Raw genomic sequence first — 72,089 nt, 5'->3', positions numbered from 1 at the left:
ATTGGTTTTAGCTGTACAGCTTACAATATAAGGTCCCACAACTTCAATGTAGCAGACATATGCAGTATATTCCTACGCGCAAGATTGCTGGACAGCTAAAACAACCAACAAGATTTCTCACAAGCTACGTCTATTTCTTTACATCGACTTCGTTCTTACAGAGGATAAAGAATAATACAATTCAGAGAATCGATAGTGTTGAGACTTGTGATTCAGATTTCCCGTAAAATTCTAGTCTCAATTAGCGGCACCAGGATTTGAAATCTATTCTCCATCCACTATAAGAACGAAGTTAATATATAACATAACCGAGTGACTCCCAGAAATAGTTCCTTTTCTATTGATCGTAGCTGTACACCTCATAGTATAAGGGCCCACAGCTTCAATATAGTAGTTGAGTTGAGTGGTATGGCTCCGTCACATGCACTATCTTCCTACTTCCTGACTTCTCGTATGGAAATTCCATACCTTCTTCCGGGCGTTCGATCTAAGAACACTCTTTGGGGGGGGGGGGGGCTTCACTAATTGATTGATTGATTGACTTGAATTATCTTACTTCACTTTCTTCAACTTTTGGCTAATCGCGAAGATGAGGATGAGTGATGATATGATGAGATTGATGAAGGGGCACTCACAAAGAACACGCCGAGGTTCGAACCCGGGACACCTGTCGTCGTAGCGCGCTGCGCTAACCACTCCGCAACTGGGGCCGGCTGCACTAGACGATTTCATAGGAATGCCCTAATGAGTCGGTCATCTCGGTATTAACATAACTTAGAAATTTTATTAAAAATTACCCAGAAATTTATCTTCCTAGAAATACCGTCAACACAGAAACATGATACCACTTGTCTCGTTCCCAGATACAAGGCCTGAGAACGTAGAGTATTACCTTGAATAGATTGAATTCTGCTGTCCCTGAGACGACCCCTGCTTGGTACGTCCCATCTTTGAGCAGTCCCTCCAGACTGGTGAAAGGCAAAGTCGCTTTGGTGACCGCCAAGTATGAAATGAGAATCGCCGAATAGGAGGAATAGATGAAAACGGCTGCCAATAATACGGTGAAACAGACGATGTGGGTTGAAATTGATCGCAGTTTATTGTCGTGAACTGGAAGAGAAATAACACAAATAACAATATCCACTGTTCGTCCAAAACTAACTCTCTAGCCTTCTTAAACCATAAAGTTTATGGCTGCAGCAACACAAACCTTCCATCTGTCCCTATCCTGGGCAAGACCAATCCAATCTTTTCCATCCTTACCGATTTTCTTTAAGACCATCTCAACGTTAACCCTCCATCTTCGTCTTGGCCTTCCTACAGGTCTCTTACCATCAGGTTTCCCAATAAGAATCCTGTAAACTCTTCTTTCGTCTTCTATTCGTGTGTCATAGCCTGCCCACTGATTTCATTAGGCCAAAAGGAATATATATTTTCTGTGTCTGGTATTTTCCCCAAGTTTTGTTACTATTCCTTGAAACGGGTGAACCTATTTGCTCGCATATATTAGGTTAGTCAAAAAGTAAATGCAATGCCTTTCTTTTCTTCCATAGGTTGGCTGTACAGCTTTCTGCGCTCGCAAGCCGATAGATAGTATCGTTGTCTTCGCCAGAGACAGGTTACAGGTCATCACTTCAGTTCGCTCTGCAGTGTTGCCAAGTATACATGGCTGCGCCACTGTCCGTGTGCACTTCAGAAGAACAGCGTTCTGTAATCCGTTTTTTGTGGTCTGAGGTGTACCAGGAGCTGAAATCCATAGAAGAATTTCAGCAGAATACGGTGGCAATGTTTTACGCTGCGAAGTGTTTACCAGTGGATTGAAAAGTTCAAAAGCGGTCGAACAAGTGTGAAGGACAAGGAAAGGGCAGGTCGTCCAGCCACATCCACTACTGATGACAACATTGAGCAAGTCCGTGAGCTGGTTCTGAATAACCGACGAGTGTCTGTTCATGAAGTGGCAAACCATGGTTCTGCATATGGAATTATCCATAACACGCTCAACTTTCATAAAGTCAGTGCGAGATGGGTCCCTAAAGAACTCACTGACGACAGCAATTAATGGACAGACATGCTAACGAAGGTGAAGCCTCTTTCAAACGAATCATCACTGGACATAAAACATGTATCCATCACTTCTAACCTGAGAGCAAACACCAGAGCATAGAATGGAAACACCCTGAATCTCCAGTGAAAAAAAAAAGTCAAGCGTCAACACTCTGTAGGAAAAGTGATGCTAACACTTTTTTGGGACTCAGAAGGGGTAATTATGGAACATTATGTGCAAAAGGAGACAACAGTAAACAGTGAACGATACAGTGATATGCTTTCGAACAAGTTGAAGCCTGTAATTCGAAAAAAACGACGAGGTCGATTGTCGGAAGGCATTATTTTGTTGCATGACAACGCGCGTCCCCATACCGCCGCCAACACCACTCAAACTCTTCAGAATCTTGGCTTCCAGGTGTTAGAGCATCCTGCATACAGTCCCGATCTCGCCCCGTCGGATTACCATCTGTTCTGTCCACTTAAAAATGCTTTAAGAGGCCGTCGATTCGACACAGATCAACAGGTGAAGGAAGCGGTGCATACGTGGCTTGCTGCTCAACCGAAAAACTTTTCTTCTCAGGGTATCGGGAAGCTTGTGGAACGTTGGACAAAGTGTATTGAAGTGCAGGGGGACTATGTTGGAAAATGATATCATTGTAAGTTTTCTATTGTTGCTGTGAAGAATAAAAAAAATGATTGCATTTACTTTTTGACTGACCTAATAATAAGTATTTTTCAAACATTTCATTGGTTATTTCTTCACACTGAACCCTACCAGCTTACTGACGATATTACAAATGCAGTGTGGCCACCACATAGCTAGAACTTCTGTCATAGTCGTCACAGACTGGGCGTATCCTCCCTTTAATTTCGACACTGCGATGGTTTTGGCTAACTGCTTGATATCCACACGAACCTGAAGATTTGAGAGTCCAGAACATCGGTGTGGAGACCGTTATTTTCATAGCACAGCCGAATTGTGCGCCATGTGATGCGGAGATAAGCCTGGGTCACGTACGTGAAGACATTTTCTCACAGCTGCTCGCGGGATCGGCAAGGCAATTTACTCGTTGCATATTTTTACGTAAATTACGCGTAATTTACCATACTTCGCTTAGAAAACCAGTTGTAAAAAAACAAATTTTCTTTCGTAATTCAGTATAATGTAGAAACTACTTTAATTATATTACATTTTAAACTTTAATTTCCCTACACATTTCAAACAAAAACATTATTTTATGAAGAGTGTTTATACATCCAGTTCACCCATAGTAACATATTTTTCAAAATTGAACTGCTCTTCCACATATTTTTATAAATTGATAAATCTATTGACATGTAGGTCTTGCACCAATACTTGTATTTATTACCTCCACTCTGAACACAGTGAACATGTCGACACGTATGGAGGTGATGTGATCAGCATCACGCCCCTGACCGCCTTTACCCCCCCCCCCCCAGGGTTTCCCCCAGGTACCCATGTCATTCGACGGTGGGTGGGCGCCGGGGCCGCTTCCAACGTTAGAAAAGTTCCCGGATTTGAACCGGCCGGGGATCGAACCCGGGACCTTTAGCATGGTACTCAGACGCGTTACCGTTTGATAAAAGGAATACCCCTAAGCGGTAGTATTCTCCCTTTTTCTCTTATTTCTCAATTTTCAGTTTTTCTCTTTTGGACAAACACAAATATCCATGCCTTAGCCGGGACTCTAACCCTGAACCCCTGGCGTCGTAGCGCGCTGTGCTAACCACTCCGCCACGGAGGTCGACACCGACTGAGCCACCGCGGCCAACTACATTTGCCATGTGCTTTTTGGAATAGAGCATGCCGCATTTCTTTGTGGAACGCCCTTCCGCGGTCATATGGTTTGCCGTTGTACCATTGTTTCCTTGTAAAGATAATTATAGCACTTTTTCCCAGTTCAATAAATCCGAATGTGCGCCGTTTTCGGCATTTCGTCACGTGAACATCTGTTTTATTTTCACTTGTAGAATCACCTTCTACGAGTTGGAAACGAACTTTTGAAATATCCTGTATAACTGTAGAAAACACATACGTTGATTGTTAATTGTTATAGGTTATACTGTGAATGAAACTGCTAATTAAAATTGGAAAAAGTGTGAAAATTTGTTGTTCATGGGACCATTAGCAATGAACGCATTCTAGCATAATAATGTAAAGAACAGAACATTTAACTACATAATTATTGTAAGGTATCAGGTATGTGTCTATATACATAACAATCGAAAATAAAGGGAGGTACGCCCACTTTGTGATCACTCTGTACATTACGGCTATTCGCACCCGTAAAAATACTCGGTGATATCCCTGAAATGCAAGTAAATAACTTGTAAAGGTACAAACCTTGCAGACAGAAAGCTCCGAAGACGTAGAGCATGCTGTTGGGCAGGGAGAAGATGAAAGGCCCCTGCTGGTCCTCCAATGCGAGGTGCCTGCTGCAGCGGTAGGTGGCCCAGACGAACAGGCACAAGAGGAGTTGTGCTCCGAGCAGAGACCACCAGAAGCTCATGGAGAAGGGCCGGAGATACAGACTCCAGTTGGAAGATGCATCCTTCGGGTTGGCGATGAACAAACGATACCTACGAGAAGGGAAAGTGATATATTTTTCCTTATCTGCCCTCTTGTTTCATTCATACAGTAGAAACAATTCACGTTGTAATTGAAAACAGATACTTGCCTTTCTTCTTTTCATTGTTTGGAAGAAACAGTTACTTTTTTGAGAAATTCTAGCTATAACGAACTATTTTTTAAAAGTAAGTAGCTGTGACTGTAGCATTTACTTTTTTGCAATAGAAGTAGAGTTACCAATTGCTACTTTACGACAATTAAATATGGTAACTAGAAAATATATAGTGGGAGACAAAGTTAAAGTCGTCAACCCTGTTTCCAATTATGTCTCTTCACTGGATGCTAAGGTGAAAAAATTTTCATGGAATCGCCTAAGACAACGAAGCTAGCCTTCGTTGCATGATAAATTGAGAACATCCATGTTTTTTTGAAATTAGGTTAGGTTCATCGTTTTGTTCCATCTTATTTTTCGTTGTAATAGTATTAAAATATGCCGACCCCGTGGCGGAGTGGTTAGCACATCGCGCTACGACGCCAGAGGTCCCGGGTTCAAATCCCACACTGGGCATGGGTGTTTGTGAGTGTCCATTCATCAATTTCATCACATTATCAGTCATCCCTATCTTTGAAAATTAGCCAAAAGTGCCACAAAAAGCAAAGTAAAATAAATTAATAAATAAAAGTATTAACATATGAAGACTTATATTATGTAACACAGACATACATGAAACACATATGAAAGTCTTCATATATATTATTTCATTACAATCCATAATCACTGATTGAATGTAATTTGTTTGCTTTTTTAAAAAAATCCAGCAACAAGTGTAGCTGTAAATGCAAGTTACACTACAGTTACTGTAACTCAGTTTCTTCTAAAAAAAAAAAAAGTACCGCTTCAAATATATTCAGGTTGGATGTAGAAACAGTGCTTTTCTCCGTTTCTGGACGGTTATGAAAATGGATATTGCATGCAGCGAGGTATGAAGTGTAAACTTACCCGGAGTCAAGCGTCGGGTGAGAGAAATCGACGACTCTGCCTCGCAGGGCCGTTATGGTGAAATCCGACACTGCGACGTCCACCTCTCCCCTGTGGATCATCCCAATCATACCATTCCACACGCTGTCATCCAAAGATCCCCACTTTCCGTCGACGGACATCCTGAAGGTTGTGCTGAAACATCGAGGAGTGGGTACGTACAAGGGTGCCCGCAGGACATTTTCTCAGGGAGGCAAAGTCATAGAAACATTTTATTATTATTATTTTTATCATTAATATTATTATTAGTTACTACTACTTTACAAGTCATAAAATTCAATTGAATTGAAAATACTTTGACCTTGTATATTACAAGTTCAGACTCGAGTCATCTATTTAGATAAAAACTGGATTCTCGTTGCTTCCTTTCCATAAACATCTATCACATTGTTGATGAACAGTTCTTTCTCTTTTTGTAATTTTTCACAATGCACATATATCAGTCAGGGACCACTTAATACTCTGTCCTTAATGGTACCTCTGCTCCATGTTTTTACGTGTCAAAGGGTACTGTAAAATAATAATAAATGATGATAATAATAATAATAATAATAATAATAATAATTGCTGTAGCTTACGGCGTTTCAGTCACAGAAAAAAATACATTTTGATGTAAAATATATCTATAATTTCACCATTCGAATTTCATTATCTATTTCCAGAAATCTCATGGGGGGGGGGGGTAAGTAACCCTCTGGTCCCTCCCTGCGGGCGCCCTTGAGTGGGTATAGCCTAAGCTAATAGCAGAACCCCCATCATAGTACAGTGCATTGGTGTTCAAAGAAACCATATCAACTACGAATTTTCACATTTCGAGCGCATTTTCGCTGGTACAGTCACCGGCAATAAAAATGGGACACCTAGATCCTGAAATACTCGCTTCCCTGTAAGGAGCTATGTGTGTTGCCTAATTATAAGGGGAAAAGTAGATTTTAATAGCAAATTTTTAATGGCAACTTTTAAGACTGTCGTACAGTTAGGCAACACACACAACGCTTTGCAAGGAAGCGAGTATTGCAGGATCTGGGTGTTCCATTTATATTGCCGATGACTGTACATTACAGTAATATCTAGCATCCCAAATAGAAACGTCGAATAATTCAAGCATAAAATTTTCTAAGGTGGGTCAACATTTAAAAAGTTGTGTTTTCGAAGCTTGCGTATGTTGAAAATAATACGTCGTATTAAGATTTACTGTAATATGTACGAGGGTAAAACAAAAACTAAAGGCAATTTTGTGTTTTCGCAGGAATAAACGAAGACTGGGTGTGTCTGACGTCAACACGTGTATACCTGGAGTGACGTGGAAGCAGGAGTATCCATCACTGCCCCATTCAGTCGAGTGTCGCAGAGCAAAAAGGTCACACGTATGGACGCACCACTCCACGAATACACCATCAAGGAACAGCGCGCCGTAATATCAGGCCTCATACAGCAGGGCTAACAGTAGACATTCTGCACAGGCTTGGCTTTGAGTTGCTTCCCCATCCTCCGTACAGCCCTGATCTGGCGCCATCGTATTACAACATCTTCGGCCCTTTGATGGAAGCGCTGCGTGGTCGTTGGTTCAGGTCAGAGGACGAGGTCCAGCAGGCGGTGCAGACGTGGCTGCGTGAGCAACCAGGAACCTTCTTCGCGGACGGGATACAGAAGCTGGTTGCACGATACCAAAAGTGCATTGCCGTGCAGGGGGCATATGTGGAAAAGTGATATGTGTAGTTCTTCTTGTGTGGAAATAAAGATGTTGTGTTAAAATTGCCTTTACTTTTTATTTACTCTCGTACTTATACTGTTGTCAGCAGTAATAATGTGCAAAAAAATACATTGCATGTAGTTACCTAAAATTTAGTGATTGTTCCAGGCTGCTCCAGATGTCGCCAGTGAGTCCATCCACAGTGAGAAGTTCACCCTCATCCCGTACAATGGTGACCGGAGGGTTCTGTGAAAGACATGACAAAGTAGCCAATCGTAAGTGTAATAAATAAATTTATTGTGACTCTGTAGCAATTTTACCTGGTGCATGTACACTCTGTCTCAGGAAAGTCTGGAGCAAGCGAGCGAAAACAATTCCTCTGCGCAAATAGTGACTCTGAGTGAGTTCGACCAGATGGATTGAAATTAAAATTGTGGGTGCATCAGCGCTTAGGCTATTTGCACCCGTCACATTATACGGGGCTAAACCCCTTACCATAGATAAAGAAAACATCATTTGTCTGTGAGGACTAAGTTTCCCTTACCTGGTTAAAAGCTGAGCCAGCTAATGTTGTTAGACATCCAATTTTGAACATAAAGTAAACAATTGTATGATTGTTCATAAATTTAATATTGTTTCTTCTCCATCTGATTTTCTGTTTCATTTACTTTCAAGTACAGCGCCTTGAATAACGTAGTGTGGAAAACGACCCAAGAAACTGGTTTCCCGAGACGATGACAAGTAGATGGCAGTGCGATCGACCCAGGTGCTAATTTTGTTATGAAAGTAATGCGGCTTAGTTAGTTTTTGGAATATATTGTGTAGATTTGTTTCTCTAGAAAGGCGGTAAGTGAATTGATGGAAACAGTTATATTTGTGGAGTGATTTGCAGTCACGAAATGGCATTAATTTACACAGAAAAGTAACAAATACGTTTTATGTACAACGCAACACGAGCATCAACATAGCAATGTGAGGCTGGACGTCTTAAGTTGGATTGTGTACACAAGCTTATTTTTGTATGCTAATAAAATTTATCTTTTTGTTTGGGAACACTAAGGGCCGGTTGTATAATCATCACTAACTGGAGATCAGATTTGATCTACGATCCGGCAGTGAACTAAGTTCAAGCTTCTATCATGTTGTATAAAGCTAACTGTCGATTTGTCGATCTTAGATCAAATCCTGATCTTGGGTCAAAGAAATACGTTTGGCAACGTGGCAAATCCAGAGATGTCGCTAGTGTGCCTGTGATGTTGCCAATTGTCCAACACTGAACAGCAAACATTTTAAAGTCGGTTTCGGAAAATGCATGTATTTAATATTTGAATAAAGAATAAATCTGAGGTGCTGGGTGTAGTATATATTCGAACATGTTGCAAATTTAGTAAATTCACGTAAATTAGATACTAAACGGCCATTTATTGCTTGTGCACGTTTCACATGGATGATTTGCCCTTGACTACGAAAGCAACTATTGGTTCTCGGTTGCAAAGGGGAGAAAATATGCTTGCGTAAATAGAATTTTTTTAAAAAATATGTATTTCTTTTTAATGCTAAAAAGAGATATAACAACTTTCTTATACTCGGATTTAGAGCTTTTGTTCATGGAAGGAGATGTTTATTATATTTTTTTTTTGATTACACGACAACATGTTACAGGTGGACCATTAGTTCCTGTAAGTAATATACGGAATTTTCCTTGCACTTGAATAGCCTACGTTGTGAAATGTAAAATGTTTTTGCGTTTTCCCGAATGGAAATAAATATTGAAACAACAGTGACGCTTGTCCTCTCGGATGTAAATTATGCACAAAACAAATAATATTCAAAATAAAATAGGTGTAATTTATATATCGGGAGAGAAAGCTTTACCAACTAAAATGCAACCTGCTGGGTTCATAAAGCAGTAGATATATACACTACAAACAAAGTTACATGATCTGTTCCATTCTGCGGACAACATTGAATTGCAATAACACTTGGCTGGATGCAGTAAAGCGAAATGGTAATATTTTTATACTCCCTCTTCATCCCAACGCAAGTTTTACAATGCCATCATATCAACAAGAAAATGTAAGCGGGTCTATTTTCGGTTTGTATCAACACTCGATTGTTCTCAAGTTACTTTACTCTGATCGTGCAATTAAACAATGTTACAATATGCTCTTGCAGTCATTAAGGCAAATTTCAAGAAAAAAAATACAAGTATTTCAAACAGAAAGAAAAATGGAAGAAAGATTTATCATTGTTCACCTTGTTGTGCATGCTTCTTCTTTTATTATTATGGAAACGGGATTTTATGAATTGATTCTCCCGTCTTGCCGCATACGTTCACTTGCAACACATTTTACAAGCAAATATTCGTCTGTACAGCCATGTTACAACAGCTGATCTACGGTCAATGTCTGCTGATCGGAGAAAAATCACGGATCAACTTTGACCGCAGATCGCAGGGACTGAATCTCAGTTCAACTTTTATACAACACAAAATCGGAGTTCAGCGTGACTGCAGATCAATTTTACTGGCTAATCGAGGATCAACTGTTTTATACAATCGGGCCTAAATATACAAATAGCCTTTTCTTTACTTGAACGATATCCACTAGAACAACCAGGCACAAAACATATCTTCGAGAATATATCTTTGAAAATATAACTCAACCAACACGTTGTTTACATTTCTCCAGTAAGCGGGAAACGAAAAGTGTCATATTTCATGCTTGCGAGTTTTTGGCGGTAAGTTGGACAACACGCGAGTGGATGTAAAACAATCTTTGAAAAATAAACGAGTATTGTCTGTGTGAATTTCCATAAAAATAATATTTGTGACAATGACAATATTAATGAACCTTTCAGGATAATGCATACACAATACTAATTCTCGCAGCAATTGTCATGTTACGTGTTACAATCAATACCTATGTTTTCTTCCGTATTGTTAATAAAAAACTCAAGGACAGGTCATGATCGACGGTTCATAATATTCTTTAATATTTTCGCGACTACTGTACCAAATATCATAACAATGTTACAAGGAAAAGAATCAGACGTTGCAGCAAAAACCCCATTAACTTCCATTATAAGCAGTCGAACACCAAGCACCGGGGTCAACACCAGCGCCTCTAGCGGATCATTTTCGAGTGGAACCAGCCAGAGAGCGCAGAACCATGCCGTTTTCCACACTACGTTATTCTAGGCCCTATACTTTCAAGTGATCTTTAGTATCAGAACGAAGTCGCCACTTTTACCTGTTCCGAAATTCTATCCAGTTTTTCAAACCAATTCCTGAAAAAAAATGTTCATAAATTTGAAAAGAGGTTTTTATAAAAGAAAGAACAAAATTATTTCCTGGATAGTGTTTCTTTATGTTCTGAGAGTTCCTTCAATAATTTAATTCAATTATCACTTATCCTCGTCGTAGCGAGTAGCCAAAATTCTCAGAAAAACGTAGCCAAATAACAAAAATGCGCAAAAGTAAGCGCACATAGTTAGTACTTTTGCCGTAGATGTCTCTACTAGCGCCTTTCCAGTAGTGTCCTCTCACGGAATCTGTACAAACTAGTTGCAAAAGTCCGTTTTCATTTAAAATCCAGCTTTTTAGAAATATATTCTTAATTGTTATTAAGTAATATCTCGATCATAATAATAGTATCCTCACCTTACTGACTCGAACAGCACATGACGTAAGCACCAGTAAGAAGCAGGCACTTATCTAGAAATATATTTCTGGGGGGGACCGAACCATGTGTCTTAGAAACAATAATGATAATAAACATGTTTGTAATTAACATGTTAAAATAGTTTGTGTATATTTACAATGATGTGAATTAATTAATATTGTTATTATTCCATGAATCGGTAAAAAACGGTATAAGAATATAGATATAACAGCATTATTTAGCTTATGTGTAGTTAAAAATTCATAAATTTTGTAGAAAACAACTGTACTGCCAAGGAAAATAATTCCAAGAAAGTTTCAAAATTTAATATTTATTGAATAACAAAAAGGGACGTTAGGCCTCAATGATGGAAAATAACGTTCCTGATTAATATTTTATACATACTATTAAAAGCAGTAATTGAATACATTTCCTTTGGTACCGCCAATTCAAAGCTGTACGAATATGATCCCAATCTAATCCTAGCCTTCGTGTAACTTCGGAGGAAATACAGTACATTATGATTATTTAATTTTGGTACTCAGTGGCGGTGAATCTGGGGGGGGCGTGAGGGGGCAGTTATCCCACCAATTTTGTCACTTTTTACCCCCACACTATGGTCTCTTAATGCTAAGCCTTGTACACTCGAAATCTAAGGAAATGCCCCCCCTTACGGTTATGCAACCCAGAATTTTATATCATCTAGTTTCGCCAGGAAGAGCAGCTCGCGAGAAGCGTAGTGTTTCCAACTCTTGAATCTAGCCACAGATTCACGCGACCGGGTGGAGATCTTGCTTTCCTCTTGATTTGACTTCAACGGACAACAAGTTTATATTGAGAATGTCTCTGGTAATAATAACAAGTGTTATTAACATTTATGCTTGAGTTTTTTATTATTCTTTTACCACTTCCGAACGAATATGTGAAGAAAGGAGGTATCACGGATATCGTTATCGCTCGGATACTTGACACCTCCCATGAGAGAGTCCTGCAGACGAAAAGATACCATTGTGACTAATTCTCTTATCTATTTCAGAAAAAAAAGTCCCTTCCGATAGTCTAAAGTCGCCTTGTAATCAAGAGGTCCTAGATACAATTCCCACTGGTGACCCACCACTCTAGATCATAAGTTCCGTTTCCATTAATGTATCTGTGCATAAATTGAAAACTAAAATTTTCTTAAAGGTTTACGTGTGCTCGGAACAACCTTTGAAAGGCAAAAGTAAAATGACGTGGAAGTTGTGATTGGTTTTTACATCACTGGCGCTAATCCGAACCCCCCGAACTCCATTGTTGAAGTTATTCTTTTCGAGATTTTTCTCGTTGGTCGTGCCACCATAGGTAAGTCCAAAGAGAGGATCCTGACCCCCATAACCAACCCCTCCCCGTTCAGTGTGCTTCTTCTTTTTCCACTGTATCCTATTTGCACCCATTACACATTTTTTCATTTTGCAATAACGCTTTCGGCTTTTTTCTTCAGAGTTATTATTTTTGTTTTTAAATGTTTGGCGACATCTGTTTTGGAAAAAGTTCCACGAAGTTTGTTTTAAGTGTAAATATATCTGGACATACAGTGTGGAGTGGGATTGGAACAACAAATATGAGGTTCCGTCGCGAAACGAACAAGCGCTCCTTTGATTATGTTTTCTTTCCACGTTTATTAAAATTTGCTTCCTTCAGCCTACTTCCGATTGTCGTATACTTCAATTCGTATCAGTTCTTTTCCTTTTTTTTCATTTGTATTGTTCGAGCCGTGATAACTTTCTCTCTTAATCTGGTTATTCGAACACTTTTATACTTTTTTTTCTCGATTTTCCCTTCGCACTCATTACAGTTTTCGGTATCGCGCTTTTCCATATTTTCACTAATTTAATTCTCTTGTCTATAATTCCTTTGACTATTTTTAATTTGCCCTTCGTCCGAATCAAGAAAATATGTTAGGAAATGTTTCCCGTGTAAATCTTATTGTATGGTGGTGTAAAATTCATGCCAGCTTTTTCTTGCGATAAGGGTTTTGAAAGTGCAAGGGTCTCATTTATTAACCATGGTGGGAAGGGGGGGCGGAGGGCTGCCAGAAACCTTCCAGACGGAATATGCTGGAAACAAAAAGTAGGTGCAGCATTTGACCGTACTCTTACATCAGTAGGTGGGGTGCTGAGAAGGCTATAGTGGAACCACGAGCAAAACAACCTGCGCAGACCCGCCATTCCTGTGCACCGTACCCCCGCGAGTAGGGGAGGGAGAGAGTGGACCATGCTTCCTTATGGCCCGAGGTGGAGGGAAGAAGGAAAAGCTGCGCGGGGACTTATCGTCCCAAGGTTTTTTTTCCTTGTGGTCGATCTATACCTGCGAGCAAGGGGGAGGAGGTGGCGAGCAACACTGCCACAGCGAGTCGCTGTAAATGATTTCGTCGTCTGTGCTGGGTGAAACCGGTTCTTGGTGCTCCTATACTTTTCCGATACATTTCTGCCAGCCTTTTTAGCGAAGGGAGGTCATATGTTCCAGATTCGAACTCTGGTCAGGCATGAATGTATCACTGAGTTTGTCCCGTCACAATTTTATAAATTGATAATTCATCCGTATTATCGCGATTAACTCAAGAGGCAGAAGAGTGATGTAAAATAACGGAAATAGAAATTGATGCATTTGTGCCTGGTGCTAGTGTAACGACAAAGTTAACTCTTTATAAATGATGAAATAGGTAGCCCCTTGCGCTCAAATACACTTATAAATTGGCAAAAAAAAAAAAATCCAACTTATCGCTGATCTCTTACTACATTTGGAATACAGCCAAGAGCGATGTAAAGCAATGCAATTACATTGTGAATGTTTCACATCCTATGTATGGTCTTTCTTTTTCTCGTAGCGGGGGCGGGGTTCATTCAATACAAATATCTAGGAAAGGATTTAGCAGCAATCCGTGATATACTTAAATATCATAACATGTTGCGTAGCCAGGGTTCTTGTGTCCTAGCCTCTGATAATTTTGAGTTTTTCTTTTTCGTTGTTTCTTCAATCTTCATCAATTTCCCTGAAGCATCATCCATCTTCTGTCGCCATTGGCTATATGTAAAAGTTGACATAAAATGAGTAAAATTTGAAAAGAAAACACAAGGATCTACTTTTCTCATAGCTCGCCAAACATGCACATTTCCGTATTTTATGCTTTCAGCGCTATCATTATTCTTGGCAGGCAATGGAATTGAAGCAACTCTCACAACTAACGTAAACTACATGTCACTCAGGCATGACAATTCTCGCGGACAAAGTGGATTTTTTTTGTATTGGCACATGGTAGCACAATAACTATCTTCTGGCCTCCTAGATTTAAATCCGTACTCTTTATTCCACTTGCGTGATTGACTCACAATTTTGCCATTGAAGGTTTGGGTTGTATTTGGGTTATATATTGTGTTTTTGGTGCGCTAGGAAAAAGCAATCCCAAAGGTTCGCACTGAACAGAAAATTGTGTGCTTTCCCTCTCTCTCTCTTCCAACTCCGTCCCTATCTCTCACCCCACGTCCCCACTATTTAGGTAAACTGTTGTTAGAAACATATTTTCCGAAGACTATCCACATTGAAAATAATATTCCCCAATTGTTTTGATAGGGCATTTCTATTGCTCCGAACGAATTATCTCCGTAAGAGGACTAGGGCCTCCCCGATGGCGCAGTCGTAGTGTCGTCACATTTCAATCAAGGTGTCCCGGGTTCGATACCCGGTGGAGGCACATAGTAGTTCGGAACCCACTATAAACTGTAGGTGCAGTCCCAATTAGCCTTTCTGTGCACAAGTGGACTTAAAAAACAACAATTCAATTCAATCATCTTATCAATATTTTTAAATCTGCATGCACCTGCTTAATTTAATAGATTGTACATTTATATTCATTGCGGAAAGAAATGTGAGAGAAAACAATGCATTTTTTTCAGGGAATGCAAGAGTCAATAATAATGTATATTTTGCGGTATATACTCTTTTATATTGCATTGATTCAATAGTATCCTTATTTCCTAAAGCAACGTGAGTTTCTTTGCACACACCACGCACGCCCTGCTTTGACTTAAACCTCAGATACAGTAACTTCACGGTTGCCTTTTGCCACCACGCTTTGGCTTTAATTCGAGCCCCGGTGGGTGCTTCGTTCGAGATCCTGCAGCAGTTTTACTCGTATGCCTTGAGCATGTCACTTGCAACGGAACCAATAAAATGAAACTTTCTGCACCGGAATGGGCTTGAAACTCTATATGCACCAGTGATAAGGTGTTTTCAAGAGGTATGTGCCACGTGCAGCATGTCCCTTCGGTCCGAATGTTCCTTTACGATATCATTTCATCATGCCTTACACCAGCGGCGTATACTCGGGGTCATCTAGGTAATCGCAGATGACCCGGCTGTATTTTTTTTTTTTTTTTTTTTTAAATGTATACATTTCTTCGCAATATTCTCCAAACCAATTTCGATGCATACATTTCTTTGCTTCCAGCGCGCGAATGCTTCCAACCGTTTGCCGCTGAATGTCCGGGAACCTTTCTCCAGTCGGTGGAATGACTTCAGGGGATCTCACCCTGACGTCATTCCTCCCGTTTCCCTTACAACCTTTGGCGAGGAGGAGGAGAGAGGAAAGAGGGGGAGGAAACACTGCTTCTCAGGCGCGGTGATTCCGTGCCCAGGGTAACCTCCTTCTTGTGAGAGTCCACCGGTCGCACTCTCAACCTTCAGAGCCTTTACCGTTCCCTCCGCTGAATAGGGAAAACATACCCGGTAGAGTGCGAAGAACGGGAAAATTGAATAACATGGGCAAAACCAATTCTACGCTAATTTTCACTTTACGTTTGCTTCTGTCTTGCTGATTTCTGTTACTTGAACATAAATTTATCAAAAGGAAAAAGCTTAAATATTGAACTAAATTAAAATTCAAAGCTTAAGCAATTAAAGCACCTATATGCCGACTCCCCCCATCTTGTATTTACAAAAATAGTAATTGTTTCTCCTCTCTAATCTTCAAAAGCAGCGAGAATACTTCCTTCACGGAACTGAATATTTTTTAAAGGGAAAAATATCAAAAATAAATTATATATATATATATATAAATAAATTATATATATATATATATATATATATATATATATATATATATATATTACTTAATTTATGTTGCTATATTCCGCCTCTTTAGATTAATAGTGATGAAGATGAACGACTTAAACATAAAACGAAAAAAACACATCAGGCACGTAGCCAGGTGGAGGACTCAGGGGGGATGAAACCCCCCTCCCTGAAATCTTACAAATATCTAATTTAAAATGTGGATAGTGGTAATTAATTTTACTTCATTAGCAGGATTAAACACCTTGCATAATACGTTGTAATAATCTGAGATTCATCTTCAGGACTTCTAACCCCACTGTTTCAAATTTATGTGGCGGCTGCTAATAAGGGATGATCCCCATTCCGAAATAAAATTCTGGCTCTGGCCTGCAATGATTCGAACTTTTAAAACCTGTCATTTCGAGCTCGGAAAGGGATTTTTTTTTATCATTCATAGGGAATTTCATTCTGAGCCAGGAACACAACAACAGAAGTTTGGCGCGTGAAACTAAATGCGTGTAGTCGTTGGCTTCGTGCCGTGCTTCGTGTTTATTATTTATTTAGGTGAAAGTGTTTGTCATGATAGTGCTGTGTTAAATTGTAATGGATGTGATACAAGATTTGCTGGTGTAACCTTTTGGAACAAGATCTTTTCAGGAGAAGTTGCAAATTGTTAATATAGGTAGGCCAGTGTCATCGCTTGAACTTATTTCTACACACAGACAAAAATCGGGAATATGTGAGGAATTTTCTCAAGTAAATTATGACAAAACAATGCTATGATTATAATCATATATAATATGGTTGACAGGAAGTATAAGTGTTAATAAGCTTTGCTTTTTGTTGGCCGTGCTTACTTTTCGGGGCTGAAAAGAATGTATGGACGCGTGGCGGATACTGTATTCTTTGCAACGCTTGTGCCAAACATGAAAAATCCAAAAGTCACATAACTTCCTTTGTTAAGCTGCAATCTTTCGCACAGACACGTATTGACGTGCAACTGGACAAACAGCGTGCTTTGGATGTGGTACGGCACAAGTAATCGTGTCCTGGAGTAAGCTGAATTTTGCACTTAAATTAATATTGCGGGTTTGTATTTCACTAGTGCACGTCTTTCATTTTATATTTCACAGGTTGTTTTTTTATAGCTTTATAATACTGTCTTGTTTTATTATTTGAAATTCTACACGTATATTAAACTGCAATAACGAGAATTAATTGGTTGTGGTCGTAGCAATAAGACAAACATTCCGACACAATATTCCTAAATCCAATATGGATCCTGACACAAATTGCACGGAAACGTTTGGAGTTTGAGGATCAAGGGTCGGAGATTACCCACTCGTTAGAACCAGCATGCGGTACTGCCTTACACTTCGGAATTTACAAGAGAGAAGATAGTCCGCATGTTCTTGTGGGGCGGATCTGCTTTCAAGAGTAGATTGGCCAGCGAAGTCTCCCAATCGAAAACATTTGAGCGTTGATGGTGAGAGAGTGGGAACCTAGACAGCTGAGAACAATGGAAGCCTAGACAGCTGAGAACAATGGAAGCTCTACTGGCTCACGTGTTTGATGTTTGGGAGAGTTTAAGGAGAAGACCAAACATCTGCTCGTGGAATCCTTGCCTCGTCGACTAGATGCAGTGCTTGAATCCAACGGCGGGTGGACACAGTATTGAAACTCCGCACGGTTTAACCGATGTTCTTCGCTACATCCCAGAACAAAACTAATAATTACACACATCTCCATATGCAACTTATATTTCCAATTCTTTCTTACTGATACCTTGGTGCTCATGGTTACTTTTTCGCACACCTGCACCATTATATTATATTCTATAATATTAATATTCATATTATTGACAGATTTGATTCACATGAAATTCAAATGCGCAGCACACATGCACCCATTTCTAACACTTAACTGTTAGTTACATTACACCTATCACGTTGTCACAGTTCTAAATCAGGGGTGCCCAGGAAATTTGACTGAGTAAACAGGGCACAAGTTGAATTACGTCATCAATTACCAATTGCTGTTATACAAATAGTCATTTGTAGATTGTCAGGGGAAATGTTACGGGTAATAAGTAATATTGGTGGGGAGGCGATATCCAACTCTTACGTATTAGGCCTTAGATTGATAGGGAAATTATGGTGGGCGATTAATAAAGTTAGTGGGATTTTCAGGTAGCGGGATTGATAATTATTTTGGGGGCAGGGAATCCTAACTCTTGTGTATTACAATTATGTCTTAGATTGTTTTTTTGGAGGGAGCAATATCAATAGGAAGTCTAAAATTGGCATGAAAATTTTGTTGGGAAGGTGGAGGGGAGGGGAATGAAGTTTTGATAAAATGTTATGTCTTAGATTGTGATGGGATTTCTGACGATTAAGAAATTGACAAAGATCCGGGCGGGACTCGAACCCGGAACATTCGGTGTGTGGATCGTTAGTCCACAGAGCCGGTTCTCTTTGGTGGCCAAGCGCGTTAAGTGGTCCACTTCCGATACCACGAAATTTCCGGGTTCGAGCCACGACTTCAGTATTGGTATCATGGTATAAATTTAATCCAATCGCCACTCATCCTCGAAAGTGACAGAAGAGCGACTTAACATAACAAAAGATACAAAAACAACTTTAACGTTCTAGTAATTTCTGATCAATAGATGCGTATTAGCTTTGATTGTTGACTCTTTAATGATAAGCTTATGATTATTATTGTTAATATAAATTGCCATCCATCAACAGAAGGACGGACCAATCGATCATTTAATTCATGTCGGGTTTTTTTTTGGTATTTGTTGTCCCTTCGGATCAGCTTCGAAACCTAAGGAAATTATTAGATGTATGTCTGAAGTTAGTGACAATGGTTCTTTAAATTCCTGTAGCTCTTTCAGCCGGCGCGGGAACCACCTTTATGGCAGCGATCCTCTGTTGCCGCGTTTACCTACGAATGAACTCGTGGTCAATCAACTAATTAGGCCTACCGCTTGGGCAAGAAATGATAACTTCACATAACCCTCTTCTCCGAAGCAGCCAGCGGGGAAACAGAATTTTGTCAAAATAACCCTTCTGCTCTGTGAATGAACACCGGTTCTAACAACGTTTCTACTTAATTGGACATTATCCATTGTTTTTCCTTTTGATTGACCATATATTCTATCTATATATTTCGAGACATTTCAAGAGATCACCTCTTCTCTCATCTTCAGGCGAACAATTTTTCTATGTCTGTAGTGTGATTGGAACTATGACAGTCCGTGATTTTGCTCCAAATCCAGTCCGCTAAGCAACCAGTCTTAGATGCCCATTCGAAATCGACAACTATAGAGCAAAATATGTTTGAAGTGAAGAGTCTTATTGAATGAAACATAGCTCGACTCACCCTCACATTTGATTTTTTTTTTAGATAACTTGCGTGCACTTCGTATAGAAGGCACCACGAGACTGAAAATTCACACTATTTGGCATGGCAAATAGACCTTATTCCAGCTTCGCTGAAAGTTCGATGTATATAATAATTGTCAGTCATTAAGTTCAACGCCCTCTGCGCGTGTGTTGTGATGGGTTACCGTGTTCCAATTTTGTTTTAATTCCATTTCATGCTCAGAAAGGCTACCCGAAGTGGGACCTACAGTTGAAAGTGGGATCCGAACCGCTAGGCAGTTGTGTCTCCACCAGGAATCGAACCTGGGACGCCGTGATTATTGGGGGTTAACGCGTTCATGGCTTTACAATTTCGTGAATTTAAGGAAGCCAAAGTGAGAAAAATGTGAAGAAATGTCTTCTACACGGAACTAACTATGTGTGTGTATGTACGTAAAACTTTCTAGCACATCCATTTTCCTACCTTCATTTTATCATCATTACGTTGAATTTTGCACCAGTGATTTTTCACTACGTTCTAGGTCACGTCACTTTGAGTCGTAAAGTATTGTCTGTAATTCAGTTTTAGTATAGTTTGTAGCCTCTCGCCCAAGCATTTTTAAGGTGGGAGAAGGGAGCTGGGGCTCAACTTCTGGAAAAAATATTGCGAGTTCAATTGAGAATACGAAAATGGAGCGGAATGATTATATTGCTACAATATCTTCAGGAAAGTAAAGCGTAAAATTGAATTCTGCCTCTGAGTGAGTCCATGATATTGTTTATGTTTGAAGGTAATATATTAAACATGACTATCAGCATAACCGAACGCATATAATGAAATGATTTATTAGTATTACCAGGCTAAAGGTGTGGAGTGCGACCTGTTGCCTCTTTCATTACGGAATTCCACATGTAAAAATTGATCAGCTCTTATTGCGAGTAACCATTATAGGCTTAGACCAAATTCTGGCGTTTATATTTCAATTCACTTCCTCAACAAATCCTTTCTCGATTGACTAGATTTTAAGCGGAGCGTCATTCAGTTGTCTGTGAGTGTTCTTCTTTGCAGAAGCAACAGCAGCTCGCTCGCACCCACAGTGCCCCGCCCACTCGACGAGACGCGTTGTCTGTGCAGTGCAGAACAGTGACAGTGTTGCCTCTCTATTCGATCTTTGTATTCTCTTTTGCCTGCCACTACACACACATTTCAGACAATTCTTCCCATGCAACAAATGGAAAAGCAATCAGGCAACTGTTAAATGGCTCTTTTCTAGATTTTGTATTAACACTTTCCACGGTCAAGATATGTTAACTTGGTTCTGTTTCGTATTCCTACAATTTGGCTTCGTGCAGTAGGGGTTTATATTGCAAGCTTAAAAAAAACAAAAACGTAGGAAGGTATTTTAACATTCTAATTTTCATCCGTTTCATGATTGTATGAAAGAATATGGTGGAAAAATACACTACTTAAGACAATATCACTAATAATATAATAATTGGCCGCCGCTGTGCCCGAGCGTGGTAAGCCGTCGGCTTTTGATCTCGCTGCCGAAATTCCCGGGTTCGAGTCCCGGCCTGGGTATGATTGTTTATGAGTGTTCCTTCATGAATTTTATCATACACTAATCCTCATCGTTGCGATTAACCAAAAGTAAAGTAAAAAAAAGAAAGATAATAATAGTAATAATAATAATATGAATCTAGCCCCCATGGTTTCTTTATGACTGTCCTCTTATCAATTTCATGGAGTCATCATTCATCCTCATTGTTGCGATTAGCCAATAAATGGTAGAGAAGCTGCGAAAAATAAGATGTAAAATAATAACAGAATTTTATCCGCAGAAGGAAAAATAAATGCTCCAGAAAACATTCAATAAAGGAAAAGAGTGTCCTGTAATGTGAGTCTGTAAACCAAATGTAACTCACGAATGAAGAAGTTTACGTGAAGGTTTCGTCTTCTACGAAGCATTACAGGCTTGGATGGCGCAGTGGTAGCGTCGTCGCCTTGTAATCAAGAGGTCCCGGTGGAGGCACAAAGGTGTTCGGATCCCACTTTAAACTGTAGGTCCAGTCCCGAATAGTCATACTGTGCATTGTGGACTTAAAACACCAAATCAACAACCAACCAACCAATACAGGGTTGGAAACACTACAGTTATAGGTTTGGAAGCACTGCTCTTCTCGGGAACTACTCTACCAGGCGAAACTAGATGATATAAAATTACGGGTTGCATAACCGTAAGGGGGGGGGGCGTTTCTTTCGAACTCCTGTGTACTAAGAAAAAGTACCCCCCCCCCCTTTTAGCACCCAATCGTCGCTGCTTGGTACTTCCTTCGCTGGTGGGAGAGGGTCCGAATCCCCTGGACCTCCCAAATCTGTCCTTGCTAAGAAGGGATTTTCCGAAATTAAAGTTTTTACGATGCGTTTACACCCCGAGTCCCTACAAAAATACTTATAATATGAACAAAAATTCCTCAAAAGATGGCGCTGTCTGCATTATACATTTCAATATGATTGTGTTTTGCGGAGATCTACATAAGTGGAGTAATGAAGATGCACATTATTCTTATGAATGTTAATTTCTTATTCCAATTGATATTGAAGAAAACTAATGCTTCGTAATTATTCATGTGAATGCTAATGCCCGATACGAACTGATATTGCACTAAACTAAAGTTTTATAATTATTTGATACCCATTCATTCTATCTTCATAGTGTTTGCATCTTTACGAATGGCTAGTAACTCACATTTTTGTGATGGGTAGGGCTAGAATTTTCATGACAGCATATTTTTTTGGGGAAGGATGATGCGTTCCCTAAATATATAGAAATTCATATTATAAGAAACTAATTGAATTAAGGTACGTTTTAAGAGCATATTTTGGCATATTTGGCCATTTCTACGTGATAGAGCATATTTTGATGCATTTTCGGTCATATTCAGCATCTTTTCGCTTTTTCAAGAAATATAGTCTTCGAAGTGGATTCGTTCTCGCATATTCACTCCAAGGTTTCTTTTTTGTTTTGGACTGCAGCAAAATCTATCTCATTTTTATCTGAAAATTTACAGAAAGTATTCATTGTGCATTGCAACTCAGGACCCATAAAGTGAACTAAAAATAGTACGTATGTGAAAATATTTCGGCATATATTAGATATTTATGTTTGAAACAGTCCAGTTATAAGGGCATATTTTTCAAATTATAGTGCATATTTTGTAAAATTGTAACTCATAAGAGCATATTTTATTTTGCATATTTTGGTGATTTTTTGGTCATAAAAATCGTAGCCCTATTGGATGAGTTTAGATTTTACACCAGCGTCTCGCTCTCCCATTCAACTACTTGTTTTGGTAGTATGACGTCATCGATGCTTCACTGACCAATGGCTATTTACTTACCCCACACGTAGCTGCGGAGATGACCAATCCCTGAAGATTTTGACGCCTTTCCCAGATGTTACCGTGCAAGAACTGGTTTCCTCTGATCTTGTCCCAACTGCCGACCTCCGTGACAGTGAGAGAATGTCTGGAACTGACGCGGTATACTTCGGAAAGGCGAATGCTGCCCCTTGCCGACAACTTAGCAGCTATCAGGAAACAGTTGAATGGCACGTATACTCCTAAGAATGCATCTTCTATCCCAAAATCGGAGTCCAGGAAGACAAGCCAGTCGTTTTTGCCGCCGAAGTTCCCTCTAGTTGAAACCTTGCAACAAGAGAGTAAATTTACTTTGATGTTCCGCTTAACATGTTATTCTAATGACAACGATACCAAATGGAGGCACAGTGGTTCGGATCCCACTTTAAACTGTAGGTCCAATCCCAATTAGCTAATCTGTGCATAAAGTGGACTTTCAATTCAATCAATCAGTCAACATGTAATGACAACGATAAAACTTAATTTGTTCAATAAAAATGTAAGGGGTATTGACACTGGCGCACTCAGGGAGGGTCAATGGGTCATTTGAAGACCCCCATTCCTCTCACCCTCTCCTCTTTATCTTTTCTCAGTCTTAGTATCAGGCGAATCAAGGACTGCCTCGGCAGCACAGTTGATGCACACAGGCCAATTCACAGAAAATATGCATGGACGTCCGCAGGATTTTTTCCAGGGAGGGGCAAGGAAGGTATTTTTTTCCAGGGGGGCCAACATGGCATATTTTCCCCAATAATAGTGTTCATCCCTCAAAAACATTGCTTAAATTTGAATTTATCATGTTCGTGCAATTATTAACCCACATTATTGTGGCTGAAATTAAATTATATGTGTGAAATATGTAATTTTTGGTTGACTTTCGTTTTCCAGGGGGAGCCACGGCCCCCCTTGTTCCCCCCTTCCGGACGCCCATGAAAATATTTACACTTTAGTAACACATTCAAGTGTATAACCACGTGGCGCAACTGCCCTACCTACCGACTGCCGGCGTCTTTCTCACACATGCCTCCGCAGAGGTGCGAGATAATCCAACCAGTTGGCCAGGTGGCGTGTGGTCAGGTCAGCACGACGAACCTCCAGTCGTTATTCAAGGTTACGCTACTCGTTCTTAGCTCCTCAATTTCCTCACGATGGTGGGTGCCCACCGGTGCCATACACTGGCCCGTATCACAAGCCCAAAGCCTTACGCCTTAGACCGCACACTCACAGTGCGGGACACACTCAAGTGTAAAAACGGCTAATAATGAATGCCCTTCTGGTGCATTAAAATACACTCAGAAATGCATTTTAAAGAGTACTTTTATCGGTTGTTATTCCTTGTGATGCACAAAAATGCATCAACTGAGAGAGCCTCCCAGATGGCGCACTGTTCGCGTGGTCGCTTTGTAATCAAGGAGTCCCGGGTTCGACACCTGGTGGAGGCAAGTAGTGGTTCGGATCCCACTTTAAACTGTAGGTCCTGTCCCGATTAGCCTTACTGTGCATAAAGTGGACTTCAAAAACCAAATCAAGCATCAATTGAGACGTTTCAAAGAAACCAAAAGTCCACATTTAACTGAACGAAAATAGAAAATCGTAATACGACACACTTTATGAAAGTCAATTATGTATCGAAGAAAGAAATTGCGAATGCTATTCCCCGATAAGCTAGACTTTGCTTAATCCGGACAGGGCAAAAAAAAAAAAAGGAAAAGAAAAGAAAAGCAGAATGCAAGGTTTTAAATGTGGCTAGAAGTCAACAAGAGAACTTCCCAAAGAAAAGGCAGTCAACCACTGATGAAATTATGTTTCCCGCAAACTTTATACTGTACTGTATAGTGTATTTAGGCCTATGCCCTTTAAATACACTATAATAAACGTGTTTTGTTGCTATAAACGGAGTTTTAATGCATTTTCTACTGTTCTTTTAGGTTATTTAATTTAATCCGGACTTTCTGGATTAACGAGGTTTTACTGTATCGTAGAATTAGAAGAATTAAAGTAGCAACCCTGTAAAATCATTAGGTGAGAGAGACAAGGTAGACTCACGCTTTTTAAGAACTTCACAATACCATTTGCGCTACCGAAAACAACATTCATCGTCTGGTGTCCATCTGTAGTTGGTGAGTCGAAAAGACTGCCTCTCCTTGACTGGTCAGACACCCCGACTCCAACGAAATGCCTGGAGAGCTCCTTCCCTAGACCAGCTAGCTTCATCCATCCCGTATAATTAACTGAAACAAAATTTGCACAGACTGATAAAGAGGATAAATGACAAGCGAGCATAGGAGAGCAAAAATAATTTCAAAAACATCGTTGTGTGAATGAGTAGAAGCCTTCCAAGTTGCGTTTTTGATAAAGGCTGTGTGTGACATCTGATGATGGTGAAATCTACACATTGCTTGCTACCCAAGCGTTTCGGGTGCTTTGAATACCTTCGTAGAATTGTTCTTAATGTTAACTGAGCATCAATGTCGTTTTTAAGTGGCGACCCTAAATGATACATCCATTCCAGGCAGGGACGTTAAAGGTCCAAGAATTTTTAATAAAGTCAATTCCGGTCCGGGAGAGAAAATCAGGAAGCGTAAATGGGTTCTGGACCGTAGTGAACCTTTTTTTCTGTAAAGTATTTCAATTCGGTCCAGGAACCTTTTTTCCGGTTCAACTTAAATACGGTCCAGGGACCTTTTTTCCGGATGAATCTAAATTCGGTGCAGGAACCTTTTTTCCGGCTGAATTTAAATACGGTCCAGGAACCTTTTTCCGGATCAGTTTCAATAGGGTCCACGTTCTGTACTGAAATGAAACAATACGCAACTTGTACCGAATTTAAATTGTGCAAGAAAAAAGGTTCCGGTCCTGTTACGGGACTCAATATAAACCATTAGAATTAATTAGTTCCTGGACCTTTAACAACCATGGTTCCAGGTTCTTTCCCGGAAAGGCGAACTAGGTCCAGATTTGTATATCAACAAAGTGTTGTTACGTCCTTGCACATTTTGTAACTTTACATTATGATTGTGAATGTACAAGTTAAAAGAAGAAAGATGTAGTGTCACCTTGATTTCTTGATAATGTTTATAAATTTACATGTTGTATAACGCAGTTTGTGACGTAATCGTGAACGCACCAATCAGGGTGTTTATGATCTAATGAATTAACCTTTATGTAATATACTAATGAAGTCAATTCGTTTAACGCAACATGCATAATGCTATGATGTAAATATAAACAAACCCGCCAATCAAAGTTTACCAACGTTACAGAACTAACCAGATTGTGTTTAGATAATGGCGGAACGTTTAAAATTGTAATTTTTCCAAAATGTAATTGTTAACTCAAATGAATATGTAAACTTTCTTTGTAAATTACTCAAAGCAAAACTATGTATATTTTAAATATCTTTCTGTTATAATTCACGGTGGAGGCACAAGTGGTTCGGATCCCACTTTAAACTGTAGGTCCAGTCCCGATTAGCCTTACTGTGCATAAAGTGGACTTAAAACACCAAATCAATCAATCTGTTATAATTCAGAATATTGTATCAGGAAATTACCTAAAGGCCGATGTTCGAGGCTGGAAACTTGAGTATAAATACGACACATTTTGGCTTGAAAGGAGGTCAGTGTCAGTCTAGGATGAAGTGAAACAGGTTTAAGCCGCTCTTCAGTAAACCCTAGGTTGGCCAAATGGGATGAAAGTTCCAATTTAGGAAGAAGTGAAATAGGTTTAAGCCGCTCTTCTGTAAAACCTAGATTTGGGCCACCTTAGTGTTGACCTTCAAGTGAGTATAATTTTATCTACGAGAAACAATACTTCAAGTTCCGGTTTTCAAGTTACCTACCTACTCGTTGTAAGTGTCTCAGTGGTATAATAAACAGTTATCTAAACTTTACAACTAACTTCAGATGGGTCTCATTGAAGACCATTAGAGTCTTGATGTTCTCGACTACTGGGATAAAGGGTTAGAAGAGTTACCAGGAACGTAACAGTGTACACGTTTCCTATTTTTATCTGAACAATGTGCTAACCTCGGTGGCTAAGTGGTTAGCACAGCGCGCTACGACTGCAGGTGTCCTGGGTTTGAATCTCGGCTGGGCATCAAATCATCACGCATCTTTATCGTCGCGATTAGCCAAAATTGACAAAAAAGCGACGATAAATAACAAGAATCAGAACAACAAAAACTGAATAAAGTGAAGACGTTCAGTTTGTATCTCAAGAAAGTGAACATATTTCGGCTCTTTTATCCGCAGAAAATAAGAGAACTTCGGGTCTACATCCGAAGAAAGTGAACATGTTTTGGGCTTGCATATGAAACAATATATGCGTTCCAAATTTGTTTCTGAAAACAGGTATTATGTAATGTCTATCTTTAAAAATAATAGTTTTCAATTATTTTTCGTACATATTTACTGGTGACTTGATTTTATCTGGGTGCTTACGTGATTGCATGTCGTTGCAGTAGAAAAGCTGCAAGATGTGAATCTGCCTGTTCCTTGTCAAATCCACCAGGAAAACCTTGAATATAGGCAACTCGACGAAAGACATAGTCTCTCCAGCTATAGCGGTCACTGCAGAGATCCAAGCCAAACAGGAAAGCAGCGACATCTTCATTCCTTGTCTCTGAAATTATATGAACAAAAGAGAAGCGAAATGCAGTGGATCAGCATTCAGGATGGTGAACTTGGTATTGAGACGTCGTCCCATACGAAATCATATTTCTATACACTGTTTGACCTATCTTGCTGCTCTTCGCGCCATTGATTCGAACGTCACATTAGCGCTGTTGAAAATGCACTTTACTGAGACGTTCAAGTTTTTTTTATTTATGTGAATGTAGACTAGATAAATGTTAGTAGAATATTACGTTCTTGCAAGATAGGAAAATTGAGTTTTCGTCCGCAATCTCGAAACGCGCTTTTGCTCAAATATAAAACTATACCAATCTTTCAAGGCATCTAAGAGCAATAAAACATTTAACTCAAAGCTTTAAATCTACGTCACTTATAGTAAGCAGTCACAATATTTGATTGATTAAGGGGTGCCTATCTATTTCCCTTTATGCTAAACACTTTACGCGACATAATTTGGGCAGACAAGTGTTTACGGACTAACAATTGTAGAAATGAACTTTGCATTGGCCCATTTTACACACATGCGCTATTTGGGTCTAGGTCTACATTTCCCTTCCCCCCAAAAATAAGTCTTCATCCGCCACTGGGATATTACAGAAGCTAATATTGCCCTACTCACCTTCTCAACTTTCTTCCTGTAGTGGCAAACACATTTCAACTTACGCTTGTCAGGTATCCATTAAGAGCTTCCACATGCTTTCAAGAAGACAAGGCGATACAGCTTGAAACGTAATGTACCGAGCAGTTGTATAATGGACGTTTTAACGTTCGACCATGATTTTTTCATCAAGATATGACCATTGCGTGCACTCGACACACAGTATTGACAGGCGAGGCCACAGTTTTGGAACTATGCGAGAAAAACTTTGCGTCGCCAGCAAGTTCGAGCGTCATCACAACACTTATCGAACAGCTCGGACATGCATACGCTTGCTTCTTTTTCGATTCGCACGTATCCTTCCTGAATAAAGTATTCATTGGATTACACATTCCGTCGGGCTCCTTTATTGCCACCTAGCATCGGTAAACACAGTAGGCCTAATCAAATTTATAGCCCCTTGTGTGTTGATGTGATTCCACAAAGAACATCTACTTTGTTTGCAAGTTTACAGTTTGTCAAATTTGAGTCTCATACTATGTTTTCTTTTCCAATGCTTTGTAGCACTGCAGGCATTAAGTAGATGGGCAACTTTTCTTTATGTGAGGTTTCCTCCATTAATTTTGCAAAAAAATATATTGACCACTTTCTTTCGTTGTCGTTAATATTTCGACATGGCTGTGTAATTCTCTGCAGAATATTGCACCTACTTTACATTCGCCGGAAAATTTATTTTGGGTTCAAACGAGGGTATAAATATTTTCAGGTGGACTCTACATCGACGACAGGCTTTGTATCACTTTTCATTTTTGTCTTTCTTTCTCTCTTCCACTTTTCTTTCTTTACTCTTCTACCTGCTCTCTCTCTCTCTTTGTCAAATTCTGTTAATCTTTTCCTCATTATCTTCCATCTCATCTTCTCTTTCTCTTTCATGTTCGTCTTGATCCTTTCTCTCTCTCTTATTCCGTCGTTCTCTTCTTTTGTCTCTTCCTCACTTTCTTCCTATTGATCTCCTGTATCTCTCCCTTCTTCTCCCTTTGATCTTCACTCTTCCATTCCATTATCTTTCTTTCTTATTTCATCTCTTCTTCATTCACTTCATTTTCATCTTCTCTCTCTGTCCAAAGTCTCATTTTTATCCACATTCACATCCTCTCTGTTTTGATCCCGGATTCGATACCCGGTGGAGGCACATGTTGGATCGGATCCCACTTTAAACAGTAGGTCCAGTCCCGATTAGCCTGTCTGTGCATAATGTGAACTTGAAACAAGAACTCAAACTCTTCCTTTCTCTTTTATCTCACTCTCCTGTTCCTCTCTCCCCTTTATCGACCAGAACGGATCAAAGGAGTATGGAAAGCATACCCGGCTCCCATCCGAACTCTGAAAGTAATACACATGCTTTAATTAACGTTATAATGAATGAAGAAGTCTGAACAACCCTCTCCTTGAAGTCTAATTTAAGGCATACTTGCACCCAGGTAAAAATTCAAGGATATTCCTTGTCTAGACTATGTAAGCTTACGGAGTAACGTTGGTCACGATTATCTCAGAAAAAAATCAAATTTTACCTGAGCACTGAGAAATGATATTTCTAGAGAACCACTGCTGCAGGAACAACCCGAAAATTAATTAATTTTGCTAATCAAATAAAAAAAAATCACTTTTCGTGACAGGACAACCCTGGTGGCGAGTTCACCACAGAACCTTGCGGTCAGGTAATGAGCTGGTTGAATTGAGTTTGGAACATCGAGAGTGGTTTCGTTGAAGCAAGCATTAGGTTTAGAACAGCATGTCTATACGACTTCAAATGGCGTATCTTTGTAAATATGGACAGAAAATGCTGGAAAGTAACTGGTATTATTCAACTTACCGCGATGGTGAAATTATGTTTCTAGAAAAGTTGCGTTCTCATAAAGGAGATTGGTTGGAGTTATTTTTTTGGAAAAGCATCCTGCCAAGGTATACATAAATGTAATCCTCACGGGAGAAAGTCATTAATACGCCACTGTAGAACAATTATTAACACGAATCATCCTTTTTCCTAGCTTAAAATGTTAAAAATGTCGAATGCTGAATGCTGCGCTGTCGTATCTCTACTTTTCTTCGGAAGTAAGTTGATGACGTGTCGTGTTCCGTGCATGTTATTGCGCCACTTTCCGAAGCAACGTATCTGCATAAGTGCTGCGAGTTATCAACAATAATAAAATGTTTCAGCAGATCTTGTAGTGTATTCAAAATCCACACACGTCAAACGTCAATCAACTCTCCTGAAAAGATAGTATAGATGGAAGTGCGACAACCTATTAGCCGGCTATATATTGACAAGACAATTTTTTTTTGTAAGGGGAAGAAATTATACAAATTCCCCCTGGGATACGCCAAACTCAATTAATCTGAGGATAGGGGTCACCTCACACGGGACCACTAAATGGCGCCATCAGTGACCCTTCAAGAATAGGTAAAAAGGTAAAAAAGGTAAAGTGCTCCCCTGTGCTTAGCACAACGCCATGAAGGCGTATAGGGGGTGTGGGGGTAACGCCCCACACTTTCTTGATCCGGTCATGAGTGGGGGTGATGTGATCAGCATCACGCCCCTGACCCCTGACCCAGTTCCGACGTCATGGCCGACAGCAAACTACTACTTTAATCTACATGTCAAATACTTTATTTATTTCCGTTCCAATTCAACGGTTCCAGTGAAAAACCTTGCTTGAAAAATCGCATTTACCATCGCTTCCCTCGATGTCCATTTCAACTGTCAACATACAATTCAATTTCACTCTCTCTGAAATTGCCACGATTGGCTCTTTTAGTAAACATGTGAACAGTGCAACGCTATTATGTGGCCAGGTTCGAATAACAGATAATTGAAAATGTAAGTAGTGAAAATTCCTAATCTTCTCGCATTAGCGTTTGAGAAATTATACCCAGCATTATCACACTGTGACATTCGTTTGGGTATATGTGCCATTAAATATGTACAAGGGCATAAATACTGGGTATTATGTCTACCATTGGGCTATATAGTACGGCGGATATGTGCAAAATTGTGCATTTTAGTGATAAAAGAATGAAACTTCGAATATAGTTTAATACCCGACCTAATATCATTTTAAAGATTGGACGCATTTAAAACACCCCGTTGGTCAGCAATGTTTCAAAGTACGCTTTATGCCCAGAAAGGCTAATAGGAACTGGACCTACAGTTTAAAGTGGGATACGAACCACTATGTGCCTCTAGCGGGTATCGGACCATGGACCCCTTGATTACAAGGCGGCGACGTTACATCTACGCCATCGGAGAGGCCTCGACTTATTGGAATGTTTATAATTAATGCAAGCTCTATTTCAACCTGCAGAATCCTCAATCTACCTGCGTGTGTGGATATGCCTATTTTTTAATTTTTTTTTTAGTTTTCGTGAAATTACAAATCAGCAGGCTTATATATGCTTATGATTAATTGGAATGATAATTATAAAGAATATTAAATGGCCAAACATAAATTTGAACCTACGTAAAATACAAGTTTATGTAAAAATTGATTTGTGGTTTTATTAATGAGAAATAAAATGTGCACTTTATAACTATTATATATATATATATTTTCGCTGGTGTATTTAATCATCCTTTTACCTTTAAGAATTTAACATTATACATTACTTACTTTCTAATAAAAAAACCTGTTAATTTATAAGCGAATGAAATTTCTTGTTTAATAAGAGAAAGTTTTTATCGTACAGAGAGAGACAGAGCAGAAGATCGACATTGTCTTGGAAAAATTAGTATTGTCGTATTGTTTATTAAATCTTCATCGAAAGGATTCGGGAACTTCCCAGTATTTCCAGATACCAGTTTAGTGATGTGCCGTACACTATACGTTTACGTCTACATGCGTTGTCTACACGTAATCTACGTGTAGATTACATTGGGTTGTAGTTTACATAGCCTACGTAGACAATCTAAAGTGCATTAAAATTAATTTTGAAGACTTTCATGAAAGGAAAGTGACATTTTCAAATATATTGGTTTCTAACGAACTAAAAAGAATCCTATTTACAACAAAATTTCTCTTCTCTTCTATCATCAACTATGGAAGAAGATAAATAGTGTGCAAAAAGAACAACATATAGCAGTCGTGAGGCAAAATTAGTCTTTTTCTCATAAAGCACTAGAATATTTCCTATGTTAGGTTCTTTTGCTAGGTGAGAAATTGTTCGAATTTGGAAGGGATCGTATGAAAAGTTCTCCTCATACATCAGCAACTCATACGCAGTATAATTTTGTTTTATTTCCAAGGCACCCTTTGTTGTTATCACCTTTCGCCATGTTGTTTACATAGATTATGTGATCTACTTGTATAAAATAGTATACGTGTAGAATGTACGTAGAATATCGTTGTTTACGCGTAAACGCACATCACTCTCTTTGTTTTTATGCATTGCTTAAAAATTTCAAATTACACATGCAATATTTTATACAAAATAAGCTTCAAAAAAATATTTTTCCCATTTGTTTACATTGGGAATTTTGTCAAACCGGAAGTTCTGTCCCCTCCTTCGATAATCTAATTGTCTGATCGATTTTTCTTCTTTACCCAGGAACATCCTCCATAGCATAAGCATTAATATATTTTCATAGCAACAAATCCATTTCTTTCTCAAAATGTAATTTATTATCCATACATTTCGTACATTAACTTCTGTAAATTATACACAAGAAACACAGATTTTCAAGCAAAATTTTTATTTCACATCTCTTCATAATAAAAACAGTTGAATGAACATCAACATTTGTAACGATCAGCTAATCAAGAAGTGAAAGCTCAACATTGTTTTTCATAATTCTTAACAGACTGCAGTTGTACTATTTTCATATAATGTATAGTAGGAATTCCCGTTTAAAATTACCACCTGCATGCTATTGTCGCTTCCAATGTGGCCGCTCTATGTAGGATAAGTCTTTGCTTACACGAGCTGAAAACGAAGCATTTAATTATGATAGGCAAAAATAACACAGAAAACGCAGATGAAATTAATATATACGCACTGTTTCTTCAAAGCAGTGCTGTTTCATCTGCACCTCAGATTGTAACTGGAGCTCTCGGAAATGATTTAAAAATAATGCAATAAGATAGCTTAGGAGAAAATTGACAACCTATCTTTGCAGTTCTTCCTCCAAAAAAAGGCAGGCTGGTTTAATAATAACACAGGATAATAATGAAATAATTCACAATTTCATCGAGGCTATCTTCACTGAAAAAGGACGTACTGAATGAAACAGCAACATTAGCATGTCTATTTTCTTTTTGAGGTTACCTTTATGATTACAGACATTAATTAATTCTCAAACTATTTTCATCTTCGTACTTATCGACTTGCACCTATTCTAAATTTCACACATACTACATTGTTTATGTGGATGTATTGGGCAAGGCGCTGCATGGTTTTTTAAAGTGTATTTTATTCATAAAGCCCAATTAAAACTTTAGTTTCATGGTAATAGGATCGTTTTCCGCAAAAAAAAAAAGTCAACAGACTCGCGCATTGTTCGCAATTTCCTTGCTGCATTTCAATGTTATCCTCCATGCCAATCTTCTGTCAATCAATTCTGTTTTATTCACAAATTTCATTTTGTTGATTCGATGGGGTGGAAAAATATGTAATCTTTTTACTTGTCCTGACACACAAAACGATTTAGAGCAAAAACTGAACAGTGGACGTTACTCTTTCGAACATTTCCCATGCCTTGAACGACTTCAACACAACGTAGTAGCCTACATAGAGTAGTTCCGGAAAATCCTACCAGATGTCATATCGGATAATTTTAATTGCGAATTAGATACAAGTTGCTCCTTGGGAGAATGTAGGTCATTGTTGTTGAAGTAAATTGCGTCAGTCTCATTAATTTAATTAGTCTGGCTCCATGTTTTATATAATGATGACAAAATGCCCATTTAGTAATTGCAGCTATAATGTATTATTTTTTCCGTTTCCACATCATTACTTGATTTTTCGTGTTTGTAAATTTTTAACAACAATTGTATAATATTTCATTGTCTTTCCCGATAAGCACATGTTTTTAACGCCATGGTAGTATAATACTTTCAATTGTTCCTTTGAAGTTCAGTTTAATCGTAGGCGGTGCCAGGGTTCTGCCGGGGGAGAAGGTGGCTGGCACCCCGCTTTTATGTACTTGGCTTCACACCTCAAATTTTTATGTTGATAGTAATAATAAAAACAAAAATGTATATCTATATTTAAAAACTAGTTTATTATAATGCGCATTGTAATAATATCGTCTACTTAATTTCTGGTGGCAAACATATCTTCGTATAATGTTTCGGTTCCACATTCACTCTTGCTTGATGTTCGAAGATGTTAACAGGTTTCGAGTCCTCGTAGCATGCAACACTTCACGCTAGGCCCCAGTGTAGCCACATGGCTGCAACATTCCGACATTTTCAAATTAGACACTATGTAATGTAACTATCATTTTAAAATTAAAAACAGCCAAGTTGAAAGTAATCACGACTTTATAGCACTCTTCTTTCTGTTTTATGCATGGTTGGTCTCCCTACATAAACTACACTAGTGTCCAAAATTAAAGCAACAAACAGAAATACTTTCCTCGTGTGATTTTCTTTTTTATATAAATTTGCCAAGTTTAAGCTGTTGCTATAGTGATTTTTTTGTTGATAAATCCTGGAACATTAAGGTTAGTTTATTTTCTATTTTAAACCAATTGTCTATGACATCATAAATATTACTATCACCTGATCGTATTATGTTGTCAAATGAACACACGGGAAAGAATTTCCGTTTGTTGCTTTAATTTTGGACATTAGTATAGTTACATGGTAAGTATAATTGCATATTATCTGGTAGTGTATTAACCTTTAGTGAGCAATTGCCTCTCCTGTATATTAGCCTCTTGTGGGCAAGCACTTTTCAAACTTGCTGCAAAGTGCAAAAAAATCATAGCTTGAGAATTAATTGTCATAGGGATAGAAACACTTTTTTTCTCCAAAGTGGCAGAGTTTTTAGCAGAGGAATTTATACATTGTACCTCCCAATAATGGAACTTAAAAGAAGAAGAAAATCGAAATTATAAAAATAATAATGGATTTTCGGCTTGCCACTATGGCCATCACAATGCAGCAATTTATGAAAGTTCTGTTCGGAATATTCAAGAATTACATCAGTATATTAAAATACTTGTTATGTTATTTTTATGCAGAGTTAGAACAGGCGTTACCCTCACACCTCCTATACGCCTTCATGGCGTGGTGCTAAGCACAGGGGAACACTTTACCTTTTTTTAGAACAGGTGTTTGATAAATTTTCTCAGTATGATATGAACATTCTGTTAGGTGACTAATGCACAGATTGGCAAAGAAGAGACATTTAAACCCACGATTGGTAAAGAAAGTCTTCGTGAATTAAGTATTGATAATGATATAAGATTGATTACTTTTGCAACCTCAAAGAATTTAATTGTGAAAAGTACCACTTTTAAACATAAAGATATCCATAAATATACCTGGTCTTTTCCAGATGGTAAAATTCATAATCAGATATATCATATTCTCATTGATAAGAGAAGGCATACTAGTATAATTGACGTTCGTACACATAGAGGTGCTGACTGTGCCAGTGACCATTATTTAGTAATTGCTAAATTAAGAGAAAGACTCTCGGTGATAAATCATAAGCAACAAAATCTAAAAGCTATAAAATTTAATACAGGAAAATTTGCCGATGAAAGAATTAAGAAAGATTACCAAATTAAACTGTCAAATAGATTTGATGTTTTGCAGGATTTAAATGATGATGAAAATATAAATGAAACAGACGTAAATAAGAATTTGGGAGCACATACGTTATGCAATAGAATTAGCAGCTAAATAAAGTATAGGATACCATAAACCAAGAAAAAGTAAGCCATGGTTTGATAATGAATGTCATAATCTAATAGAAATAAGAAATCAGGCTAGACTTAGGTGATTAAATAACTCTGATGATACAAATCTGAACAATTATAATCGAATAAAGCGAGAAGTTAACCGCACGTTTAGAAGTAAAGAAAGAGATTACTTGAAAAGCAAAATTAACGAAATTGAAACAAACAACAAGAACAAAAATATCAGAGATTTATACTTTATAAAGGTGTAAATGAATTTAGAAAGGGGTGGCAACCTAAAGTAAACTTGATAAAAGATAAAGACGGTGATTTTCTAGCTGACCCAAGCGATATTCTAAATAGATGGAAGAACTACTTTAATGACCTTTTAATGTCCATGTAGGAGATAAATCAGAAGTAAATGAAGTCCACACAGCAGAACCTTTAGTTCCAGAACCTAACTTGACTGAAGTTAAAGATGCTATTAAAAGGCTAAAAATTGGCCGCGGTGGCTCAGTCGGTAACGCGTCTGACTACCATGCTAAAGGTCCCGGGTTCGATCCCCGGGAACTTTTCTAACGATGGAAGCGACCCCGGCGCCCACCCAGCGTCGAATAACATGGGTACCTGGGGAAAACCCTGGGGGGTAAAGGCGGCCAGGGGCGTGATGCTGATCACATCACCCCCACTCACGACCGGATCAAGATAGTGTGGGGCGTTACCCCCACACCCCCTATACGCCTTCATGGCGTGGTGCTATGCACAGGGGAGCACTTTAACTTTTTTTTTATTAAAAGGCTAAAGAATAACATAGCACCTGTCATTGATTTAATACCAGCTGAGTTAATTAAATATGGTGGAAATACGTTAATATGTCAAATTCATAAACTAATTTGTTTAATATGGAATAAAGAAGAAATCAATCAACAGTGTAAAGAATCCATAATTGTTCCTGTGTTTAAAAAAGGTGATAAAATGAACTGCAATAATTACCGTGAAATTTCTCTACTCTCAACAACATATAAAATATTATCTAGCATTCTTTTAACAAGACTAACCCCATATGCTAATGAAATTATAGGTGATTATCAATATGGATTTAAACGTAACAGATCAACTACAGATCAATTTTTTTACAACAGACAGACACTTGAAAAAAGTGGGAATATAATCAAAATGTCCATCAGCTATTCATTGATTTTAAAAAAAATTATATAATATATTAGTCGAGTTTGGAATACCTAAGAAGCTTGTTAGTATGATAAAAGTATGCACCAGAAAGTAAAATTCGTGTGGGTATTAATGTGTCTGAGAAATATACAATTCATGATGGGTTAAAACAAGAAGATGCATTATCTCCATTGCTCTTTAATTTTGCCTTAGAATATGCTGTTAGGAAGGTAAAAGAAACTAAAGAAGGACTAAAATTAAATGGTGTAACTCAGTTGTTAGCATATGCAGATGATGTAGACTTATTAGGGGATGATATGAATACAATTAAGACTAATGCTAAAATATTTTTCAAAACTGCTGAAGAGATAGGTTTGGAAGTTAACAAAGAGAAAACTAAATATATGCTTACAGGCCGAAACCAAGTGTTAGGTAATAATCAAAATCTAAATATTGATAACAACTCGTTTGAATCAGTTTCCAAATGCAAATACTTAGAAGTAATATTAACAAATGAAAATTATATTAAAGAGGAAATAAAATGTAGGCTTAATTCAGGAAATGCATGTTACTTCTCTCTTCATAAACTTTTGTCTTCTCGTTTAATATCTAAGAAACTAAAAGTTAAAATATACAAAACCGTAATTTTGCCTGTAGTATTATATGGGTGTCAAACTTGGTCCCTTACATTACGAGTAAAAGAGGAACATAAATTGAGAGTATTTGAAAATAAGATCCTTAGGAAAGTATTTGAACCTAAAAGGGATGAGGAGACAGGTGAGTGGAAAAGGTTACATAATTTAGAACTAAATAATTTGTATTCATGTCCAGATATTATTAGAATAATTAAATCAAGAAGACTTAGGTGGGCAGGCCATGTGGCACGAATCGGAGAGGAAAGAGGAGTTTACAGGATTCTTGTTGGGAAACCTGATGGTAATATACCTGCAGGAAATCCAAGACAAAGATGGAGGGACAACGTTGAGATGGACCTAAAGGAAATCGGTAGGGATGGAAAAGAGCATATACATCTTCCTCAGGATAGGGACAGATGGAAGGCCTGTGTTGCTGCAGCCATGAACCTTCAGGTTTAGGAAGGCGAGAGAGTTAGTTAGTTAGTTAGTTAGTTAGTACAGTTATATGTTAACGTATTTGCCAGCGTATAAGACGCACTGTTTTTCCTTATAAAATAGATCTGAACAACAGGGTGCGTCTTATACGCCGATGCTCAGTTTTTGATTTCCTTCATTTCTCGACATTATCTCTCTGTTCTGAGTTAGACGATTTCATTCTTGCTTTTTTGTTGTGTGTGGCTCAGACAATTAAAATGTATTCTTTCCTAGTTAGATTAGGTAAGTTATTTGTTGAAAGTAGACATACATATTACTTTAGATTTGAAATACTGTAAACTATTTATAATATTCGGCGATAGAGCCTTTTCTTTAAAAAAATGGGGGAGCGTCTTATACGCCGCCAAATACGGTAATTTATTTTTCTGATATTATTACTATTCTTCTGATTATGTATATTTTCCCTTATAGTATTAGCATGTAATACATTAAGGCCTTCCTGATGGCGTAGTGGTAATGTAGTCGTCTTGTAATCCGGGTTCAATAACCTGTGGAGGCACATAGTGGTTCGAATCCAACTTTAAACTGTAGGTCCAGTCCCAATTAGTCTTTCTGTGAATGAAGTGGACTTAAATAAATAGCTATCAGCGTAACTAAAAAGTGTGTGTAAACCTATACTCACCCTTAGATTACAGACACGACATGACTATTCGCTCGAATCATCTGCGCTTCGAAACCTTCTTCTTCTTCAATTTAAAACTTGTACGGTCGCGCTAAGAAACGGGCAAATTTGTGGATGATTTCACATAGTTTCTCGCACAGCAGCAAGATGGCAGCACATACCATGCCGGCAGCAAGCATCACCATGACGAAGATTACTTGCTCGAAGTCGATTGTCACCAAATCAATCTCCTTTCGTTTCTTCTTGACTCTTCCCAAAGGAAACCACCGTTCTTGCATTTTTCTCAAGACTCCACTTTCCTCCAACTGCTTTATTCTAAAAAGAAAAGAGGGATCCAGTGTCATAGTATTCGAGAGTCGGCTGGGATATTGTGCCTAGTATACTGAGGGTGCGAAATCCGGGGGGTGGGGACAGAGGGAATTTCCCCCCGTCAACAATATAGCCTCAAATATCCCACCACCTAGGTCAGGATTCGAACCCGGGACCGCTGGCGCCGTAGCGCGATGTGCCAACAACTCCGCCACGGGGCCGGCTAATTTACATTTAATATATATATAACAAGTATATATATATATATACACATACACACATAGGGTTATATATATACATATATCGTACATACACACATATATTCATGGGTATATGTATACAGTGGCGGCGATTAGGGGATCAGTTGCCCCCCACTTTTCGCCAGTTTTGCCCCGCACTATGCTAAAGCTTATATACAAAGGGAAATATACTGTTTTGCCCCCCCCCCCAGTATTGACACCTTGTCCCTCCGGTTTTAGAACCCAATCGCCGCCACTGTGTGTATAACTTAAGATCTTTCTCTCCCCCCCCCCCATTCAATGATTTCGCAACCTGAGTATAGTCCAGCACAGATATTTCTGCCGTGCGATGCGCGACAGAACTAAAGAAGCAGTGTTGCTAATGGAGCAGATAGAAAAATCACTGCAGTGCGCCGATGCACAGCTGTTACGTACAACAAGGAAATTAGAGAATTCAAATCTATCTAACGTTGAGTTTTAAACGTCATGCATTATACCAGGTAAAAGGTAAAAGGTAAAAGGTAAAGTGTTCCCCTGTGCATAGCACCACGCCATGAAGGCGTATAGGGGGTGTGGGAGTAACGCCCCACACTTTCTTGATCCGGTCGTGAGTGGGGGTGATGTGATCAGCATCACGCCGCTGACCGCCTTTGCCCCCAGGGTTTCCCCCAGGTACCCATGTTATTCGACGCTGGGTAGGCGCCGGGGCCGCTTCCACCGTTAGAAAAGTTCCCGGACTATTATACCAGGACTAGGATTAATATGTACTAACAAGTGGCTTTGTATGTAGCTACATACAAATGGACTAAAAATTCGCAAAATATGAACTAACACATACGTAAAATTACCAAAAATGCTGCAAAGAAGACTTCTTCATACGATTCCTTATTTGAGTGATTTCAAACAAAATAAAAAAAAAATATTATTTTTCATTGCATTAATGCACTGGTGACGTTCTAACTGTTCACTCCCAAAACCCGTATACACTGGTACGGAACTGCAACGGCAGATAACAACATGCCAACGTGTTAAACCGCGACAATTGGACCACAACACTCCTCCTCAAGCAGTATTATTATTTCCTCTCTGTGATCGGCGAAAGTCGGTTGCCTTTGTTCTACATTTACAAACGATGCCGGCTTCCACAACAATAACAAGTACATATACTGCCACTAGACTATAAGCTGCGCGGCTTTTTCTTTTGCTATGAACCAGGGCTGGCGCTAGTCATTTTGCCTCCCTGGGTGGTGGCGGTAGATGCCGCTCCATTTCGAACCCTCCCCCCCTGTTACGCAGCAACGGGAAATTGAAAATCAATATATTCTTAAGTAAAACATCAAAATATAAAATAAATAATGAGACTTCTTATGCTATTTCAATACTATTAAGCGCAAAAGAATATCTCGCTCGACCACAGTTTTCAATAGGCTTATTTTATCTTTTCTTCAAATTTTGCCGCCCTGGCTGGTGGCACGGTTCGTCCTCCCCTTTCGCCGGCCCTGCTATGAAATTGGTCACCCATCAAAGCATGGCAATTTTAACACAGAAAACAATATGCATCGCATTAAGCAGCAAAAATGACAGCCTCCTCTTCCTCCACCTAAATCCTTTCGCAGCAAACGTCGCAAACTCTCTTGACTTCCCGCAAAATGTATGTCCGCCTGTAATTTGACATGCAATTTTTTCAATGTCGGCACTTCATTTTCACGCAGAGCGTAGTCATATATGCGCCTACGGATAACGTTTTCATCGAAAGCGTCCACTGACGATTTGGTCGCTGGTCTTTGTCGTTCTTTCCCGGGAGTGTGGAATGATGTGGAGGGGCCTTCTGACATCTCAAGAGATTGTCTTTCATTCATGATAGCCCTGATTGTTCGTTTAGGAACTCCAGTCGTAGCCGCTGCTCTCTTGCCAAAATGCTGTATTGGGATGCTAACACCTTCACTGGCTTCCTCCTTCATGAACTCGTGCACGTTGCTTAGAATTTCCCGAGCTTGGCTATGCAAGGTTTTTGATTTCAACTTTGAAAGAACTGGAGGCATTATGGAATTTAACGTTAATTAACAAACGCACACGCAATACACGTACACAACGTCAAACCGGTAAAATACTTAGTATAAAATAAAAATATGGTGCTTCCAATCCAACAAAACTCACCGTCCTTTTACCTGCCTTTCCCCTTCCGTGACAGAAATAGTGCTTCATTATTACAGTTGGCAACACTAGTTACTAGCTAGCCAATGAACATGCACTGCATAAAAGAAGCAACCACTACGCCGTGCTATATTGCCACATTACCGGCCCTGCCGAACGGTGTGATCCGCGAGCTGGAGCGCTATTCAATTGTTTTCAATGATGTTTGCGCGCGTGTGTCCAGGAATGGAATGACAATATGGCAACAATAGCGAAGGTTTTCGAGCAGGGTAGAACACGTGATACTAAGAGAGAGGGAGACGAAACGAAAATTGGTATCTACCCAACGGCAAATTTATGTGTGATGCACTTTACCTATACTTTGTCCCCCGCCCCTTCCTCTAGCTACGACCCTGTGTCAATGCTCAAGCTATTAGAATTTAGGCGGTACTTTTGCCCCCACTACTTTGTAACCACTTCTAAATCACTTGAGGTTTCAAATTTTCCAAGGTTTTATACATTTTTATGAAACGGAAAAATCGTCTTGAGATATCCTGAATACGGAAATAATTCATTTTATACCAATGTATCTACAATGAACAAAGATTTTTATTCTTGTATGTGACGTAGTGACAGGCGACTTCACAATTAGGGTTGGGGCCTTGATGGAGTGCACCCTGAGGGAGAAACAAAATGTTAAATGCTTAACTTCAAGATTAGTAACAAAATGTTATTTGTAAATAATTGTTAATATTGTTTCTGCGCTTAATTTCAAAGTAAGGAAATACAACACTCTCAGTTGCAAAGACAAGAAATTATCCTTTCAACAAAGAAAAAAAGTTGGACGTTTGAGTCTCTTCTGTTGTCACCGCCGCGCCGCTCAAAACATTTGTGACGATCTACCGAGGCTCGCGGTGAGCCACAGGTTTCTAACAATAGGTAAGAAAATGCGATACGCCACGGCTTTGAGTTTTATGACATCAGAATTTAGAAATACAAAGTAATTTTCAACTGGTGTACTCTTTGTTCTTACATGGAGGTGGAGAACTGAAGTTCTGTCGATCAGCGATCTGAATCATGCTGAAACACAAATGTGTTTTTAGTAACGACTACAGCGCCTTGAATAACGTAGTGTGGAAAACGGCACAGTTCTGGGCTCTCTGGCTGGTTCCACTCGAATATGATACCGCTAGAGGCGCTGGTGTCGGCACAGCTGCATGGTATTTTTGTGCTTATAATGGAAGTAAATGGAGTTTTTGCTGCAACGTCAGGTTCTTTTACATGAAGCATTTCTATGAATTTGATAATTGCTATGATATTTGGTACAGTGGTTGCGAATATATTAACGAACATTCTAGACAGTTGACCACGTCCTGTTATCGTTACTTTTATTAATAATACGGGACAAAATATACGTGTGAAATGCTCTTGGTGACTAAATTTTTGTGTATGAATTAGGTTCATTATTATTATTATCATCATCATAATTTGTTTTAAAGATAGACACACTGAAGCAGTTGTATTTTTGGTCTCTTTTCTTCCGCTTTAAACTAATAGTGGTGATGATGATAATGATTGCATGAAACGGCAAGGGGAAACCCCCCATCGACTAGTGTTACCCACGAGACGAGACTTTGGCCTGTCTCGTCTCGTGGAAGTCTCGTGGAAATGCTGTCTCGTCTCGAAAATATTCGTTTGTCTCATGACACATGGTCAATCTCGTCTCGTCTCGAATTTTTAAAAGCCTGTCCCGTCTCGTCCCGTGGACAACACTACCATCGACATGAGTGTAAGGAAACTTTCAGACCAATGGGATAAGCGACACGCTATGTTCACACTGGTGTGACTAGTGACACAGACACTTCCAGACAGTGTTGCCAATCTCCGAATGCAGGATTTCCCTTTTTCGACCTAAATTTCCCTCGATTGGCTCAAGGATTTACGTGACGCTCCCTTTCATTCGACGGAAAATAAAATGGAATTTGAAGTTGGTTCTTTGAGCGATCGGGCTTTATCTATGTTGCTACTATTTTATTTACAACCCTCGTGCAGTGGCGGCTGGTGGTCTGGTCATACAGGTGTGCACTTCAGCCTTGCGTCCAGAAGAACTGTTATAAAAAGTCATCCCCCTCAAATACTCGCACCAGTTTTTGCGTACATGATGATGCTAAATGTATTGGCAACTAAGTTATGACCACCTTTCACTGGTAATGAGGTTATGGGAGAGTTGTACCTAGGTTCTTACGACCTTACTTATTTTGAAACTTTGCAATTCCATGTTAAAAGAAAAATTGATATAGTGTTACCTCGAGTTCTTGTTAATGTCCGTGATACTACATGTTGTGACGCAAATATGAACGCGCCAATCAAGGCGTTGTTGAACTAATGTATTAACCTTTCTGTAGCAATCTAATGAAGTCAGCTCGCTTAAGACAACGGGCATTTATTACGATGTAAATATAGATTTGCCAATCAAAGATTATCAATGTTTGATGGACTAACCTAATTGTAATTAAATAATGGCGGAACATTTAAATTTGTATATTTTCAAAATGTAAGATTTTATCAACGTTAAAGAAATAATTGTTAACTCAAATGAATATGTAAACTTTCTTTGTAAATTATTAATAGCCAAACTATGTATTTTTCAAATATCCTTCTATTGTAATTTGGAATATTGTAATAAGAAATTACCTAAAGACAAGTGTTCGAGGCTGGAACTTTGGATATAAATACGAAGAAGTTTGGTCTGTGTGAAGGTCTGTTCTGGTGTCATTCTAGGAAGAAGTGACTAGGTGTAAGCCGCTCTTCTGTAAAACCTAGACTGGCCAAATAGGAACGGTCTAATCTAGGAAGAAGTGAATAGGTGTATGCCGCTCTTCTGTAAAACCTAGATTTGGGCCACCCTAGTTTGACCTTTCTAGTAACTTTTAAATTATCTACTAACAATTGATCTCCAAGTTCGAATTACGAGTTACCTAACTACTGGCTGTAAGTACTCAAGCGGTAAATAAACATTTGATTAAAACTTCAAGACTTTAATTGGATTTGTTCTACACCTTCCCTGAAGATAAGTTTCAGTGTAGACCTTTAGAGCCTCAATGCTTCCGACTATAGGAGTAAAGAGTGAGGAAAGTTACTAGGAACGTAACAAGGTATTTCATGAAAAATCTTATTATTTGTTTGAGTATATTTCCTAGGAAGGCCTCGTGTATATACGTGCATATATATATATATAGGAAAGTGCCAAAAACCGGACCTCCCCCCCTTAAAACGAACCCCCGGTCTCTTGGCTCTGCATGCTCCTGAACTCTAGCAGGACCAAGTGTAAATAGTAGTTTAGGTTTCTACCACTCTGTAGCGGAGCGCACACGTCGTCCGCTTCACTTGCTGCTTATCAGACCGCCATTACGTGTTTTGACAGTGGAACAAGTTATTACATTGTGCTAGTCTCCTATATATTGGCAGGTAAGCCTTTTGACCTATACGTATATATTCGTAAATGGTAAGGTTTAAGGTTCATATTTATCATGAAACAGTTTCATTTAGATGTTTCGTTAAAAATTTATTGGGTGAACAAAATGTTGGGTAGAGTCGCGAAAACCGGACCCCCTTTAGTTGGCTAAACCGGACTCCTCATTTTGACATGTTTAAAGTCTGCCTGTATTTGTACACACTCTTATTCTCTTTGAATTCTGTTGCAGGTTCCAAGAGGATAATGGGGAAGGTTGATCAACGAAAGTGGAGTCCGTCTAACATGACGAAAGCTATTGACGCAGTGCGGAAAAAGAAGATGGGATGGAAGAAGGCCAGTAAATAGTTTAATGTTCCGAAAACAACACTTATGAAGTACGGTACACCTGAGGAAGCAGCAAAAACAACAAGAGGCAGACCTATAGTTTTGGGTAAAGATCTTGAAGAAGACCTGGTTTACTATTGTCTTGCTATGGAAGCTTCGTTTTTTGGTCTTACTCGTAATGACTTGCGAAGAATGGCCGTACAAGTGGCAGAGAGAAATAACAGAACATCCTTTCAAAGACGAAATTGCTGGAAAAAATGGGTTAGTCTTTTACTTAAACGCCACAAAACCAAACTGTGAGAAAGGAAGCCTACTGGAACATCCTATAGCAGGGCTCTTGGGTTCACCAAAGAAAACACAGAGAAATTCTATAACCTTCTGGAAGATGTTTATGAGAAAGGTAAATCCACTCCTTACAGAGAGTATAACGATGATGAGAGCGGCATTACTGTGGTACAATCTAAAGTAGCAAAAGTAATTGGCCTTAAGTGTAAAAACAGAAAGTCTCCTTGACATTAGGAGAACTTGGGGCCCTTATAACGATTGTTGCTTGTATGAATGCTTGTGGCTCATTCGTGCTTCCTTTAGTAATTTTTCCGAGGAAAAATATGAGTGAACATTTGAAAAAAGGGGCTCCACCAGGAACAATCTTTGCAGCGCACCCTTCAGGGTGGATCCAAATCAACTCCTTCACTCAGTGGTTTCGACACTTCTTCGAGTTTGCCAATCCTACAAAGGAAAAACCTGTCCTGTTGCTCTTGGAGATGGCCACTTTAGACACACACAGAATATTGATCTGATAGACTTGGAACAAACAAATCGTGTTACCATTGTGTCGCTGCCACCTCACTCGTCCCACAAACTACAACCTCTGAAAATTTTCATGGGTCCTCTCAAAGTTTACTACAGCGAGGAAATTAGGCAGTGGTTAAGGCACAATGAACGTGTGAACATGCTGTCAGTGCTTTTGATGTCATGGACCTGTTTGGCAAAGCCTATATTCGATGCCAAACAGCTCAAATAGCAATCAATGGATTTAAAGTAACAGGCATATACCCCTTGAACAAGAAGCTGTTCTCAGATGCCGATTACATTGAAGAGGCAAACACAAAACGAGGTTCCTCTTTCTATGACTCTGTGGTCAACAAACAAACAGACGAAATCAGAGCTTTCCAGAGAACAGAGAAGAACGTGATGTGGACAAACCACAAGCTATTGTAGGGTTTGACCCAAATCAACCATCAACATCTGCGGCAGGTCAGGGTGTTCCTCTGTCATCAGCTACACTTGAGGATCCTCAGTGTTTGACATCACTCCCATTCCAACAATCAAAAAAGAGGACCTCGAATAGGGGACGAAAGGCCTGCAGTTCTACAGCCATCACATCTACCCCTTATAAAGCTCAATTGGTATAAAAGGTAAAGAAGCTAAGGAAGCTGAACAGCAAGCACGGAATCGTGCTCAAGGACGCAAAAGCAATCGCGGCCGGGGACGTGGGTCAGCAGTAGATCTTTTAAGAAAAGGGAACGTGCTCCTGAAAAAGCGTCTACATTTTAAGACACATGTGCAGGAATCAAGCACCGAAGATGAAAACAGCGTGACCAATGGAACATCTGAATTGGATCTTCTCCCGAAAGTTTCCCCTTCCAAAGATGATGATGCGTGCTGCATGTTTTGTGACAGGCACTTTGCGGAGAATTCTAAAGGGGATCTATGGGTCATGTGCGTTATGTGCCAAGACCATCTTGAGGTTCAGGCCGCAGCGCTTAGTCAAGACGTCATCATCTGGAGGAGATCGCCTTAACGCTGTAAACCCATTGTCGTATTTTTATCGTAGAGAATTAAGGTATATATATTTATTTTATTATGTTAAATTTTGACATTTACCCTCCCGACGAATATAGTTAGAAGAAAATAGTAGAATATTGAATATTTACACCAAAATTTTCATTCAGGAAGTTACCATGGCCATCACAAAAATTCCTACCATACCACAAAGAAAGAGCTGAAAACTGTTAGAAACTTCATGGCGGAAAAAATTAAACATTGTTATTTCTTTGAAAAATATTATCCGGAATATTTGTCAGCTACAGTAAAACTCGTTACAGCTTTGGTATAAACTTTTGTATGTAAAAATCAATGGATTAAATCAAAACCCCGCATGTTAGGTTGACCGTAAACTTGCCAAAATTAATCCATCAGATAATGCAGATATTCTGTGTAGCTATACAATCTCAATACAAAAACTTAATTTCTATAACCTCTCAGCAAATACGAAAGAAATTTGTACAAGAGCAATGTTACATTTCTGTGAATAAAGACTAAACATAAAGTACTTGTCACATTGTAATTTCGACCTTTTTGACTTTATTGAACGAGAGATGAAAAACAAATTAAATATTTTCATTGTCGTTAGTAAGATCTGTGACAATAACTTAAGAGTTTCAACATTTTCATTGAAAAAAAAAACATTAATATTTCGATCTTAGTATTCATTTGGAATATTTCCTTACACTGTGTTTACACTTTGTTAATAAAATCGTGAAGAATGTTAGTGAATTATCAAACATTATCACTGATTTAATAATCAAAATTACGAACATCGAAGCTTCACAAACACAAAAAATAAAATAGCAGTTCACGCGAAACAATTTTATAAAATTTACTACACTTGTAGTTCATATTAACATAGCTAGGTAATAAAATGCTTTCTGTGTAAGAACATTTGTGTTTGAAACATAAGTAATATATTATTGGATAATTTTACTCACGAATATTTCATCGACGTTCTTCTTACACATCGTGCCCTTGTATTTGAATTCATAACATATCTTCCATTAGCCTCCGATTAGACTAAAGAAGCATAAAAGCGAAGTAAAATAATAATGTAAATGTACACATGTATCATTTTGGCCCAGTTGTACATCTTTCTTTCATTAAGCATATTTTGAAACTGAAAATTTGTGTAAATTATATGAATACGTGATCGAATGCTTGCATAACATTTACAATAACAAACTGCTTTGGTAGACATGACCGTAATATTTTAAACGTTGACTAAATCTTGAAACTAATTATTTTGCATTCATAAGCAACAACGAATCTTAACGTTAATAGTAACGTTGTTCAGGGTATTTTTTTAAATATTTTTTAAGAAAATTGTTGACAATAGATAAAACTTGACCAAATACAACAGAATATTAGATGCCTATTCCGGACACATGAAATCTTTACATCATGAACTATTTATTTTATTTATTTATGAGGATAAAACCTTTGTTACTTAACTTGTATTTTTTCGTATGGATCGAATCACATGGAATTGTCCTAACCGTTTCTCATTTTCAGCAACATCTTGAAGAAATGTGAACGCTACTCTTACCTCCTTCATCATAATTGCCTCTACAATTGAGCACACAACACTTATACACCATATCTTTTGTACATTTAGCCATATTTACACGTCATGTAAACTCGAATAAAGTTCAAAAATTTTCATTACAAATCCATATTCACTAAAAAGGTCCAACATTGATTCCCAAGAACCAACTCAAACATGGCGGCTATCTCGCCTCCAGTTGCTGACGCTTAGTCACGTGACCAGAGCAAGCCATCAGGCTTTCATATAGAGAAGGTAATGTATGTGCTCGCTGTGGGCCCATGTGGATTGTGCTGGTGCTGAAAAGGTCGTGTACATCTGCGATTTCTGTCGCTAAACGATTTAATTCTGTTATATATTTTTTCTGTATCTTTTTTGAATAAATTCTGTGTTTTGTTCATAACAAAAACCTGTAATTGTTATATTATACTTATAATGTGAAACTAGATTATGTTGTCTCTGATTTAATACCTATTTCTAATTTTGTTTAGTGTTATTTTGATTATTTTTACAAGGGGTCAGATTTCGGCAACTATTTTTGAAATCACCAAAGTGTAAGGTTCTTGAAATAATTTTTTTATAGCTCATTTTAATTATATATTCTGAAAGTAAGCTGTAATATATCTTTCCTAACTGGTAGCAATTGATGATAGCTACCCTAAGGATGTGCAGTGTTGCAAACTTCGTACAAAACTTATCAAATAGTATAAATGGACTCACCCATGGTTTATGGCTTTCTTGTACGGAAACCCCTTGGCCATGGGAATTCCTATCGCGCTGTTGAAGTAATCTTTGCTCACCGGTATAACGTCACACGTTGCTTCATCCAGCAGGCCCAGGAGGATGGCGTAGACGTAGATGAAGGCGTACCTTCTCTCGCAAACCTTCTGGAGGCCTTCCGACACCGACGAGGGGAAGTTGTCTGGATTCGGTTTCATCAGCGTTGAGTAGATGGCCCTCAGCAGCGGGTCTGTGGAATCCTGAAGGTATTAAATATTTACGAAGCAGACAATCGAAGTTCTCTTGGGAGATAAGTGTACGGTTATGAATTATAAAAATCCTCCCTAAACTACTTACGAGGTATAATTACTTGTTCTCCACTGCAAGAATGAAATTAATGTATACTAAGCCACGTGACTGAGAAATACTTCCTTGCCGAAGGCCTAGCGGAGTAGCGATAAAAAAGGTGGCTGATTTGGGGTTCATAACGCTCTCTTACTAGCAAATGTCTGTATTCCTTATAGCTTTTCTTTACTTTTCAAACTGAAGTATTAATTAAGGAAGTGTTTCCTTTAGGAAAACAGTATGTATAGTGACTTATTGCGACTATAATATCGGGATGCCAGAGTTGAAAAAACAAAAACGAAAACTATCGAAATAAATTTTCGTTTTGCAAATGTTAGTTTCATTGTCAGGGCCATTTTAATGTCACTGCTGAAAATATTTTTTCAAAATCTGTACAAAAATATAAAAAGTGTCAACCTTCCTTGCCTAAGGCCTGTACAGGTCATATATTTAATATATTTCCCCACAGTTTTTCAGGAGGTCACGTGACACTTCTGGCTGGCTTGAGATCGAAATAAAATGAAAGTATTAAAAGTATTCATTGTTGCCAAACATATTGCGTCATAGTGTAAACTGTTTTCATTTCTGCAAATATTAACAGATATCCACTGTAACATAGTTCTTATATTGTATTTTGAACTAATAATTTATATTTTTCAAATATGTCAGATTTGTCCTTCGCTTTGAGTTTCTAATCTGCAGGCGATAGTTCACCCCACTTTTACATGAAGTTCTCACGTAATTTTAGCCACAACATTTCTTCCTCGTCCGAATCTTCTTTATACATCAAATGTACTAGGTCATTCAAATATGACCGGGACTGATTTTTTTCAAACAACCTGCCATGCGCAGCAGTTGTGCGTCCTTGGGAGGATAGAGCCACAACCCCCACCCTCCTTCCCGCTCAGGTTAGAACCTGCTCAGTCGTGTCTGAGTGTCGCTAGAGTGATGTGCGAACATAAGGTTCCGCTGAGCGTGGAACAACGCATTGTGATCAAATTTCTCGTTGGAGAAAACGTCCAGCGATCTGAAATTTTGCAGAGACTCAACAACATTATGGGGAAGAGTGTCTCTCACGAACCCGTGTGTTTGAGTGGTGCAAGTACTTGAGTTCACTACTTTATTCCCGAGTCCCAGCAGTCATCACGTGAGTGGCGTCATACCGTCCAGACCCAAGAAAGCGCGGAGGGCCCGTTCGTTAGGAAAAGTGATGGCAACGTTTTTTTGGGGCTGGCAGGGGGTTATCCATGTAGACTTTCTTACAGATGCCAGAACAGTCACTGCAGCTTATTACTCAGAACTCCTGACAACAGAAGTGAAGGAAAAGATCCGATCCAAGCGGAAGAGAGGTAGAAACCGGGTAGTCTTCCTTGAAGACAATGCACAGACTCATACAGCCAAGACAATTATGGCAACCCTCAGCAAATTGAAATGGAACCTTCTGCCACACCCGCCATACAGTCCCGATTTGGCCCCAAGTGATTTCTGCTTGTTTGGAAGGCTTAAATCATGTTTGGAAGGCATGTGGTTTGCGGATAACGACGCCGTGATCGGCAGTGTTCGGGAGTGGATAAGCAGCCAACGTGTTACGTTTAGGCCGTTCGCCGGCTTAAACTGCTTGGCTGCAAGAGGATGTGTGTATGAAGAATGGAATAAATTACACTCATGGCTCCTTACCAATATTTAATAGAATAGAATCGCACAAGTGGGGGGGGGGAGATCACGCACGAGCCAGCAAGATATCTAAACACTGACAATGATAAAACCCAAAGTGTCACCACTGTACTTGATTTCCTTCGCGGTTCCTCGGCTGAGTCACGACGTGTCGCTCCATCGGTCCATCGAAGGTGTCCTCAGTGGGTTCGCCCAAACCTTTTAAATGGACCGACTTAACACTGTCACTCCACTCGGAACACACTTCGCGCTGAGCTCCCTCGATCAAGACCCCCCCGGCGACCTCTCGTCACCCGGGGACTGCTGCCGTTTTTGATTACACAGCATTTTATTTCCGGCTCGTGACAAACCGAAAAACTTTTATGAAAAGGGCATTAAGATGCTTCCAGAACGTTGGAAAAAAAATGTATGGACTCTAGAGGGGAGTACTTGGAAGGGTAAGTCCAAATAAGCATTGGACAATAAAGGATTTGGTAAAAAAAAAAATCAGTCAAGGGTCATATTTGAATGACCTAGTACTTCCACGGGGATCGAAATGGAAACTCCTTGATGACAGAGCAAAAGTGTCAACCACAAAGTCCATCGGGAGAGCTTGTGGACAATCAGGTCCAGATCAGACTTGACAAGGGTCGTGTGTCTCATTCTTGACCTTGTCTCGATTTACAACACCTGTCTCGTTCTTATCTTAGTGTAGAAATGCACGGTGTAATTAACGTACACAGCGTGTCACTTTCGCAACGTATACGGGTCACTCACGGAAACAACTTTTCTGAATAAAGTTGGTCCTGAATGGCACCATATTTTGACGCTACGAATCCTCGAAAAATTGCACCCATACCCTGCATGTATGTAACCACGCTGCACGTGTTCATAGTTGCTGCTATTGCATACACCTTGCAACCCTGAAATGTGGGTACAGAAGAACATGTATCAATTGTTATGTGTTCTGTGCCTTAAGTGGTTGCTGTTTGTCGCAAACGGCATTCCAGATTGTGTCTACTTATGCTGACATCGTGTGTGTGTTTTCAAAATGCCATATTCTACACAGAAAAGAGTGTTTATTGTTGATGAATATATCCGAACATCGTCATATTCTCGCGTAAGAGATGCATTTAGGGATACCCACATTTCAGGGTTGCAAGGTGTATGTAATTTATTGCATATGTTCGAGAATAACCAACTTTCTCCTTTGTCGTTAAAAGTGCCTTAGTGTGATAGCCTGAGGTGAAACACATCTGTTGGTGACACGTGACACCAACAGTGTTGCCAGTGTCCTGCGTAATATTGTGAAAACATCGATTTTTGGAACAGCCCATTTATTCCCGTCTGCAATGTTTTTGAAACTTCGTCAAAGTTCTTTTTCTGTCAAATTCATTAGATGGCCATCCAAATTGTTCGTTGGTATTGTGAAATGTTGCGATAATTTACCTCAATGGGTTCTGTGCATCAATACACACGATTTGCAAATATTTTTTTTCCGCCTTTGGCAACACTTTGCTTATTTGTTATTAAAACATGCATGTTCTTACATATGTTTGTCTCTCTAAATTTTCCCAATATACAGGGCATTCTCTTGGCAGAAAGCGTTTCTTCTCATTCCGTTTCGCTATTCCGTTATACGGTCGTAAACACCGGGTTGCGTGACTTTTCGGACACTCTGTATATATATATATATATATATATATATATATATATATATATATATATATATATATATATATATATATATATATATAGATAGATAGATACATACATACATACATACACACACACACACACACACACACACACACACACACACACATATATAAGGTAGAACCCCCGAAGTAAGCCCACCTCCACCCGCATACGTTCGAGGGTATACGTGCGTGCCTGGATATCAGTTTCTCTCAATTTATACAATATACAATACAATAATAATAATAAACACGTGATAGTACAATATTAGTTGTGAGATTTTACACATTTGAATTTACGTTTGTTTACCCATTCTGGGAGCCAGAACGGTAATTAATTTAGTTAATATATATATAATATAATCAATTAGAAGTTGATTTATGGAGCTTTATTGTAATTAGTATAATCAATTAAAGTTACTAAGTGATGAATTAGTAATAATGAGTTATTTATACATTTGTTTATATCCTTTCATTTTTGATTAGTGATTTCGTTATGCGTGAATTTTAATGTAATGCACACACTTTGAAATGTTCGTTACATTGTTTATTATTATTAATAATAATAATAATAAATCTAATGATTTGGTTTCCGTTAATTGTCTATTCTGGTAAACCAGAACAGATTTGTTTTTCATTATAATATAATACCTTAATATAAAGGTAGTTTTGTAGATTTTGGAATATCGTAGCGGTTTTTCAAAAGGAGGGAAAATTTCGAACAAAACCGCTTAGCTGGCGTAGGTCAATGGTCCAGCCGACCCTTAACTTAAAATGGTAAAAGCACTCGGAAATGTCTCTTCCTGGAAATACCGCCAGCACAAAAACATGGTAGCAATTGTCTCGTCCCCAGCCACAAGACCTGAGAACACAGAGTATTACCTTGAATAGATTGAATTCTGCTGTCCCTGAGATGACCCCTGCTTGGTACGTCCCGTCTTTGAGCAGTCCCTCCAGACTGGTGAAAGGCAGAGTCGCTTTGGTGACCGCCAAGTACGAAATGAGAATCGCCGAGTAGGAGGAATAGATGAAAACGGCTGCCAATAATACTGTGAAACAGACGATGCGGGTTGAAACTGATCGTAGTTTATTAGCGTGAGCTGGAAAAGATGACAGAAATAACAATATTCACTGTTCGTCCAAAACTAACTCTCTAGCCTTCTTAAACCCGAAGATTTATGACTGCAGCAACACAAACCTTCCATCTGTCCCTATTCTGGGCAAGATCAATTCAATCTTTTCCATCTTCGTCTTGGCCTTCCTGCAGGTCTCTTACCTTCAGGTTTCCCAACAAGAACCATGTAAACTCTTATTTCCTCCTCCATTCGTGTCACATGGCCTGCCCACTGATTTCATTCGGCCAAAAGGAAAATATATTTTCTGTGTCCGATGTATTTTCCAAAGTTTTGTTACTGTATCTTGAAACGGGTGAACCTATTTTGCCCACATTCAATGCCAATCCAACAAAGGATTTTCCAATGTAACATTTCATCCGTCATTTCTTCACGGCAAAGCTGCTCACTAACGATTTTCTTGATGCAATATTAATAAGTAACCGTCTTAATTAAAACAGGCGTGTTTCGGCCTATTGGGCCGCTCTTGTAGCCAACCCTTGTCATAGGAAAGTCGCAAAGAGAAGTAAAAAAAATACATGAAGAATAACAATATAATAAAATATGGAATTAATAGAAAACTGACTATAATAAAAACACAAGGAAAGTTACACTAATACTAATACTGATATTTTTATGGTAAAATAGTAATGATAATATTAAGGAGGAATAAAATAAGAGAAATAAAAATTCATGAAAAATGATAATACATAACAACTAAAGAAAAAATAATTGCGATAATTATATAAACACAATGGAAGTTACATATAACACTAATAGTGGCATTATTTTATGGCGAAATATTAATAAGGAAAAAAATTAGAATAACTAAGAGAAGTTTAACAATGTAACCAATGCGACCACCACATCACCTGAACACACGTGAGTTGAGCTACAGTTAATATATTCGATTAGACTCTGCAAATGCAAGTAAATAACATGTATAAGTACAGTCAACGGCAAAGATAATGGTAGGCAAATTGTCCACCGCTAATTTAAGAACTTTTCTATTTTACATCCTGTGTTGTTTCAAGGAATGAAACTATGTTAGTTCGAAGCAGGCATTGTTCTCTGCTTATTGACGTCATTATTTCAATGCATTGTCATCACAATGTCTAATACAGACCAAATTAAAATGATGGTGTACAATTCGTTTACTGTTTCTTTCGCCGTTGGGTGTACAAACCCTGCAGACAGAAAGCTCCCAAGACGTAGAGCATGCTGTTGGGCAGGGAGAAGATGAAAGGTCCCTGCTGGTCCTCCAATGCGAGGTGCCTGCTGCAGCGGTAGGTGGCCCAGACGAACAGGCACAAGAGGAGTTGGGCTCCGAACAGAGACCACCAGAAACTCATGGAGAAGGGCCGGAGATACAGACTCCAGTTGGAAGATGCATCCTTCGGGTTGGCGATGAACAAACGATATCTACGAAGAGAGAAAGTGCTATATTTTCATTCAACTGCCCGCTTGCTTAATTCATAGAGCCGTAACAATTCACGTTGTACATGAAAACAGTTACTTGCCTTTCTTCTTTTCATTGTTTGCAAGAAACAGTTACTTTTTTGAGAAATTCTAGCTATAACGAGTTTTTTTTAAAAGTAAGTAGCTGTGACTATAGCAGTTACTTTTTTTGCAATAGAAGTAACGTTACCAACAATTACTTTACGACCATTAAATTGGGAACTAGAAAATTTATAGCGGCAGACAGAACTAAATTCGGCAACCCTGTTTCCAATTATGTCTCTTCTCTGGATGCTAAGGTGAAATAATTTTCATGGAATCGCCTAAGACAAGGAAGCCAGTATCCGTTGCATGATAAATTAAGAACAACCACGGTTTATTGAAATTAGCTTAGGTTCATCGTCTTGTTCCATCTTATTTTTCGTTGTAGTAGTATTAAAATATGCCGACCCTGTGGTGACCCGTCGCGCTACGACGCCAGGGATCTCGGGTTCGAATCCCGGCCTGGGTATGGTTGTTTATGAGTGTCCATTCATCAATTTCATCACTCATCGCCATCTTCGCAAATTAGCCAAAAGTGGCACAGAAAGCGAAGTAAAATCAATCAATCAATCAAAGTATTAAAATATGAATACTTATGTTATGTACAACAGACATACATGAAACACATGAAAGTCCACATATATATTATTTCAATACAATTCGTAATAACCGATTGCATGCAAAAAAAAAAATCCAGCAAAAAGTAGCTCTAAAAGCAAGTTTCTTTTCAAGTCAGGAACTTTAACTCAGTTACTTCTAAGAAGTAACTTTCCGAATACCGCTTCAAATATACTCAGGTTGGTACATTGAGGTAAGGACATAGTTTTTCTCAGTTTCTGGACGGTTATGAAAATGGATATTGCATGCAGCGAGGTATGAAGTGTAAACTTACCCGGAGTCAAGCGTCGGGTGAGAGAAATCAGCAACTCTACCTCGCAGGGCAGTGATCATGAAATCGGACACCGCGACGTCCACCTCTCCCCTGTGGATCATCCCAATCATCCCGTTCCAGACGCCGTCATCCAAAGATCCCCACTTTCCGTCGACGGACATCCTGAAGGTTGTGCTGAAAGATTGAGGAGTGGGTATAGATAGACTAAACGAATAGCAGAGGCCCCAATAATAACACTGATAAACAAGCCGTAGATATCTGACATGATGTTGACATTTTCTAATGCAGTTTTTCATGCTGATTTCAAATTTGAAAACCGTTTTGCTCTATCACGTCAGGTTTTGAAGATATCGACAAAATTTTATTTTTCATGGAATACCGTTCCTCAAAATAAACAATTTGTCGTTTTTAGCTATTTTCGTGCAACACCGTAATTTCTTTTCGTTGTTTGTGAACAAAGTTATACTTAATGTAATACGTCGAAATATTTTGGACATCGCATTACTATACTTTCATTTGTTTTTTATTTTGAGTGACAGTAGATTATGGCGTCCAGAGGTTGCATAAATTCACCAGATCTGTTTTGCTACGTGTGCGGCTATCTAACAGAAATACCATCGGAAAACTTTTATACAGTTTCTGAAGAAAGCATATGAACTATACTTTGATTCGAAGGTACGTAGTGGTAAGTCGTGGGCACCACAGTTCATATGTTTGACATGTGCACGCAACTTGCGCGGTTGGATAAGGAAGGCGAAGAAGTACTGCTGCTTCATCCGAGAGTGGGAGAGCAGAGATAGGAAGCACCACTACATAAAGAATTGAATTTGAATTTAAAATTTTGGGTGCGTCAGCACTAAGGCTATTTTGCACCCGTCACATTATTCGGGGTCCAGCCCCTTATCGTTACACATAACAACTCTAATGTTGCATAACTAAATGCATAAAATATAAAATATTAAAATCTTCTGACTTTCGTTAAAAGCTGATGCTGTAAAGGAGCACTCAGCACAAATAAGGAAAAACACAGGACAACACAAACAAAATTATACTGGCCGTGTGATCAGTCGCCAGACCCTCGTTAGTCTGCAGTCCAGGGTGTACTATGTGGAAGTGAGGTTGACTATTGGGTGCACTATGTGGAAGGAGCATCCCTGACACCCCACCACTCGTACATAAAGAAGAATTGGCTGATCAGAGATAGAATGCAGCCATGAAGTAAAAACATCTTTCATGTGCCGTTGGTTGAGAGTGAAAAAGTTATCTTGCCACCGCTTCATTTGAAGCTGGGACTCATGAAGAATTTCGTGAAGGCACTAGACAACGACTCAGAGGCTTTTCTGTACCTGTGCAACAAGTTTCCGGAGTTGAGTTATGCGAAAGTGAAAGAAGGTGTGTTCAAAGGTCCACAAATAAGGAAGATCATTGCTGACAGCCACTTCCAAGACTTAGTGGATGGCATTGAAAGAGATGCATGGGTGGCATTCAAGTCAGTCGTAGCCAATTTCCTTGGAAATTATAAATCTGCTGACTATGTGAATGTTGTGCAGAAGTGCATTAGTGCGTACAGAAGACAGATGGGTTGCAACATGTCCCTCAAAATTCATCTCGTCAACTCACATCTTGACTTCTTCCCCGAGAACCTAGGTTCAGTCAGCGACGAACATGGTGAACATTTCATCAGGACATCTCGGTGATGGAATCACGCTATCAGTGTCGATGGAGTGCAGCAATGTAGGCAGACTACTGCTGTACGCTTCAGCGTGACATGCCAAATGCTCAGCACAAGCGCAACTCTACAGCCAAGAAATTCAAACCAAACACCTTAAATTAAGGAAGTATTTTCTATATGTATGTATTTTATATGTGTATTATACCTTCAACTAGCTGTTACTATATAGTATATGTGTCATGTGATGGATTTGCATTATTTTCTTAGCTAAAGCCATGTTCAATAGTACTCTATGTAGCAAAAAGTGCTCTAGTGAAACCTATGTCTGTGAGTTGTTTGCTTTGATACAATGTTAAACATATATAAATGGTCGATGTCGTATATCTCAAGAATGGTGGGTGTTACAGACAAATGGTTTGCATATTTTGAATCAGCATGTTTCAATTGTCTTAGAACGCGTGTTGGATACCAAGATATCCGCCGAAATTATTTTTTTGTTAATCAGTGTAATCGTACAGTGAATTGGTGTTCAAAGCAACCATATCAACCACGAATTTCACATTTCTAGCGCTTTTTCGCTGGTACAATCACCGGCAATAAAAATGGGACACCTAGATCCTGAAATAGTCGCTTCCCTGCAAGGAACTATGTGTGTTGCCTAAATCTAAGGGGAAACGTAGATTTTAATAGCAAATTTTCAATGGCAACTTTTATGACTGTCGTACAGTTAGGCAACACACACAACGCTTTGCAGGGAAGCGAGTATTTCAGGATCTGAGTGTCCCATTTTTATTGCCGGCGACTGTACATTACAGCAATACCTAGCATCCCTAATAGAACCGGCGAATAATTTAAGCAAAGCCAACCATGAGCGCGCGCATAAAATTTTCTAAGGTAGGTCAACATATAAAAAGTTGTGTTTTTGTGTTTTCGAAGATTGCGTATGTTGAAAATAATATGTCGTATAATATAACTGTAATATGTACGTATACTGTTGTCAGGAGTAATAATATGTAAAAAAATATATTGCATCTCTGACATATACAGTACTTACCTAAAATTTAGTGATTGTTCCAGGCTGCTCCAGATGTCGCCAGTGAGTCCATCCACAGTGAGAAGTTCGCCCTCATCCCGTACAATGGTGGCCGGAGGGTTCTGCAAAAGAATTGAATAAGCTATCTGCACAAGTAGTGACTAGAGAGGGCTCGACCAATGATTGATTGTATTAAAATTGAGGGTGCATCAAAACTTAGGCTATTTGCGCCCGTCACATTAGCCAAAAGTGGCACAAAAGCTAGGTGAAATAAAGCAAATCACTCAATCAATCAATAATCCTTGCATTCGGAGCAAATATATAACCCTCGATTGAACAAGAAATGCTAAACAAGTATATTTTGATTATTAAATGTTTGTACTTGATAAGTATTTCGGTGGAGGGTGGGTCCGAAACCTTAACCTCCTAAGTATGTCCTTTCTAAAAAAGGATTTTCCTAAATTTAACCCTTAGGAGGAGGGGGGAGGAATTTTATACGTTTACAGCAAAAATACCTGGCCCTAGAAACATGAAAATACCTATAATTAAACAAAAGTCCTCAATAGATGGCGTATGTAGTATAGATCTCGATGTGATTGTGTTTTGTTGAGATATAGATTAATGGACTAATTAACTTTATTCTTATGAATGTTAATTTCTTATACCATGTTGCATTGAACTGAACCAGTGCTGCGAAATTATTGATATGAATGCTAATATCTCATACAAACTGATATTGCACTAAACTAATGCTTCATAATTATTTGCTACCCATTCATTCAGTGTGGTTTGAATTTCCCGAATGGCTAGTAACTCATGCATGAGTTTAGAGTTTTACACCAGCGTCTCGCTCCTCAATTCAACTACACGTTTAGGTAACATGACGTCATCGATGCTTCACTGACCAGTGACAATTTACTTACCCCACACGTAGCTGCGGAGATGACCAATCCCTGAAGATTTTGACGCCTTTCCCAGATGTCCCCTTGCAAGAACTGGATTCCTCTGATCTTGTCCCAACTGCCGACCTCCATGACAGTGAGAGAATGTCTGGAACTGACGCGGTACACTTCGGAAAGGAGAATGCTGCCCCCTGTCGACAACTTCGCAGCTATCAGAAAACAGTTGAATGGCACGTATACTCCTAAAAATGCATCTTCTATCCCAAAATCGGAGTCCAGGAAGACAAGCCATTCGTTCTTGCCGCCGAAGTTCCCTCGAGTTGAAACCTTGGAACAAGAGAGTAAATTTACTTTGATGTTCCGCTTAACATGTTATTCTAATGACAACGATACCAGATGGAGACAGAGTGGTTTGGATCCCACTTCAAACTGTAGCTCCAGCCCTGATTAGCATATCTGTGCATAAAGTGGTCTTAAAACAATAATTGAATCATTCAATAAAAATATAAGGGCTATTGACACTGGCGCACTCAGGGAGGGTCAATGAGGTATTTGAAGCCCCATCTCACCCTCTTTGCTTTCTCTTTTCTCAGTCTTAGTATCAGGCGAATCAAGAATTGGCTAGGCAGCTCAGTTATGCACACAGACCCAAAATTAGTCAATTGACACAAAATATGTTGTCGAGTAACATAGTCACGTGTATAACCCGAGGCCCAACAGCCCGTCAGGGCCAGGCCCAACGTACCGCCTCCCGGTCTCACTCCCACAAGCATCAGCTGAGGTGTGAGATCATCCAACCAGTTACGGGGTAGCGCTACTCTTCCTTAGCTCCTCAACTTCCTCACGATGGTGGGTGGCCACCGGTCCCATACATAGGTCGAAATCTCAGGACAAAAGCTGTAACGTTTCCCCACGATGACCCGAACCAGCGCCGTCCCGTAACCATAGCCCAAAGACTGGCGCTACACATTCAAATGTATAAACTGCTAGTAATGTCCTTCTAGTCAGTGGCGGCGATTAGGGTAAGCGAGGTGGGCAGTCCCCCACACTTTTCGCCACTTTTTGCCACATTTGCCCCCGCAGTATGCTAAACCTTATATACAAAGGGAAATATACCGTCTTTGCCCCCAGTTTTAGCACCTTGCTCCTGTTACGTACCCAATAGGACCAAGTAATGTGAATAGTTTGCCAAAGAAGATTAGAGATGGCAGCACCAGGCGTGCATGGTTAAGAATTGGCATAATATATATGAATAATTTTACAAATAAGAACAAAGCAAATTGGAAAGATGAAAAACAATAGAATATATTATAAGAAGACAAAGAATAAATATGAAAGAAGTAAATTAATATATATATTTTATAAATCAAGTCAGTTATCACATGTAAGTTAATATGAAAATTAATGAAGTCAAAGCACTGATACAAGTTTGTGTCTTTGAACAGATATTGCATCTGTATGATTGATTTACCATTCCTATAGGGGAAATTTTGTTTACATCAGTGGCTAGCGCGTTCTGATCGACGCCCCACAGCACTTTTTGGTTGCGCGGTTTAACCGTAGCACCTACTTGGATGCGCATGTCAATCGGCTGCACCAAGTATACACTCTGTTGTACCTAGTTAGTGGTGGCGCGTTCCAATTGCAGCCCCAAAGCTTGGAGGAAAAAGTTTGAAAAGGATAAAGGAATTCGTTAAATAGTCAAAACCTAAAAATAAATTGAAATCCAGAGGGAAGTTCACAAAGAAGATAAGAAGGAAGTCCCGATCCAGAACGTCCATTAAGAGGGAAGTCCATATCCTCCATATTAAGAAGGAAGTCTAGATCCAGACCGTCCATTAAGAAGGAAGTTCCGATCCAGGCCGTCCATCAAGAAGGAAGTCCCGACCCAGAACGTCCATTAAGAGGGAAGTCCAGACTGTCCATTGAGAAGGAAGTTCCGATCCAGATCTGCCCATTACAATGAAGGAAGAATATTGAGATGAAAATTGACTGTAAACGAGAAAATTATAGAAGAATGTAGCTTATCATGTAAAATTCTTACTCCATGTATCCTGTGTTTAAATAATATATTCGTTTAAACGTCTCCATTGGAAGGCATCCTGTCTGATTTCGTTGTCTACAAAGAACCCTACCCTGTACATAAGATAGCTGAGTTTCAAGATTAAGGTTTATGTACCTTTGCACCAAATGAAGGTAGCACTCCCCCCTCCCCGGTTTTGGAACCCAATCCCGCCACTGCTTCTGGTGCATTAAAATACATTGAGAAATGCATTTTAAAGGGTATTTTTATCAGTTGTTGTTCCGTGTGATGCACTAAACTGCATGAATTTTAAAAAAATAAGACACAATCATTTCAAAGAAAGCAAGAATTACTCGTTTAACTATACGAAAGTAGCCTGATGATAATACGATCCACCTGTCAAACCCAATTTTCAAAAAGAAAATTGCGAGTAATATCCAGAAATCGTAGAATTAGATAAATTAAGGTAGCAACCCTGTAAAATCATTAGGTGAGAGAGAAAAGGTAGACTCACGCTTTTTAAGAACTTCACAATCCCATTTGCTCTGCCAAAAACAACATTCATCGTCTGGTGTTCAGCTGTAGTTGGCGAGTCGATAAGGCGACTTCTGCTTGACTGATCAAACAACCCGACTCCAACGAAATGCCTGGAGAGCTCCTTCCTTAGGTCAGCTAGCTTCATCCATCTCGTAGAATTAACTGAAACAAAATTTGCACAGACTGATAAAGAGGATAAATGACAAGCAAACGTAGGAGAGCAAAAATAATTTCAAAAACCACGTTGTGTGAAAGAGTAGAAACCTTCCAAGTTGCGTTTTTTATAAAGGCTGCGTTAACGTCAATGTGATAAACTCAACTGACATCTCAAAGTGAAATCTACACTTTGCTTGCGTTTCGGGTGCTTTGAATACCTTCATAGAATTGTTCTTAATGTTAACTGAAAGTGAAAATTGTCGTTTTTAAGTGACGACCCAAAATGATACATCCGTTCCAGGAAGGGTTGTTAATGGTCCAGGGATTTTAAATAAATTTAATTCCAGTCCAGGAGAGAAAATCAGCAAGCGTAAATGAGTTCTGGGCCGTAAAGAATCTTTTTATCTGTAAGGTATTTCAATTAGGTCCAGGATCCGTTCTTCCGGATCAATTTAAATACGGTCCAGGATCCTTTTTTTCCGGACCAGTTTCAATAGGGTCCACATTCCGTACTGAAATGGGACAATACGCAACTTGGACCGAATTAAAATTGTCCGAGAAGAAAAGTTTACCGTCCTGTTGTGGAACCCAATACAACCCATTAGAATTTATTTTCCTTGTTCCTTAACAACCCTGATTCCAGGTTCTTTCCCGGGAAAAACGAACTAGGTCCAGATTTGTATATCAACAAAGTGTACACGTTTTGGATTTGTATCTAATGGAAGTTGAGACATTTCGGATTTGTATCTGAGGAAAGTGAACGTTTATCGTACTTTCATAGGAAAGGTGGACGATTTCTACGATTGTATAATAAAGAAGTGAACGCGTTTCGGGTTTGTATCTGAATAATGTGCTGACCTCCGTGGCTAAGTGGTTAGCACGGCGCGCTACGCCACCAGGTCTCTCAGATTCGAATCTCGGCCTGGTAAGGGCGTTCTTTGTGAGTGTCCGTTCATCAATTTAATCAAATCATCATTTATCTTCATTTTCGCTATTAGCCAAAAGTGGCAGAAAAGCGATGCAAAATAAGAATCAAAGCAACAAAAAAAAAGTGAACACGTTTTAGGCTTGCATATGAAATAAAATATTCATTCCATGTTCCAGATGCGTATCTTTACAAAAACAGTTCCCGATATTTAAAACTAAATTATTTTCCTACTTGTTTACTGTCGACTAGTTTTTTTTTTTTCTGGGTGCTTACGTGATTGCATGTCGTTGCAGTAGAAAAGCTGCAAGATGTGAATCTGCCTGTTCCTTGTCAAATCCACCAGGAAAACCTTGAATATAGGCAACTCAATTAAAGACGTCGTTTCTGCAGCTATAGTGGACATTGCAGAGATCCAAGCCAAACCGGAAAGCAAAGACAACTTCATTCCTTATCTCTGAAATTATAGGAACTATGCGAGAAACAAACTGTGCGTCTCCAGCAAGTTCGAGCGTCGTCACAGCACGTATCGAACGGCTCGCACTTGCACACGCTTGCTTTTTTTTTCGATTCGCATGTGTCCTTCCCGAATAAAATATTCATTACACATGCCGTCGGGGCTCCTGTATTGCCACCACCTAACATCTGGTAAACACAGTAGGCCTAATCAAATTTATAGCCCTCTCTGTGTTGACGTGATTTCACAAAGCACATCCTAGTTTACATTTGAGAAAATTGAGTCTCATAATCTTTTTCCCCCTTTGCTTTGTAGCACTGTAGGCATTAAGTAGATGTGCCATGTCGAATGCCGAACGTCGAATGATGAATATTGCATGTTTTGTCGTATCTGTACTTTTCTTCGGAAGTAAGTTGACGACGTGTCGTGTTCCGTCCATGATAATGTGCCACGTTCCGAAGCAACGTATCTGCATAAGTGCTGCGAGTTATCAACAATAATAAAATGTTTCCCCAGATCTTGTACTGTATTCAAAATCCCACACGTCAAACGTCAATCAACTCTCCTGAAAAGATAGCATAGATGGACGTGGGACAACCTAGTATTCAGCCGACAATATATTGACAAACGATTTCTTTTGTAAAGGGAAGCAATTAACAAAAATCCCCCCCCCCTGGGATACGCTAAATTGAATGAATGTGAGGATAGGGGTCGCTTCTCGCACGGGACCACTAAGTGGCGCCAAGTGACCCTATAACGGTACTAGACCACGTACCGTTATAATCTAATAATTTAAATAACTTGACACTCTATTTTGAGCTGATATTATTCTTCTGGAAAAAATAAACTTAAATTATAAAACTTTAAAATAGTATTAAGGCCGTACTAAAGGCAATTTTGTGGTAATTTTTCGATAACAGATGGCAGCACCGTTTGCCATGGCAACCGAGGGCCATGTTGCCAGATCTCCGAGTAAATATAACCAAGGTACATACATACAGGTAGGTCGATTAGGGTACTCGATGTGAGATGACGCCATATTGGTTAGAGGTGAGTTAGTGAATTAAAAAAGTAGTAAATCAGGGAAATTGATAATCATGAATGTTATATGTTCTTCTTACAGAAATAAGCAATATATCATCACTTGAGGGCAGTAATAGTCGAAATATTAATATAAAATCCGTTGTTTTATATTAAGTATTTGTTTTAATATTTAGAACGCAGAGAAGAAAATGCAATAATGAGTGTAGTTAAATATTAATATAAAATTCGTTGTTTTATGTTCAGTATTTATTTTAATATTCAGAACGGAGAGAAGAAAATACAATAATAAGTGCAGTTAATTCAAACACGGAACTGACCAAGTGAGGACAGTAATTGAAATAATTGAAAAATTTTGTGAATAAGTTTGAAGCAAATGCTGCGTTGACTCAGGGACGTATCCAAGGGGGAGGGGGCTCAGGGGGCTAGAGCCCCCCCGAAAGTTTTCGGTTTACACTAGATAAAATGAGGCTTTTTGGTTTCATGTGTGTGTGAAATAAAATAATGTGACGAAAATTTAAGGAGAGAAATAATTATCGAGGCAAGGTAAATTGTTCTACAACCCTGTAATTGATAATAGCACGTGTCCAATGTGGGGATAAGGGGAGTCGATCCCCCAGGAAATGTTTCAGTTTACACTAGATAAAGTAGGTTTTTGGCTTCTTGAATAATGTGACGATAATTTAAGGAGAGTAATAATTATCTAGGCAAGACAGAAAATGTTTTATAACCCTGTTATTGATAATAGCATGTATCCAAGATGGGGATCAGGGGGGGTCGAGCCTCTTCCAAGGGAAATCTTTCAATTTACACTACATAAAATTAGGTTTTTGGTTTCTTGAAAGATGCGACGATAATTTAAGGAGAGAAATAATTATCGGTGCAAGTTAGAGAATGTTCCATAACCATATTATTGGTCATAGCACGTATCCAAGTTGGAGATCAGGGTGCCGAGCCCCCGCAGGAAATCTTATCAGTTTACACTGGATAAATTAATTTTTTGGCTTCTTGAATAATGTGACGATAATTTAAGGAGAGTAATTATCGAGGCAAGACGGAGAATGTTCTATAACCCTTTTATTGACAATATTGCACGTAAACTTTTCTTGCGTTTTCATTGTTGTTGTCGCAGCGAGCGCGATCATTGTGTAAAGATTTGTCATCATTTGGAAGCTGCACAACAAAGCGTGCCACGAGTAGGACGATTCTTTGTATTATTTATTCTTTGGAAAGCGGGAAAGGAAACGTTCTTAAATAAGAGGTGGAGTCGAACCACTGGTAATATTAACGAAACGTTTTACCTGCGGAACATTCTAGAATATAATGAAGACGTAAATACCCGGCTTCAATTTCCCGGTTGATCAGTACAACAGAATCTGTCAGTAATTCGAAAATGAAGAGGACTAGTGAGACAATTTCCCGTAAACTACCGAAGTCTACTTCTAGTTCGTGTCCAAAGTTGAAAATATTGACGTCTGTGGAACTCTAGGAGCCTCAGTGTAGTGCTAGTTCGGGGCATGAGCCGAAGAGATCGAAGGTCTAAAGTGAATATTTCAGGAGTACCGGATATTGGGGCGGTTTATTAAGACATAAATAAGTTGCACAGATCAACTGTAATTTTATTTGTGCCCGGGCCAAATTTCGTGTTTGCAGTCCGAGACTTTCATGGGATAAAAATGACTTAATTAAGCCAACTGGGTTCGACCCACACTTAGAAACTTAACCACTACAATGGGACAGTCGAAAATTATATGAATGTCGAGAAGAGAAAGCAGGAAGATGTTGGATATGTAGATATTTTAGCGGAATTTTCAGGCTCTGCCAGGACCCGAACCAGGGTCTCTGGCATGTCGTGCGGTTGCTCTACTGGCATACCCAGGATTTTCGAAGGGATGGGGGGGGGGGGAGTGTTACGTATACTTTTTCTCGGTAGTCAGTCTTCATTTTGCCATATTTCTCTGCTTTTGACGTTCATTTTTTTTTTAGAAATACTGGGCCAATGGAGGGTTATGACCCCCATCACTCCACTGGAGATAAATGAGTAAGCATTTTATCATATTGGAAGTCGAAACATTAGATGTGTTGGGAACGGAAGGGTTTTCACTGTGCATTAATTGTTTCCCGATCCAGCTGTGTTCGAGAGTACTTCCTTTGTTTCGTGCCGATATATGACAAGACTGCGGAAGCTGTGACGGACAATTTTCAACACTTGCGAGTGCTTAGGCCTGAATATGAACAATTTGGTGGGTTTCAGCTTTTATAAGAGCTCCATACATGGGAAGACAAGACACATTAGTGGTGTTCAGGCTCGAATAAGGGAGAAATATTCGAGAACTGTGTGCATCCAGTTCACAGCCCACAGTTTGAATCTCGCATCGTCGAGTGGATTGTCCATCCATTGTGCAACAGCTTCGTGAAGACACTCAAAGACACCAAAGATGTTTTGATGCCTGACGCGAAGAAACTGACAAACACGTGATGAAAATGGTAGCCTTAAACGGTGGCTACTATTTAGGGGACAGTTGCTCCCCATTTTTTTGCCTCCGCACTATAGCCTCTTAATGCTAGGCCTTGTCTACCAAGAGAAAGTAAACTTTCCTTGCCCCCCCCCCCCCCCCATCCCGTTCCCTCTTACGTGTTCATTGGTAGTGCTGTCTCGCGTCACTACTTGCGCAGAGACTTGTTCTCGTTCGCTTGCTCCAGCGAAGTTCTTTTCTTGTGTATGGAGCGACTGTTCAAAATATTCTTTGGTAGAACGTATTCAACGCACCGTGCTTTCATTGCTGAAATACCATTCGCAAGATATTATTTTCTGCACCCTGTATTAGTAAAATGAAATTAAAGATAAAACACATTTTCAATTTTTTCAATTATAAACATTGTTGAAAAATGCTTAAAAGTATTAATGATAATTTTTCCACAAGGCCGTAAATTTCAGTTTCCTACTGTATTTTTCTTGCAGAATTACAATTGATACAAAAAAGTGTTCCATTTTCTCAGGATGACGATAAGACCAAATAATCTTTGCTTATTGTCAATTGTGAATATTCGTCTGAAGAAGATCCTGTTAGAGGGTGGAAACGTTACGTTTTTATGTATATTTTTTTATATTATAAAAGCTCTCCTTCGTCAACATTTTAATGACTTGAAAACAAGACTTAACAGTGTTACAATGGAAATTAAATCTCAAATTACTATACTTTAAGAAAATTATTTATTTGAAAAACTTATATTGATGTTTTAAGTCATGTTTACGCACAGAAAGGCTAATCAGGACTGGACTACCGTTTAAAGTGGGATCCGAACCACTGTGCAATGCGCCTCCACCATGTATCGAACCTCTTGAGTAGCTACAAGGCGACGACTTTACCACAACGCCATCGGGGAGGCCTTTATTTGAAAACCGGGAATAAAGGTAAACGAGCAGCAGAGTGATTGTTTGTTCGTTTCAAAATACTTAAGTACAATTTTACACAAGTTGCCTCCGCACAATGTCCAAAGTCCTGTTTCACAGTTCTTCACGAATTATACTGGTTTGGTCTGCAGCTGTCTTTGGAAGTAACAGTAACATTTTCGAGTAACATTAACTGTAAACTACTTACTTTATGAAATTAGTACCTGAAATTCAGTTATTTTTCCACCTAACTAGTAACTAACTTCGAAGTTAGTTGTACACTCCTGTTCACATAAAGTGTCACTTTTTATAGGGTCGAACAGTTGAAGTATGTACCAATTGATGTGAACAGAAGTGTACAATTACTATTTTTTTTTGTATAGAAAGGAATTTTCTTCTGTTCCATTTTTACAATTTGTTGAATCATATCCTCGCCTGAAAGAATGGATGAATTAGTGATTATTGAAATCGTGAGACCATGAGAACAATCTTATTTATTGCCAAGAACCAGAATGTATATATTCCAAGTGTATTTTAATTAGTATAATTTCGACATAAGGCTATATAATCTCCAACAATCCTCATTGGTATACCACAGTTCAACAGTAATTCTGAATAATATATTGTTTGCTCAACAAAAATACAATAAAATATTATTTTCTCATCTTTAAGTAAAAGATGTGGATTTTATTACCTCTTTATTTACATATAAAATATATTAACTTAGTTATAATTATGTGGTTGATTGATTTAATTTATTTTACTACGCTTTTCTGCCATTTTTGTCTAATCGCAAAGATGAGAACGAGTGATAAATGATGAAACTTATGAAGGATCACATACAAAGCATACCCATGCCGGGATTCAAACCAGAGACTCCTAGCGTCGTAACGCGCTGTTCTAACCACTCCAACACGGACACCAGCAGTTATAATTGAAGACTAAAATTGGTAAACGCTGTAAGTGCCACAATAATTCAAACACCGTTTTCCACGTTAAACTGTGAAATGTGTCATGCTTTATAATGTGGTAAATGTAAAATGTGTCTGGTAGCCCTCTAAGTAGTTCAAAGGGCGTGTAAAGAGGTCACTAGTGTGCACGTTCTTACGGGCTGATGTGCGGAACGATGCGATTTCCCAACACTTTCGCTTTTGGCACTTACAACGTTTACCACTTTTAGTCCTCAATTATATATGAACTTAATGCTAAGTTGTTGGTGGTCATCTGTGATTAAATTAATAGTGCACTTGCATTTCATGTTCTGAACCATGTCTTACAAGATATAACTAATCTAGAATAAAGTAATTGTAATAGTAACTAAATTAGATACGTTTTAAAGCTACAGTAATTATAACTGAATTAATTTCTCAAGTGATTAACTTTGAATTACTTTTGAAAAACCACACACTGCCGATATATTAGATAAGATACTCAGATAAGAATTGTGAGAGAAGTTTTCTAAGATACAATGTGGTAATAATTACCATTAGAATAAAATTCAAATCATTCAAAAATCATTGCATGAAGGGACTACTAAAACTATATATTCGGGATATACGTATAAATTCACATTAACATTTTTCTTTCAATGTAACTTCATTCTCCTTTTTGCCCATCCTGCAACATTATGTGGTTCTCTCATAGATGCGTATGCTTCTTCCTGTCTTGAAATCATCATTCCATTCAGAAAGCAATGAATATCCTAAGATTGTGGGCAAATACCCTTCAAAATTGGAACTAGCAAAAATTTCAAGGAATGTGTGCTATAACTTGACAGACAAGACAAACAAGTTATAAAATTCCCATTATTTTCTGTTTCTCAAATATACCGTTCCCAATTGCTGACTACTTGCAACCAGATATTAAAAAGTCTTGCAACATCATTTCTTGAGTATATTTTGGACTCTTGATATCTTGTAAACCATCACCATCCAACCATGTATGTGCAAATTGTGTACAGTTCAAACAATCCACACAGACGATTTTGATTCCATAGAAGCATATCCACAAACTTCCACGGTATTGGGTTGCCATTGTTAGTCAAATCTGTTGACCTTTTTACAAATTTCAAGGTATTCTTAGAAGACACATCAAATAGATTCTCAAATGTTCATCTGCAAAAGGAGCAAATAAAATATTGTTAATATGGTGTATGAGACTATGAACTTAACAAAGATGAAAAAAATAATTTTCATTACATTGTTACAACCACAGACAAGTTGAGTTAATAATAAAATGAAAACAACTTAGAGATGTTGTGTAAGTGGATGTGAATATAATTGATCAAAACTGCACCATAATGGTTAACGAAGTGGTCCTTTTATAACAGAATTATAAAAGGTTTGTTTGATTCACGATATCAGCTCACTTCAGTGACTCAGATCTGTCTTTACAGTGCATGTTAAATATGACCATAGGCGTGCGCAGACCCTCTGATTAGGGAGGGTGCAAAAAGCCTTGAAAGTTTAGTCGGGAGTGAAAAACTTCACTTTATCTCACTGTTTTAGTTCTATTGCATTGATGGGTATATGTGTGTGTGTGTATATGACATATTATTTATATACATTACATAATCAATTCATCCGCCACGTAACAAACCAATAGCAAAAATGTTATAAATTGTCTCTGAAACATGCGCGCTCCTTTTCCTCCAAACCAAGCTGTTACAGGAGCTACTGTCTGAAGTACTTAATTGTTCTTACACTGTCTCTGGTAATTTACAATGCACTATAGAAAATAAATTGCGAGCGAAGCGAGCAAGAAGATTTCACGATCCAAATTTTTGCAAAGTGAAAACTGTATTGATTTAATATGGCGCAAAAAATCACGGGACGCCATGGCGTTCTCTTTTACAATTTTTCTCATTCAGATTGTTCAGCGTCCAGGGACAACTCCCGCCGTCCCCTAGCTATGACTATGAACTTGACAAGACTGTAAGAAAAGCAGATATTGCGAGCGAACCGAGCAAGAAAATTTTACGAAATGTACTTTTGTTTGTATATATAATTTGAAGTCGAGGGGGCAATTGCCCCTCTGTGCCACCCTACAAGTGCTCCTGGCCGTCTGGAGAAAATGATGATAGAAAGACGTGAAAACTAATTCCATTTTGAGTATGCTATTGTCCTGCTACTCTTAATTTCTGCTAGTTTACTTTCTCTTAATTCAATGTTTGCCCTCCTAGAATTGATTTCCGTCGAAGGTTGTG

This window comes from Lepisma saccharinum, chromosome 11 (genome assembly GCF_977018435.1).
Source record: "Lepisma saccharinum chromosome 11, izLepSacc3.1, whole genome shotgun sequence".
Taxonomy (NCBI): Eukaryota; Metazoa; Arthropoda; class Insecta; order Zygentoma; family Lepismatidae; genus Lepisma; species Lepisma saccharinum.
This window is presented reverse-complemented; position numbering follows the sequence as displayed.